Source organism: Triticum aestivum, chromosome 4A (genome assembly GCF_018294505.1).
Source record: "Triticum aestivum cultivar Chinese Spring chromosome 4A, IWGSC CS RefSeq v2.1, whole genome shotgun sequence".
NCBI classification, from domain to species: Eukaryota; Viridiplantae; Streptophyta; class Magnoliopsida; order Poales; family Poaceae; genus Triticum; species Triticum aestivum.
In genome coordinates this window covers 588,152,989-588,225,077 of record NC_057803.1, presented here as the reverse complement: position 1 = coordinate 588,225,077, position 72,089 = coordinate 588,152,989, and the positions used below count along the sequence as shown (strand labels likewise).

Genomic DNA, 72,089 nt, shown 5'->3' with positions numbered 1-72,089 from the left:
TTTGTTATTTGGTTGTAGGGTTGTTTGAGAGAGACCATCTTCATCCTATGCCTCCCACAGATTGATAAACCCTAGGTCATCCACTTGAGGAAAATTTTCTACTGTCCTACTAACCTCTGCACTTGGAGGCCCAACAACGTCTACAAGAAGAAGGTTGTGTAGTAGACATCAAGCTTAACAGAAAACTCGTAAGCTCCGTTAGTATAAGAAAGCAAAACACCACTTTAAGGTACTGTAATGAACTCATTCTTTATTTATATTGGTGTTAAACCTACTGTATTCCAACTTCTCTATGGTTTATAAACTATTTTACTAGCCATAGATTCATCAAAATAAGTAAACAACACATGAAAAACAGAATCTGTCAAAAACAGAACAGTCTGTAGTAATCTGAATCAAACGTATACTTCTGGAACTCATAAAATTCTCAAATAAATTGCTGGACCTGAGGAATTTAACTATTAATCATCTGCAAAAATAATTAACTAAATAACACTCTCCAAATAAAAATGGCAGCAATTCTCGTGAGCGCTAAAGTTTCTGTTTTTTTACAGCATGATCAACAAGACTTTCCCAAAGTCTTCCCAAAGGTTCTAGTTGGGACAAACACTAATTAAAAGCATAAAACCACATATAAACAGAGGCTAGATGAATTATTTATTACTAAACAGGAAAAAGATAAAATTGGGTTGCCTCCCAACAAGCGCTATCGTTTAACGCCCCTAGCTAGGCATGATGATTTCAATGATGCTCACATAAAAGATAAGAATTGAAACATAAAGAGAGCATCTTGAAGAATATGACTAGCACATTTAAGTCTAACATACTTCCTATGCATAGGGATTTTGTGAGTAAACAACTTATGGGAACAATAATCAACTAGCATAGGAGGGTGAAACAAGCATAACTTCAAAACTTTAAGCACATAGAGAGGAAACGTGATATTATTGCAATTCCTACAAGCATATATTCCTCCCTCATAATAATTTTCAGTAGCATCATGAATGAATTCAACAATATAACCAGCACCTAAAGCATTCTTTTCCTGATCTACAAGCATAGAAAATTTACTACTCTCAACATAAGCAAAATTCTTCTCTTTCGGGATAGTGGGAGTATCATAAGAGACTTGAATATTATAAATTGTTTCCACATTAAAAGAGTAATGTTCAGAAAAGGGGTAACCATAATCATGACAAGTTTTATAAATATAATCCTCACTACTTTTTATAGCATATGTATCATCACAATAATTATCATAAGTAGGAGGCATGTTATTATCATTATGAATTTGCATATCAAAACTTGGGAGACTAAAAATATAATCTTCATTAAGCGTAGCATCCCCAAGCTTGGGACAAACATTAATTGCAGCAAATATATTCTCAAATATGTCATCCTCATCAAACATAGCTTCCCCAAGCTTGGGCATTTTCGTATCATAAGCACAATCACTCTCATCATTAATAGCATGGATAGCACCAATAGTATAGCAATTATTATATTCTTCCAAGCAAGTGCCAAAAAGATTTTCAAGATCATAAGAAGTATCATTATCTTCCACAATTATATTTTCATGAGGCACAATAGTAATATGAGCAGCATTATTTGGGAGAGATATCTTTTTAGCTCTCTTCCTTTTTCTTTTCTTCTTCTTCTCCACATCATGCGTGGGTTCAATTCTCTTTTTGGAGCTCATTATCAATGAGATTGGTTGAATAGAAGGCTCCTCCTCGTTACCTGATTCATCATAAGAAATAATAGGAGGATATTGGGAAGTCTCTTCCCTTTCATTAGTATTCTCTTCATCCTCTATTTGTTTTATTTTCTTTATGTAATTGGCAATATAAGGATTTTCAATGCAACTCACCACACAATACATATCAACCTTCTCTAGATCAATATCGATGAATTTCTCAAGGTTATATTCCGGAATATGCTTAGTTTGACGTTTCAATTCTTCATAACCAAAAAGCAAACTTAGTTCATTATAATGCGCAAGGGAAATCAAGTCATCACAATTTTTAGACACGAATCGGTCATGAAACAATTTGCATTTGATATTTAAATGATCATGTTCATTGCAAAGTTCACAAGTACGGTAAAGATATTTTAAATTTTCAGCACTCACATCAAGACTTTCTTGCAACAATTTAGTTTCTAAATACTTATGCCTCTTGCAATATCTATCTTATCTATTTGGTGAGTACTTGCAAACCCAGTCCACTCCACAAAAATCGACATGTTTATAGGAGACATTTTCATCATAACTAGTGCAATCATCATTAGTATCATGGATATTCAAAGAATTCGTACTAACAACATTGCAATCATGCTCATCATTCACATATTCAGTACCAAACATTTTATAGATTTCTTCTTCTAGCACTTGAGCACAATTTTCCTTTCCATCATACTGATGAAAGATATTAAAAAGGTGAAGCATATGAGACAAACTCAATTCCATTTTTTATAGTTTTCTTTTATAAACTAAACTAGTGATAAAACAAGAAACTAAAAGACTCGATTGCAAGATCTAAAGATATACCTTCAAGCGCTAACCTCCCCGGCAACGGCGCCAGAAAAGAGCTTAGTTGACGGGGTGTGTTAGTGCCGCTTTCCTTGCCTCCCCGGCAATGGCGCTAGAAAAGAGCTTGATGTCTACTACACAACCTTCTTCTTGTAGACGTTGTTGGGCCTCCAAGTGCAGAGGTTTCAGGACAGTAGCAAATTTCCCTCAAGTGGATGACCTAAGGTTTATCAATCCATAGGAGGCGTAGGATGAAGATGGTCTCTCTCAAGCAACCCTGCAACCAAATAACAAAGAGTCTCTTGTGTCCCCAACACACCCAATACAATGGTAAATTGTATAGGTGCACTAGTTCGGCGAAGAGATGATGAAACAAGTGGTATATGGATAGTAGATAAAGGTATTTGTAATCTGAAAATATAAAAACAGCAAGGTAACTAATGATAAAAGTGAGCATAAACGGTATTGCAATGCGTTGAAACAAGGCCTAGGGTTCATACTTTCGCTAGTGCAAGTTCCCTCAACAATAATAACATAATTGGATCAGATAACTATCCCTCAACATGCAACAAAGAGTCACTCCAAAGTCACTAATAGCGGAGAATGAACGAAGAGATTATGGTAGGGTACGAAACCACCTCAAAGTTATTCTTTCCAATCAATCCGTTGGGCTATTCCTATAAGTGTCACAAACAGCCCTAGAGTTCGTACTAGAATAACACCTTAAGACACAAATCAACCAAAACCCTAATGTCACCTAGATACTCCAATGTCACCTCAAGTATCTGTGGGCATGATTATACGATATGCATCACACAATCTCAGATTCATCTATTCAACCAACATAAAGGACCTCAAAGAGTGCCCCAAAGTTCTACCGGAGAATCATGACGAAAACGTGTGCCAACCCCTATGCATAGGTTCCCAATGTCACGAAACCCGCAAGTTGATCACCTTAACATACATCAAGTGGCACGTGGTATCCCATTGTCACCACAGATATCCACGGCAAGACATACATCAAGTGTTCTCAAATCTTTAAAGACTCAATCCGATAAGATTACTTCAAAGGGGAAACTCAATTCATTACAAGAGAGAAGAGGGGGAGGAGAAACATAAGATCCAACTACAATAGCAAAGCTCGCGATACATCAAGATCGTGCGAAATCAAGAACACGAGAGAGAGATCAAACACATAGCTACTGGTACATACCCTCAGCCCCGAGGGAGAACTACTCCCTCCTCGTCATGTAGAGCACCGGGATGATGAAGATGGCCACCGGTGAGGGTTACCCCCTCCGGCAGGGTGCCAGAATAGGGTCCCGATTGACTTTTGGTGGCTACGGAGGCTTCTGGCAGCGGAACTCCCGATCTATTGTGCATTCTGGAAATTTTAGGGTATATGGAGTTATATAGGCAGAAGAAGCACGGCAGGGGGGCGCGCCCTAGGGGGCTGGGCGCGCCCCCACCCTCGTGGGCAGCTCCCGTATCTTATGACATGGGGTCCAATTCCATCAAGTGTGTTCCCTTCCAAAAATAACTTCTCCAATTGATTTTGTTCCGATTCGACTCCGTCTGATATTCCTTTTCTTCAAAACACTGAAATAGGCATAAAACAACAAATCTGGGCTGGGCCTCCGATTAATAGGTTAGTCCCAAAAATAATATAAAAGTGGAAAATAAAGCCCAATATTGCCCAAAACAGTAGATAATATAGCATGGAGCAATCAAAAATTATAGATACGTTGGAGACGTATTAGTGGGTCATCAAGAATATTTTCTAACCTAGACAAGTTGTCTGCAACGGGGTTCTTAGCTCCCTTTCTATCAACAATATGCAAATCAAATTCTTGTAGCAAGAGAACCCATCTAATAAGTCTAGGTTTAGCATCTTTCTTTTCCATAAGGTATTTAATAGCAACATGATTAGTTTGAATAGTTACTTTAGAATCAACAATATAAGATCTGAACTTATCACAAGCAAATACAACTGCTAAAAGCTCTTTTTCAGTAGTAGCATAATTTCTTTGAGCATTGTCTAGAGTCTTACTAGCATAATGAATAACATTTAATTTCTTATCAACTCTTTGCCCTAGAACAACACCTACAGCATAATCACTAGAATCACACATAATTTCAAAGGGAAATTCCAATCAGGTGGCTGAACAACACGTGCAGAGACTAATGCTTTCTTAAGTATTTCAAATGCTTCTACACAATCATCATCAAAGACAAATGGTATATCTTTTTGCAATAAATTAGTCAGAGGCCGAGAAATTTTTGAGAAGTCCTTAATGAACCTCCTGTAAAATCCGGCGTGACCAAGGAAACTTCTTATACCTTTGATGTCCTTGGGACATGGCATCTTTTCAATAGCATCAACCTTGGCTTTATCAACTTCAATACCTCTTTCAGAAACTTTGTGCCCCAAGACAATACCTTCGTTAACCATAAAGTGGCACTTTTCCCAATTCAAGACAAGATTATTTTCTTCACATCTCTACAAAACTCGATCAAGATTGCTCAAGCAATCATCAAAAGAGGAACCATAGATGGAAAATCGTCCATGAAAACCTCACAAATCTTTTCACAAAAGTCAGAGAATATAGCCATCATGCATCTTTGAAAGGTAGCAGGTGCATTACATAAACCAAAAGGCATACGTCTATAAGCAAAAGTACCAAAAGGGCATGTAAAAGTAGTCTTTGATTGATCTCTAGCCGACACAGGTATTTGAGAGAAACCAGAATAACCATCTAGAAAGCAATAGTGTGTATGTTTGCATAATCTTTCTAGCATTTGATCAATAAAAGGTAAGGGGTAATGATCTTTCTTAGTAGCTTTATTTAATTTGCGGAAATCAATTACCATCCTATAACCTGTGATAATTCTTTGTGGAATCAATTCATCTTTATCATTAGGAACAACAGTAATACCTCCCTTCTTAGGGACACAATGGACAGGACTTACCCACTCACTATCAGCAACGAGATAGATCATACCTGCCTCCAGGAGCTTTAGTATTTCTTTTCTTACCACTTCTTTCATTTTAGGATTCAGACGTCGTTGAGGATCACGAATTGGTTTGGCATCTGCTTCCAGATTTATTTTATGTTGACATAGAGTGGGACTAATGCCCTTAAGATCATCAAGAGTATATCCAATAGTAGCACGGTGCTTCTTCAGAGTTTTCAATAATCTTTCTTCTTCTTGCTCTGAAAGGTTAGCACTAATAATAACAGGATATATCTTCTTTTCATCAAGATAAGCATACTTAAGATTATCAGGCAAAGGTTTAAGCTCAAACACGGGATCACCCTTGGGTGGAGGAGGATCCCCTAAAATTTCAACAGGCAAATTGTGTTGCGAAATAGGTTCCTGTTTAAAGAATACTTCATCTATTTCCCTTCTTTCATTCATGAACATATCATTTTCATGGTCTAGCAGATAATGTTCTAAAGGATCACTAGGAGGTACGACAATAGAAGCAAGACCAATAATTTCATCCTTACTAGGTAATTCTTCCTCACGATGTTGTTTACTAAATTTAGAGAAATTAAACTCATGAACCATATCATCCAAGCCAACAGTAACAACATTCTTTGTGCAATCTATGGTAGCATTGACAGTATTTAAGAAGGGTCTACCAAATATAATGGGACAAAAGCTATCTTATGGGGAACCAAGAACAAGAAAATCAGCAGGATATTTAGTTTTCCCACACAAGACTTCAACATCTCTAACAATTCCCATTGGTGAAATAGTATCTCTATTGGCAAGTTTAACTGTGACATCAATACCTTCTAACTCAGCAGGTGCAATTTCATTCTTAATTTCTTCATATAAGTCAATAGGTATTACACTAGCACTAGCACCCATATCACATAAGCCATGATAACAATGATCTCCTATTTTAACAGAAATAACAGGCACGCCTACCACAGGTCTATGTTTATCTTTAGCACAAGGTTTAGAATTTCTAGCAGTTTCACCTTCGAACTGAATAACATGCCCATCAATATTATCAGACAAGAGATCTCTAACAATAGCAATATTAGGTTCTACTTTAACTTGCTCAGGAGGTGTATAAGTTCTAATATTGCTTTTACGAACAACAGTTGAAGCTTTAACATGATCCTTTATTCTAACAGGGAAAGGTGGTTTCTCAATATAAGAAGTAGGAACAATAGGATCATTATAAGTGACAGTCTTTTCTTCAACTTTAATAGGTGCAGCTACTTTTACTTCTATGGGAGGATGATATTTAAACCACTTCTCCTTAGGGAGATCAACATAAGTAGCAAAAGATTCACAGAAAGAAGCTACTATCTCAGAGTCAAGTCCATATTTAGTGCTAAAATTATGAAAAATATCGGTGTCCATAAAAGATTTAACACAATCAAACTTAGGTGTCATACCTGACTCCTTACCTTCGCCGAGGTCCCAATCTTCAGAGTTGCGTTTAATTCTATCCAATAAATTCCATCTGAATTCAATAGTCTTCATCATAAAAGAGCCAACACAAGAAGTATCAAGCATGGTGCGATTGTTTTCAGAAAGTCGAGCATAAAAACTTTGCAAAATTATTTCTCTCGGGAGCTCATGATTGGGGCATGAATATAACATTGATTTAAGCCTCCCCCAAGCTTGAGAGATGCTTTCTCCTTCGCGAGACCAGAAATTATATATATAATTGCGATCACGATGAACAAGATGCATAGGGTAATACTTTTGATGAAATTCCAACTTCAATCTTTTATAATCCCATGATCTCATATCATCACATAGCCTATACCATATCAATGTGTCTCCCTTCAAAGATAAAGGGAAGACCTTCTTCTTAGCAACATCATCGGGTATACCTGCAAGCTTAAATAATCCACAAACTTCATCCACATATATTAAGTGCTCATCAGGATGCTTTGTTCCATCTCCTGTAAAAGGGTTAGCTAGCAGTTTTTCCATCATACCCGAAGGAAATTCAAAAGGAGTTTCATTTTCAATAGGTTCAGTAGGTTGAGGAGCAACTCTTTGCTCTACTGGACGGGGTGAAGATACCCCGAACAAGCCCCTCAGAGAATTACTTTCCATAGTAACAAGTGACAGTAAATTTTCAGCACACTATATAAATATTTCCTTACCAAATTACACCTACCAAAGGCGCTACACTCCCCGTCAACGGCGTCAGAAAAGAGTCTTGATGACCCACAAGTATAGGGGATCTATCGTAGTCCTTTCGATAAGTAAGAGTGTCGAACCCAACGAGGAGCAGAAGGAAATGATAAGCGGTTTTCAGCAAGGTATTCTCTGCAAGTACTGAAATAAGTGGTAACAGATAGTTTTGTGATAAGATAAATTGTAACGAGCAACAAGTAACAAAAGTAAATAAAGTGCAGCAAGGTGGCCCAATCCTTTTGTAGCAAAGGACAAGCTGGAACAAACTCTTATAATAGGAAAAGCGCTCCCGAGGACACATGGGAATATCATCAAGCTAGTTTTCATCACGACCGGTGCTTGGGTGTTGTTCTTACTTGAACAAGCATCCCACTTATGATTAACCTCTATTGCAAGCATCCGCAACTACAACAAAAGTATTAAGGTAAACCTAACCATAGCATGAAACATGTGGATTCAAATCAGCCCCTTACGAAGCAACACATAAACTAGGGTTTAAGCTTCTGTCACTCTAGCAACCCATCATCTACTTATTACTTCCCAATGCCTTCCTCTAGGCCTAAATAATGGTGAAGTGTTATGTAGTCGACGTTCACATAACACCACTAGAGGCTAGACGACATACATCTTATCAAAATATCAAACGAATACCAAATTCACATGACTACTAATAGCAAGACTTCTCCCTTGTCCTCAGGAACAAACGTAATTACTCACAAAGCATATTAATGTTCATAATCAGAGGGGTAATAACATGCATATAGGATCTGAACATATGATCTTCCACCAAATAAACCAACTAGCATCAACTACAAGGAGTAATCAACACTACTAGCAACCTACTAGCACCAATCCCAAACTTTGAGACAAGAATTGGATACAAGAGATGAACTAGGGTTTGGAGATGAGATGGTGCTGGTGCTGGTGAAGATGTTGATGGAGATTGCCCTCTCCCGATGAGAAGAGCGTTGGTGATGATTTACCCCTCCCGGAGGGAAGTATCCCCGGTAGAACAACTCTGCCGGAGCTCTAGATTGGTTCCGCCAAGGTTCCGCCACGTGGCGGCGGAGTCTCGTCCCGAAAAGTTCCCCGTTATTTTTTTTCTCACCGAAAGACTTCATATAGGAGAAGATGGACGTCGGAGAGCTACCAGGGGGCCCACGAGGTAGGGGGGCGCCCCCACCCTCGTGAGCAGGGTGTGGCCCCCCTGGCCTTCATCTTTGGCGAGGATTTTTCTTTATTTATTTTAAGATGTTATGTGGAGTTTCAGGACTTTTGGAGTTACGCAGAATAGGTCTCTAATATTTGCTCCTTTTCCAGCCCAGAATTCCAGCTGCCGGCATTCTCCCTCCTTATGTAAACCTTGTAAAATAAGAGAGAATAGCCATAAGTATTGTGACATAAAGTGAAATAACAGTCCATAATGCAATAAATATTGATATAAAAGCATGATGCAAAATGGACGTATCATTAGTGGACTCCTTTTGATGATCATGAGATGGATGAAACTAGAAGGCACAACCTTCTGTACCCACTTTTACTTTCTGTTATTCATATTAAATAAAAATAAAATAAATATTTTTCTGTCCGTTATCTGATTATCCGTGCAATATAAAAATACCTCGAAAATAAAAGTTCTCCAAATGCCCTGAAAATTAAATATGATTTTTTCTAGAATATTTGAGGATTTATGGAACAAAGAACACACCAGGGGGGCCAACCACCTTGCCATGAGGGTGGAGGGCGCGCCCACCCCCCTAGGGTGCTCCCCCTGCCTCGTGGGCCCATGGTGGCCCTCCTCCACTTATTCCTGCACACACACACTTCATCTTCCTCCCCCAAACACGAATAACCAGCTCAAGCACGAGTTCTATCTCATCTTGCTGCCATTTTCGATCTCCTTACTCAGAGCACCTCTCACAAAACTACTTGGGGAGATTGTTCCTTGGTATGTGACTACTCCATTGGTCCAATTAGTTTTTGTTCTAGTGCTTTATTCATTGCAAATTTTTGCTGCTTAGGTGACCCTGTTCTTGAGCTTGCACGTCAAATTTATATGGTCAAAAGTAGTTTTGATGCATGATATAGGCCCTAGGCACTTGTAGGAGTAGTTACTACCAATATTATTGAGTTTGGTTTACTTTTATTTTGAAGTTACTAAAAATTTCAGAATTTTGCAGAAAATGATGAGGAGACTTTTGAGGGGCTCATCGAGCCAAAGCTCGAAGGAGAAGGCATCGAAGCCTAAGTATAATTTGCCTCGCACCACGGAGGTTCGGGCGTGTGAATGGCCTTCCAAGGATTTCTTAAGAGCAGCCGGGATTTATGAAGATTTTCATGAGTTGGCTCAGACTGCAGGCCTTACCGCTTTCCTCCACGACCAATGCGATCAGTATTTCTTGCTCACAAATACCTTTGTTTGAAAGTTTCATTTTCATTCTAGGAACTCACCACCTATGGTGGAATTTCATTTATATGATAAGCATAAGGAGATGTCACTTTATGATTTCTGTCGGATTTGTTTAGTCCCTTTTGGGGGCAAGACAGAAGAACCACATCGTGATGATGTGGAGGGATTTATTGACACTATCACTATAGGGGAAACAAGGAAGGTTTCCGATGCACGAATCACTAGCATACATTTTCCTGTTTTACGCTACTTTGCATTATTTGCTAGTCGTTGCTTAATTGGTCACGGAAACTGTGGAAACCTGAGTATCCCTGATATTATTATTTTGCACCACAGTTTATACGGTGATAACTCTTTTAGTATGGGCAGCATTATTGCCAAACGGTTAAGTCTGAACCGTACCAAGGGCCCCATCTTTGGAGGCATCTATGCTACACGCCTAGCTGCACATTTTAACATACCTATTAGGCATGCTGAGAAGGAAGAAAAAGTGCTGCCCCGTGTTTATCTAGATTATAAAAGTATGGTGGCACATGATTTTATTGTTAAGAATAGGGAAGGAGAGCTTCAATATCAATTGTTCTTTAATAAACATCATCCTGCGACTATTACCTTGCCTGCTCCTTCTTTGTTTGATTTGACTACAGGCACGTACCTTGTTCCGTTGACGGCTATCCACGCCTACCGGAACCCTGCACCAGCCGAGGAGCCAGAGCCGGAACCACAATTTGATCCTTCACGACAGTCTAATTACCAGTGGGATCCGGAGATGATTGTCAGCCAGTGGCAATCTGAGCCTTCTTCTTCCTCATCACAGTACGACCCCAACAACTATTATTATGGATATCCTCCAGGCCAGCCGTGGCCATAGGCCAACTTAGGCCAAAAGCCTAAGCTTGGGGGAGTACGTGTTTCCCACCGACATTACATTTATGCTCACACACTCATTGCTAGATGTTGGTGCTCATACTTTTTCATTGTATCATCCATGCTAGTTTATTTCCCTTTTTATGCTTTCTTCTTGTGTGTTTAATAAACCTTAAGAAAAACCAAAAAAATTAGTTGTAGCTTTTAATCAGTTTAATTTCCATGCTTGTAGTAGTAATTAAAAAGAAAATCCAAAAATATTTCCTGTTCTTCTTTTGCTTGTTGGGAGCTTTCCCGTGTAAATAGTTTTATTTCTTTTCTTTTCTTTCGGGGTCGATAGGAGAAGACCATAATTAAATTGTTGAGGTGTCTCTTATATGCATTATTGTTGATCTGACAAAAGAGCCCATATTGCCTTGTCTTCTCCTATTTATTGAATGCTTGGAGATTCCAGCTTAGTCCAATGCACCCGCACTATTATTATTATTCACATCGTTCGGTCGTGCAAGTGAAAGGCAATTATGACGATATATGATGGACTGGCTGAGATGAGAAAGGCTGGTATGAACTCGACCTCTTTTGTTTTTGTAAATATGATTAGTTCATTGTTCTTGATTCAGCCTATTATGGATAAACATGTTTGCAATGACAACTAGATACCATAGTGATTATGCCATTCTTGATTAGCTATGAGTTATAATGGTTTATCTTGCGTGCCAACATGCTATTAAAATGGTTATAATGTGGTATGATAGGGTGGTATCCTCCTCTGAATGATTTAAGTGACTCGACTTGGCACATGTTTACGCATGTAGTTGAAACAAAATCAACATAGCCTTCACGATATTTATGTTCATGGTGGATTATATCCTACTCATGCTTGCATTCGGTGTTGTTTAATTTTAATGCATGTTAATGACTGTTGTCGCTCTCTAGCTGGTCGCTTCCCAGTCTTTTGCTAGCCTTCACCTGTACTAAGCGGGAATACTGCTTGTGCATCCAAATCCATAAACCCCAAAGTTATTCCAAATGAGTCCACTATACCTACCTATATACAGTATCTACCTGCCACTCCAAGTAAATTTGTATGTGCCAAACTCTAAACCTTCAAATAAATATCATGTTTTGTATGATCGAATAGCTCATGTATCAACTAGGGTTGTCTGTATCTTCCATGTTAGGCGGGTTATTCTCAAGAGGAGTGGACTCCGCTCCTCACTCACGAGATAAATGGCTGGTCACCGGGATGCCCAGTCCCATGCTTTATGCAAACTAAATCAAAATAATTGCAAACAAAACTCACCCTGGGACTCTTGTTAGTTGGAGGCACTCGTTGTTTCGAGCAAGCCATGGATTGATGCTTGTTGGTGGAAGGGGAGTATAAACTTTACCATTCTGTTTGGGAACCGCCTATAATGTGTGTAGCATGGAACATATTGCCATCTCTTGGTTGTTATGTTGACAATGAAAGTATACCGCTCAAAATATTATTCACCTCTATTTCAAAACCGAGCTCTGGCACCTCTACAAATCCCTGCTTCCCTCTGCGAAGGGCCTATCTATTTACTTTTATACTGAGTCATCATCCTCTTATTAAAAAACACCAGTTGGAGAGCACCGCTGTCATTTGCATTGATTATTGTTAGTTTACATTGAGTATGACTTGACTGGATCTCTTTTACCATGAATTACAATGTCTAGTCAGTCCTTGGTATTTAAAGGTGCTCTGCATTTATGTTTTGCGGTCTCAGAAAGGGCTAGCGAGATACCACCTTGTTATATCATATTATGATTGTTTTGAGAAAGTGTTGTTATCCGAGTTTTATTATGATGGCTCGCTAGTTGATTATGCTATTGATATGAGTAACTTGAGACCTATGCGTTATTGCGAATGTGGTTAGTTATAATCTTTGCTGAAAACTTGAATGCTGGCTTTACATATTTACAACAATAAGAGCAAACATAGTTTGTAAAAGTTTCTCTTTATCACTTTCAGTTTGTCAACTGAATTGCTTGAGGACAAGCAAAGGTTTAAGCTTGGGGGAGTTGATACATCTCCAACGTATCTACTTTTCCAAACAATTTTGCCCTTGTTTTGGACTCTAACTTGCATAATTTGAATGGAACTAACCCGGACTGACGCTGTTTTCAGCAGAACTACCATGGTGTTATTTATGTGCAGGAGCAAACGTTCTCGGAATGACCTGAAACTTCACGGAGAAACTTTTCAAAAAATAAGAAAAATACCTGCCAAAGATGAAGGCCAGGGGGCCCACCACCTTGCCACGAGGGTGGGGGGCACGCCTGCCCCCCTAGGGCGCGCCCCCTACCTCGTGGGTCCCTTGTTGCCTCTCCGACTCCAACTCCACCTCCATATATTGAGTTTCGATGAGAAAAAAATCAGGGAGAAGAAATCATCGCGTTTTATGATAAGGAGCCGCCACCAAGCCCTAAAACCTCTCGGGAGGGCTGATCTGGAGTCTGTTCGGGGCTCCGAAGAGGGGATTCCGTCGCCATCGTCATCATCAACCATCCTCCATCACCAATTTCATGATGCTCACCGCCATGCGTGAGTAATTCCATCATAGGCTTGCTGGACGGTGATGGGTTGGATGGGATCTATCATGTAATCGAGTTAGTTTTGTTAGGGTTTGATCCCTAGTGTCCACTATGTTCCGAGATTGCTGTTGCAATGACTTTGCTATGGTTAATGCTTGTCACTAGGGCCCGAATGCCATGATTTCATATCTGAACCTATTATGTTTTCATCAATATATGAGTGTTCTTGATCCTATCTTGCAAGTCTATAGTCACCTATTATGTGTTATGATCCGTTAACCCCGAAGTGACAATAATCGGGATACTTACCGGTGATGACCGTAGTTTGAGGAGTTCATGTATTCACTATGTGTTAATGCTTTGTTCCGGTTCTCCATTAAAAGGAGGCCTTAATATCCCTTAGTTTCCGTAAGGACCCCGCTGCCATGGGAGGGTAGGACAAAATATGTCATGCAAGTTCTTTTCCATAAGCACATATGACTATGTTCGGAATACATGCCTACATTATATCAATGAACTGGAGCTAGTTCTGTGTCACCCTAGGTTATGACTGTTACATGATGAACCGCATCCGGCATAATTCTCCATCACTGATCCATTTCCTACGAGCTTTCCATATATTGTTCTTCGCTTATTTACTTTTGCGTTGCTATTGCTATCATCACTACAAAATACCAAAAACATTGCTTTTACTACCGTTACCTTTTGTTACTGTTACCACTACTATCATATTACTTTGCTACTAAACACTTTGCTGCAGATATTAAGTTTCCAGGTGTGGTTGAATTGACAACTCATCTGCTAATACTTGAGAGTATTCTTTGGCTCCCCTTGTGTCGAATCAATAAATTTGGGTTGAATACTTTACCCTCGAAAACTGTTGCGACCCCCTATACTTGTGGGTTATCAATACGTCACCAACGTATCTATAATTTTTTATTGTTCCATGTTATTATATTATCTGTTTTGGATGTTTTATATGCATTAATATGCTATTTGCCTATTTTATATTATTTTTGGGACTAACTTATTAACCTAGAGCTCAGTGCCAGTTTTTGTTTTTTCTTGTTTTTGAGTTTTGACAGAAAAGGAATATCAAACAATGGCTTAGATTGGTTTTGCCCAAGTTCTGCCTCAAGACGGCGACGCTTCATCTTGAAAACTTTCTTCTGATTTTTTTCATGTCAAAACACATCATATAGCAGAAGATGGGCATCGGGGGCCTGCCAGGTGGCCCACAAGGCAGGGGTGCGCCTAGTGGGTAGGGCGCGCCCTCCACCCTTATGGATGGCAGGTGGCTCCCCTTTGGTGCTTTCTTCGTTCAATATTTTTTACATATTCCAAAATAATTCTCCATGAAGTTTCAAGACTTTTGAACTTGTGCAAAATAGGTCTATAATATTTGCTCCTTTTCCATTCCAGAATTCCAGCTGCCGGCATTCTCCCTCTTCATGTAAACCTTATAAAATAAGAGAGAAAAGACATACGTATTATGATAAAATGTGTAGTAATAGCCCATAATGCAATAAATATCAACATAAAAACATGATGCAAAAATGGACGTATCAACTCCCCCAAACTTAGACCTCACTTGTCCTTAAGCAAAAGACGATATCGAAAAATATGTCCACATGTTTAGAGATAGAGGTGTCGGACATGAGGGCATCATGACTACTCATGCGCATAGCTGACAGCACGTTGTGCGTGCGTGTGTCTTTTCTTCTTGTCGCAATCGGTCGCCAGGGGAGCAAGAGGACCCAGTAAGAAAATGGAAAAAGTCTAAAAAAACCTTGAATTCGTACTCGTAGTCTAAATTAAACCTTAAACTTAAAATCCCTGAAACTAGCACCCTATACTCTTTAATCCTGCTCTATCCCGGGTGTGACGCCCGGGTAATTATGCTACAGTAATCCCCACTAATGTTGCCACGTCACCTCGGTTACTGTGGATAAACTCGCGTTAGTTCGAAACCGGTTCGAATTCAAAATCAAAACAAAAGCAAAGATAAAAGGTTTCAAAACAAAGACTAAAAATGTTCAGGGGTTGTCTAAAATAGCTAACCTAATTATGGTGGGGTGCACTAATTTTGGTAAAATGCTTTGGCATTTTAAGTAAACTAAAAACAGAAAAGAGAAATAATAAAAGAAAAAGGAAAGACAAAAAAAGGGGGGGAAGGGAAAACCCCTGGCCCATTCCCCCTAGCCCATTCCCCCTCCCCACTTGGCCCCTCCCCCCCTGGCCCATTCCCCCCCTGGCCCGGCCCAGCACCGGTCGCTTATCCCCTCACCCCCCGCGGCAAACCCTAGCCGCCCCACACTTCCCCCCCCCACGCGCCCCGACCCACGCTCCCCTGCTCCCTCGCCCGATCCAGATCGGGGCGAGACCCCCGTCGCCCCCCCCACCTCGCCGGCGGCCCCCGCCGCCCCACCGCCGCCCGGACCCCCCCTCATCCTCCTCTCCACCGTCCGGGGTCCCCTCCTCCCCTCCGTCGCCCCCAAGCACGAGCAACCGCCGCCGCGGGTCGATCCCGACCCCCTCCGCCTCCCCGACGCCGGCGAGCTCGCCCCCGCCCGCCTCCTCGTCGGTCGTCACCGCCCTCCACCGAGCCCGCTCGCAGCGCGCCCCGATGTGAGCTCGCCCCCTCCCCCTTCGTCGTTCCCCTCTCTCCCCCCTCCCGAACGACGCCGCGCCCGGAGCCCCGTCGCCGGCTCCGCCCCGGCTCCGGCCACCCGCGGCCACGCCGCCTCCCCCCCCCCGTGCCCTCTCCTTCCCCCCTCGCCGAACGGCGCCCTCGTTCCCCCCTCCCGGCCACCGAACCCCCGGGTCCCTATCCTCTCCTCTTCCCGAACGGCGCCGTCGCCGGAGCTCCGTCTCCGGCGACCCGAACCTCGCCCTCGTTTCCCCCCCGGTCACCGGATCACTCGACCCTCCATCTTGGGCGCCGCTAGCCCCGGTTGCGGCCCCGTTCCCTCTTGGCCGTGCCTTGCCTCGACCTTGCGCCGGCGACCGTTGGCCGGCGCCCCACTGTGCCCCGGTGGCCTGCGCCGACCGCCCTCGCCGCGCCCACGGCCACGCCTCCCCGGTGCTCCTGGTGCCCCGCTGCGGCAACCCCGCCGTGGCCACGGCCACGCCCCGCCCCGGGCAGGCTACGGGCTCCCTGTCGCCCTGGCCGGTTGTCCGCTCCAGCGCCCGAACCCACCGAACCCGTTTGGCCCTGGGCCAATGACATGGGGGCCCCACCCCCCTAAAAAGAACGGTTTTTATTAAAACAAAAATAAAAATAAAATGAAAATGAATTAAAACTAATTAGTTAATTAATTAATTAATTAAGTATTTAATTAATCTAATTAATTCTGTTTAATTAACCCTAACCACTAATTAACCTAATTAACTAAGGTTAATTAACTTTGATTAGGCTAATTAAGTTAATTGAGTATGACGAACGGGACCCACATGTCAGGGTTGACTCAGTCAACCCCTGTTGACTGCTGACGTCAGCATGACATCATGCTGACATCATTAATACATTTTTTCGAATTAATTAAATAAATAATTAAATTTCAGAAATTAATAAAATCTTTAGAAAATCATATCTTTTAATCCGTAACTCGGATTAAAATGTTTTCAACATGAAAGTTGCTCAGAACGACGAGACAAACCCGGATACGCAGTCCGTTCGTCCGCTGCACACCCCTAACCTATCGAACCCGCAACTTTCCCCCTCCGGCTCCTCTGCCCGAAAACACGGAACACCGGGAATACTTTCCCGGATGTCTTCCCCCTTCGTCGGTATCACCTACTACCGCGTTAGGGCACACCGAACACGGAACACCGGGAACACAGGGCAGGTTGAGACCACCTAGGAGACAGGTGGGCCTGGCCCTGTTCGGCGTTCGCGGATACTTAACACGCTTAACGAGATCTTGGTATTTGATCTGAGTCGGCTACGAGCCTATACGCACTAACCATCTACGTGGGAGTAGTTATGGGTATCCCGACGTCGTGGTATCAGCCGAAGCACTTCAGACGTCAGCGACGGAGCGGCGCGCGCCGAATTGGACTGGAACGCCACTAGGCTAGGTCTGCTTTCGGCCGCCCACGCAACGTGCAGGTGTGCTCAGGGCGATGGGCCCAGACCCCTGCGCGCTTAGGTTTAGACCGGCGTGCTGGCCTCTCTGTTTTGCCTAGGTGGGGCTGCGACGTGTTGATCTTCCGCGGCCGGGCATGACCCAGGAAAGTGTGTCCGGCCAAATGGGATCAAGCGTGTTGGGTTATGTGGTGCACCCCTGCAGGGAAGTTAATCTATTCGAATAGCCGTGATCTTCGGTAACAGGACGACTTGGAGTTGTACCTTGACCTTATGACAACTAGAACCGGATACTTAATAAAACACACCCTTCCTAGTGCCAGATACAACCGGTGGTCGCTCTCCCTCAGGGATATGAGGAGGGGATCGCCGGGTAGGATTATGCTATGCGATGCTGCATGGAGATGCTACTCGAAGATGCTACTTGGAGGACTTCAATCTACTCTCTCTCCTACATGCTGGAAGACGGAGGCTGCCAGAAGCGTAGTCTTCGACAGGATTAGCTATCCCCCTCTTATTCTGGCATTCTGCAGTTCAGTCCACTGATATGGCCTCCTTACACATATACCCATGCATATGTAGTGTAGTTCCTTGCTTGCGAGTACTTTGGATGAGTACTCACGGTTGCTTTCTCCCCCCTTTTTCCCCCTTTCCTTTCTTTCTGGTTGTCGCAACCAGATGCTGGAGTTCAGGAGCCAGACGCCACCGTCGACGACGACCCCTACTACACCGGAGGTGCCCCTACTACGTGCAGCCCGCTGACGACGTCCAGGAGTAGTTAGGAGGATCCCAGGCAGGAGGCCTGCGCCTCTTTCGATCTGTATCCCAGTTTGTGCTAGCCTTCTTAAGGCAAACTTGTTTAACTTATGTCTGTACTCAGATATTGTTGCTTCCGCTGACTCGTCTATGATCGAGCACTTGTATTCGAGCCCTCGAGGCCCCTGGCTTGTATTATGATGCTTGTATGACTTATTTATGTTTTAGAGTTGTGTTGTGATATCTTCCCGTGAGTCCCTGATCTTGATCGTACACGTTTGCGTGCATGATTAGTGTACGATTGAATCGGGGGCGTCACAAGTTGGTATCAGAGCCGACTGCCTGTAGGAATCCCCCTTCCACACTCCTTGGCCGAAGTCGAGTCTAGTCGTTGAAAAACTTTTACTAACATGGCTGTGTGGCCCATGGTCCCACGTCGCCATCGGGAGGTATTAGGATCTTTTATTCCTCGACCTTTACTCTGGGATTCTGAACCCTCTTCTATTCGGGTTAAACGATTTCTACTAAAAACTAACTTTAGGTTCTCGAAAATACTTTCTCCCGGAGAGCCCCTTCAGTCCAGATGGTCACCGACTGCACCAGAAGATTTCAGAGATACTCTTTGATATTCTCTCGAGACCTTGTGCCCATCACTTTTGCTATTCCCGACCACCGGTAAATCCTTATGGATAACTACTTACACTTGCCATTCTTACGATCATTCCCCATTGGTCTTGTTATTACAAGATACCCTGAGAAACTCGTCGTGGTTTCGATAATCCCTTGAGCTTACTGCGTTGCTGTTCTTGTCACTTGAATACCCCTACGGTTAATTCTCGCATTTATCGAGTATCTGCCCATCCCTCAGTTGTTCATGTGTTACACAAAAGTCTTCGAATTACCAACCGATATTCCGAAAATCCTCAGCAACCTATTGCTCTGGAATTTCTTGTTTGCTTTCATTATGATTAATCCCATAAGTATAGAAATCTTATTGACATTCCTTGTCATTATCATTTTGAGTCTGTTGACTCAATATGTTGCGAATACACGCAATCATCATTGATCCTTATAAATTACCTTTCCGGCTGAGCTCCCATTCTTTTAACTGGAATTGGTTCTCGACCAATCCAATTGTCTTTGATTGTACCCTAAGGCTATTCAACTTATCCATCCCTAATCAGAGCATTGCTTCTGATCCCTTGATTTGGAAATCTTAATTCCTTGGCATTTGACAATTGAGTTAGTCAGTTGTTTCTATAATTTGATCTCCTTGCATTCTTCTTCCTCTAGTTGAGTACCGATGCTCACGTCAGATCCCTTGTGGACCACCAGATCCTTTGTTGGATTTTATCTGACAACGCCCTTCATATTCAATAACCTTGTGAGCCTTTCCTCTGATACATAATGCCTTTGGTAAATTGTATCCTTTGCTTTCTCAACCATGCTCTGCCTTTGAGCTTGAGTTAATTACTTCTGAAGATTTGGTATATGATTCTAAGATGCCCCAATGGGTTGAACCTATGCCTTCCTTAATAGGTGTGAACTCGAAAGTTTTCACGAGTCGTACTTTTCTGGTATTTTGCCAGATAAAATTTCAAAACTACAACTTCATTGAGCGCGAGAAGTGAATGAAAGGTTGTGCATTGGAGAAGTGGGAGTCGACCTTGAACTTTGCGTTCATGCCCATGGACACGATGTACATCTTCTCATCGAAGCTTCTTTTAAAATCAATTATTCCCTTGGTATAAGTTCATCTTATATCTAGGATCTGGCCTTTTTCAACCGTGGTTCCGACCATGATTGTTCTTCTTTGATCTCATTTCTCGGACAAGTTAAAACAATTGTCTTCTATGGATCAATACACCAGTCCAACCTTTACTTTGATCTTGTGTCGAGTATTACCCCCCTGGTATCTCGAGATTATCATGGAACTGCATAACTTTTTATGAGTTCTTCATCAAGTGCTACCTTCCCACTGATTCCAATTTTTCGCGGGCTCTGAGTTATTGAACACTCAAAGACACCGATAACTGAACCGAGTCCGCTCTACGGTTCAAGAACTCTTCAGTAAGCTTCTATAAGTACGAGTTTGTTACCCGATCACGCCATTCCTAGCCTGTTTGGCTATATCATTGTCGTGACGATTCTAACGGTGCTACCTGGTCCTTATTCTCGGAGCACCAATTTTCGACGATGAACTAACCTTACGTCGATTTTCCTCGTCATAACATTTCACCTTAAACAACAAGCTTGAGTTCGAGTTTGTGTCGTAACTGTGGTTCCAATAACCTCTTGCTTCATCATTCCTTTGACTTGATGTCGTCGCTGATTGACTACATCTGCATGAAATCTCTCGACAATTGTGTCGTGGTCATCATCAACCTTATGAGCTCTTCCAGGAATTCAATTGAATTCATAATGGGTAATACCATCCTTGCCCCTCGATGATTCCTGTTCTCATCAACCACCTTATTGCCTTCCGTTCAACACAACTTGTTCGTGTTTTGTGTAAACCTTGAGATCACTGCTACCCAGCAGTTGATCTTCCTTACCTCGGAAGTATTACCATCTCTTTTTGTCAAGAATGTGGTGAGAATTTCACCACCTCTTAATAATTCTTGATATCATAATACTTCTTGCCATCTTCGTTCATTCCTTGGTCCCCGTATTGTTTTCAACCGGAATACCGACAATGGAGCTATGACGTGTGAATTCAAAACTTCTAACAACCCTATTGCTTTGAAGTGAATGGGCGATAGTTCATTCTAAGTCCTTCGCTAATTGAATCACCATTCTAACATTGGTCGTGCAACCCAACCCGTACTTCGGGCGCACCCTTCAACCATTGTTTAATTGTGTATGTTTTCCTCGAGCTTACTTCCTTATATCGTTTGATCTGACAAATGTTATCTCCTTGTTCACTTAATTGTGGAAATCCATCTTTTGGAAATCTCAAAGAATTGTCGTTGAGTTCATCATCCACCTCCTTGTCCTCTCCTGGGGATAATGATGAACTCTTGTTAACGGAAATCACTTCATGGTTCATTTCCCGAGAATCTTACAGTGTTATCCCATCAATTTGTGTTACACCTTTCTTCTCAGGCATCCTGAGCCCGAGGTATCCTGACACCAATCATACCTTAACCTTGGTCAGATGTGATGGTTTGAACTTATTCATGTCTTTAACCCGATAAGGTGATGTCATCCTAACACACCTGCCCGGAGGGCCTATTGTTATAGTTCTTCCTTTTAGCAGTGTTAGTCATTCTTCCGTGAGGAAATTGGAAGACTTATTCTATAAGTTGTTCCTGATGGATCCTTTGTGTTTCCAAAGTCTGATCTTCACCTGAAGACCATGTCAATGCTATCTCGAAGCATGTCTGCGATACTCTGATTTTCAACAAGAACATCCGAAGCCCAATGCTAAATGTTTCTTGCTCAATTATCCAAACACCGTTGTATGGGTAATGTCATGAAATTTCTCTCCCCTTACCTAAAGGGTTTTCTACATTATATCCTGTCATGGATATCATGCTCTGCTTATCCTTGGGAAGGATATACCCCCGAAATATGTGTTTAAACACATTTTTCCTTTCCATTGTTCTGTTTAACCTAATGATCACATTTTCCTTTCCATGGGTCTGTTTGACCCTTCTTGTGACCTATATAATCTAAGCAGTGATAATCCCCTGCTTAGGTAAGCACCTCGTTGTACCACTCTGTAAGTAAGACCCTATTACTATTGTTGATGACATTCCAGTAACCACCGATGGACGAGAACCTTGCCTATTGGTCCGCCTCGTTCAACGAGCAGGAAAATGGTTCTCTTCGTCCCTCGCCCTTGGTACCTATGTTGTTGCCGACATGACCCTCAGACTCTCCTCTAACATGCCTTGCTTACATGATCGTGCAAGATGTCACCAACCTTCTACTTTTAACCACATGGTGGGCCCATAACCCACAGTTTCACAGGATCGAAACCTGACTCTCCTGTACACCCCCTGTTCCCAAAGTTATTCCTCACGCTTGACTTTGTATGTAATTCACGGGCCACTTGCCTGTAGATCTATTCTGGTATCGGACGCAATACTTATACCCGTTGCTTTGAACCCTTTCGCACCCTGCTTCAGGCAATGAACGATTGCCTATCCGCTTGAAACTTCTTATCGCCCTGTCTTACTTTGCTCTCGATGTGTGTCGTTTGTTCAACTCGCGAGATACTCATAAGTTCATTCTGGGGATACCCCCAGATGATTTTCACTTATAACATCCTTGCATTGTAGAGCTACCCCTTACCTATTTGTAAGTACGATGGAGTTCACGAAGAAATGGTGGCGAGTTTATCATGATGCATCGGAATAAAGGATTGAAGACATCAACGAAAGGAACTAACTTCGTCGAGAAGATCCGTTAGAATATCGTAACCAGAACTTTCCCCTTACTTCCCTCTTAAATCTCGGGACGAGATTTCTTGTAGTGGAGGAGAATTGTGACGCCCGGGTAATTATGCTACAGTAATCCCCACTAATGTTGCCACGTCACCTCGGTTACTGTGGATAAACTCGCGTTAGTTCGAAACCGGTTCGAATTCAAAATCAAAACAAAAGCAAAGATAAAAGGTTTCAAAACAAAGACTAAAAATGTTCGGGGGTTGTCTAAAATAGCTAACCTAATTATGGTGGGGTGCACTAATTTTGGTAAAATGCTTTGGCATTTTAAGTAAACTAAAAACAGAAAAGAGAAATAATAAAAGAAAAAGGAAAGACAAAAAAAGGGGGGGAAGGGAAAACCCCTGGCCCATTCCCCCTGGCCCATCCCCCCTCCCCACTTGGCCCCTCCCCCCCTGGCCCATTCCCCCCCCTGGCCCGGCCCAGCGCCGGTCGCTTATCCCCTCACCCCCCGCGGCAAACCCTAGCCGCCCCACACTTCCCCCCCCACGCGCCCTGACCCACGCTCCCCTGCTCCCTCGCCCGATCCAGATCGGGGCGAGACCCCCGTCGCCCCCCCACCTCGCCGGCGGCCCCCGCCGCCCCACCGCCGCCCGGACCCCCCCCCTCATCCTCCTCTCCACCGTCCGGGGTCCCCTCCTCCTCTCCGTCGCCCCCAAGCACGAGCAACCGCCGCCGCGGGTCGATCCCGACCCCCTCCGCCTCCCCGACGCCGGCGAGCTCGCCCCCGCCCGCCTCCTCGCCGGTCGTCACCGCCCTCCACCGAGCCCGCTCGCATAGACCCGGCGCGCCCCGATGTGAGCTCGCCCCCTCCCCCTCCGTCGTTCCCCTCTCTCCCCCCTCCCGAACGACGCCGCGCCCGGAGCCCCGTCGCCGGCTCCGCCCCGGCTCCGGCCACCCGCGGCCACGCCGCCTTCCCCCCCCCCCCGTGCCCTCTCCTTCCCCCCTCGCCGAACGGCGCCCTCGTTCCCCCCTCCCGGCCACCGAACCCCCGGGTCCCTATCCTCTCCTCTTCCCGAACGGCGCCGTCGCCGGAGCTCCGTCTCCGGCGACCCGAACCTCGCCCTCGTTTCCCCCCCGGTCACCGGACCGCTCGACCCTCCGTCTTGGGCGCCGCTAGCCCCGGTTGCGGCCCCGTTCCCTCTTGGCCGTGCCTTGCCTCGACCTTGCGCCGGCGACCGTTGGCCGGCGCCCCACTGTGCCCCGGTGGCCTGCGCCGACTGCCCTCGCCGCGCCCACGGCCACGCCTCCCCGGTGCTCCTGGTGCCCCGCTGCGGCAACCCCGCCGTGGCCACGGCCCCGCCCCGCCCCGGGCAGGCTACGGGCTCCCTGTCGCCCTGGCCGGTTGTCCGCTCCAGCGCCCGAACCCACCGAACCCGTTTGGCCCTGGGCCAATGACATGGGGGCCCCACCCCCCTAAAAAGAACGGTTTTTATTAAAACAAAAATAAAAATAAAATGAAAATGAATTAAAACTAATTAGTTAATTAATTAATTAATTAAGTATTTAATTAATCTAATTAATTCTGTTTAATTAACCCTAACTAAGGTTAATTAACTTTGATTAGGCTAATTAAGTTAATTGAGTATGACGAACGGGACCCACATGTCAGGGTTGACTCAGTCAACCCCTGTTGACTGCTGACGTCAGCATGACATCATGCTGACGTCATTAATACATTTTTTCGAATTAATTAAATAAATAATTAAATTTCAGAAATTAATAAAATCTTTAGAAAATCATATCTTTTAATCCGTAACTCGGATTAAAATGTTTTCAACATGAAAGTTGCTCAGAACGACGAGACGAACCCGGATACGCAGTCCGTTCGTCCGCTGCACACCCCTAACCTATCGAACCCGCAACTTTCCCCCTCCGGCTCCTCTGCCCGAAAACACGGAACACCGGGAATACTTTCCCGGATGTCTTCCCCCTTCGTCGGTATCACCTACTACCGCGTTAGGGCACACCGAACACCGCGTATTGCCTTGTTATATTTTGTGATGCTTTGTTTGCTCTGTATTCATTATTTCTTCCCCCTCTTCTCTCCGGTAGACTACGAGACCGACGCTGCCGCTGACCAGTTCGACTACGGAGTTGACGACCCCTCTCTCTTGCCAGAGCAACCAGGCAAGCCCCCCCCCCCTTGATCACCAGATATCACCTATTCTACTCTATACTGCTTGCATTAGAGTAGTGTAGCATGTTACTGCTTTCGTTAATCCTATTCTGATGCATAGCCTGACATTGTCGCTACATCTGTTGATACCTTACCTGCAATCCTATATGCTTAGTATAGGATGCTAGTTTATCATCATTGGCCCTACATTCTTGTCAGTCTGCCTTGCTATACTATCGGGCCGTGATCACTTGGGAGGTGATCACGGGCATATACTATTTACTTTACACTGTTACATTACTGGTGATACTGTTTGGAGATGGGGGCTGAAGGGGCAGGTGGCTCCATCCAGGTAGAGGTGGGCCTGAGTTCCCGACGGCCCCCGACTGTTACTTTGTGGCGGAGCGACAGGGCAGGTTGAGACCACCTAGGAGACAGGTGGGCCTGGCCCTGTTCGGCGTTCGCGGATACTTAACACGCTTAACGAGATCTTGGTATTTGATCTGAGTCGGCTACGAGCCTATACGCACTAACCATCTACGTGGGAGTAGTTATGGGTATCCCGACGTCCTGGTATCAGCCGAAGCACTTCAGACGTCAGCGACGGAGCGGCGCGCGCCGAATTGGACTGGAACGCTACTAGGCTAGGTCTGCTTTCGGCCGCCCACGCAACATGCAGGTGTGCTCAGGGCGATGGGCCCAGACCCCTACGCGCTTAGGTTTAGACCGGCGTGCTGGCCTCTCTGTTTTGCCTAGGTGGGGCTGCGACGTGTTGATCTTCCGCGGCCGGGCATGACCCAGGAAAGTGTGTCCGGCCAAATGGGATCAAGCGTGTTGGGTTATGTGGTGCACCCCTGCAGGGAAGTTAATCTATTCGAATAGCCGTGATCTTCGGTAACAGGACGACTTGGAGTTGTACCTTGACCTTATGACAACTAGAACCGGATACTTAATAAAACACACCCTTCCTAGTGCCAGATACAACCGGTGGTCGCTCTCCCTCAGGGATATGAGGAGGGGATCGCCGGGTAGGATTATGCTATGCGATGCTGCATGGAGATGCTACTCGAAGATGCTACTTGGAGGACTTCAATCTACTCTCTCTCCTACATGCTGCAAGACGGAGGCTGCCAGAAGCGTAGTCTTCGACATGATTAGCTATCCCCCTCTTATTCTGGCATTCTGCAGTTCAGTCCACTGATATGGCCTCCTTACACATATACCCATGCATATGTAGTGTAGTTCCTTGCTTGCGAGTACTTTGGATGAGTACTCACGGTTGCTTTCTCCCCCCCCCTTTTCCCCCTTTCCTTTCTTTCTGGTTGTCGCAACCAGATGCTGGAGTTCAGGAGCCAGACGCCACCGTCGACGACGACCCCTACTACACCGGAGGTGCCCCTACTACGTGCAGCCCGCTGACGACGTCCAGGAGTAGTTAGGAGGATCCCAGGCAGGAGGCCTGCGCCTCTTTCGATCTGTATCCCAGTTTGTGCTAGCCTTCTTAAGGCAAACTTGTTTAACTTATGTCTGTACTCAGATATTGTTGCTTCCGCTGACTCGTCTATGATCGAGCACTTGTATTCGAGCCCTCGAGGCCCCTGGCTTGTATTATGATGCTTGTATGACTTATTTATGTTTTAGAGTTGTGTTGTGATATCTTCCCGTGAGTCCCTGATCTTGATCGTACACGTTTGCGTGCATGATTAGTGTACGATTGAATCGGGGGCGTCACACCGGGTGAGTTTTGCTAACTAATTCTCCACGTATCCTTGAGGCTGCTCCGCTGGATGCCAACTGCAGATGGCTTCCCGTTGTGACGCGACGGTGGGCGTGCTCAAAGCGAGCCGAATTTGCTTTGTTCGGGAGATGCATCGTCGACGGCTGTGCGCTCTTGATCTAGCGGCGGTTGCGTTCCCTTTGGTCACACGTTGAGGACGGTGATATGCCTTTCGCTTCAGTTTCGGCCATGTCAGACGACGTGCCGATGGGCGTGAGCAGGGCTCTCTTCGGCGATGTGGTAGCCTGCGGTGGTGTGCTACACCACGGGTGTTGGTTCCTTTGGTGACCACTCCGGGCCTGCCGCAGCTGCCTCCCTATGGATTGTGGTGACCAGCAAAAGGTCTTCGTATGGGTTTCTCCCTTCAGATTCGGTGGTTAACTACGGCGGAAAAATGCAAACTATGGACGATGGCTTGATGCAGAGGGACGGTTGTGCAACGGCGGTCACACATCGCATGTAGTTGCTGGGATTGCGGAAAAGCGATGGTGACAACACATGTTTGACGTCGATGGTGGTGCTCCTCGAGCACCCGGTCTCGAGCTCCGGGGTGAAAGCCTAGGTCTGACTCGAGTTGGTTATACCTGGCAATGGCGATATTTTACATCATTACCTTGTTGAAGGCATTGCTCGGATATGCTTGGACTTGTTTTTCAGGGTGAAAACCTAAATTCTGGCCTTGAGTGGTTGGATCCGGTGACGGTGGCGCTTGAGCGTCGCTCCCTTCCTGAAGGCGTTGCTGTTGAAGAACCTTATCATTCGTGTAGTGTCATGAGATGGTCGGTGCGAATATGATCATTGTTGTAGTTTGCTGATCGCAGATTTGGTCATTTTGGGTTTTTTTTCTCACCTACGTATAGTTTTGGTCTTATATGACTTTGCTATTTGCAGGTATGTGTTTTGTGTGCGTGTGTTGGTGTTGGCTGTGTGCATCCTAACTATGCAGAGGCCGAAGTGTGTTCATTATGTTTGTATCTTCTTGATGCTCCATTTTAAGCCAATAAAGTACACCCTTTATCGAAAAAACTAATTGTTTGGCGCACTGAGAAAAGACGATCCCAACCAGGATCACACACTACTCTCACATATTACAAGGGCCCATGTGTCATAATCCTCCTTCTCTTTTTTCGCGTCTCTCTAAAATGTGTGCAACAGACGAATAAATAATTTTACCGGTGCCGAGATATGACGGTAGGCAATCCATCATCCATCGCTTTCATCATGACAGGTTTTATACTCTATTTTCAATATCAGACTACACATAACAATACATGTATTAGTGTCAAACGGTAACGAATAGCAGAGAGGTTCGTTTGGAGTCCACTTGGTGTGTTTGGTTGATTGGGCTGCACCTGGCTCGCACCTATCATGCAAATTTGTAACTGTTTGGTAGACTGCTCGCCTAGCTGGGCCTGGCCCGATTGATGCAAAATAGCTCTCCGAGCCAGGCTGAGCTGAAACGTAGGAATCGGGCGTTTCCCCGAGCCAGCCCCGCGCCTGCACCCGCGTCCACACTTAAAACGAAACGGTATACGTGGTTGCCCCTAATATTTCTCGAAATTACTTCAAAATTGCCACCACCCGTATCACTCTTCCCTCTTTTCTATCTCCCCACCGAACCAGATCGGATCGAGCACGCCAAACAGCCGCCACCGCCGCCACCGGTCTGAGCTCCCTCGTACGCTGCGACGCCGCGTGCCGCCCGCCCGTCCGCATTCAAACCCTGCCGCCGGTGTGTGCTCAGTAGGAGCCGGGTCGCAGGAGGAGCCGCGCCATTGTCGGCTTGGCCGGACAGCCGGTCGTCGTCATGGAGCACTGGGGCTTGGAGCTCCCGCGGATGACGCTCACCAGGTAATATGTAACATCTGTGCCGTCGTCAAATCATTCGTGTCTGCCTGGTAGTCGTCGGCCCGTGCATCCTTCAACTGCCATGGCCACCACCACCACGAGCTACAAAAATGCTAACCTCCATCACGGGGCCCTCGCCGTGCAACTTGTTTAATTCACGAAGAGCAGCAGCAGATCTAATGCGTGAAGAAGCAGCAGCTGGTTCAGATTTGTTTTGCTTGCTTTCTTTGCCCTCGCCGTGCAACCTCTGATGCAGCCTACCAAACAAGATATGTTGTATACAGCATCTCTGGTGCACACATACAATACAGTCTACCAAACATACATCTTAGTTCATCTTTGCATTGGCTCAACCAGGCCAAGCTCAGCCAGGGTCCTCCGTGCGATGCAGGGTGAAGCTACCCAGGCAACCAAACACGCCGTGAAGCCAAGTGATGCATGCAGGCTGGTTTGGAGGACGGCGAAGCAGTTGCAGAATTGAAGGAAAGTTGTTCATGCTGTTTTATCATCACTCAAAAAAAAAGTCTGGTTTTCACATTAACGAGTGCTACTTTTTTTTTGCGAAATACTTACGAGTACTACTTCTCCCATAATGCGGAGGCCGCGATCGCCTTTTCATAAAGATAAGAAAATCTTACTTCTCCCATTCCTTGGCCGACGGCTCTGTTTTTCACCGAACCTTGCAGGAAGGAGAGAAACCGTTGAAAACTGAAGAAGAAAAATTGGTCTTGTTAGGCCTTGTACAATGGGAGATGCTTAGGGGAGGTGCTTAGAGAAATAAACTAGGCTTTTTTTAAGCACCGGTGCTTATTTGTATAGGATAGACGCCGGTGCTTTAGAAAAACTCGATTTATTTTCCTAAGCACCTCTCTAAGCACCTTCCATTGTACAAGGCCTTAAGCCCTGCCGTGTGCTGTTATGTTCAGTGCGTGCCTAGACAAAGCGCTCTGTAATGAGTAGCCAGAGTAGACGTCGTTTTATTTCTGCTGATATCTGTGAGTTGATACTGGCAAGCGTCAGCTTGGCCAGAACTTGAACAGTGGTTACCACACTTTCAGAAATGGAATTTGGGGCGTCAGCACTAACCAAACCGTGCTTTCCACAATTATACACAAAGACGGAACAGTTAACAAGTACTCCCTCTGTAAAGAAATATAAGATCATTTATAAACAAACCAAAGCTGTTGAAGAAGGTGCTCCTGAACCTGAAGTTCAGATATCTTAACTTGCACCTACAGCCGGTTCAGTTCAGTTGGTTGCTGAAGCATACAAACCTTATAAGATTCAAATAAGTAGCTCAAATTATGCAGATGCAGGCAAGAGAAACTTTAATAGAAACAACAAGTCTGAGAACGTAAAAAGAAAAATAGATTACGGGTTTGACGCGCATGAGGAAAACCCACTGTCTGTACTCACACTCGAATACAGACTATGGGATGAAAAAACTGATACGCCAAACATGAAAGGTTCTAGCTAGAAATCACAAAGTACTACTCCCCCAGACCCGAATTACTTGTCGCATAAATGGATGTATCTAGAACTAAAATACGTCTAGATACATCCATTTCTGCGACAAGAAATTCTGAAGGGGGGGAGTACATGTCTGGGAATACATAAATATTGGGTAACAAATCTCTGTGTTGTGGTGGCTGGTTGCAGAGCCGTGGTAAAGAGCAGGGCACAAAGTTGGACAAACAAACGTGTAGTCGAGATCACTTGGTCTTGTTGCTGCCGCCCGAGCTGGAGTGATTTGGAAGCTTGGAGGAAAAGAGGGAAAGATCAGGAAATGACATGATGCAGTGCAAGTGAATGAAGAAACCTGGGGCCAAGAATGTATACCTTAGACATCCCATCTTTTTTTACTCTACGCTGCTGGAGTTGAAGAGTGTGACGGTTGGGATGCAAGGCTTTTGCCTTTTCAATGGAACCCTCCACAGCCTCCACCTCTTCCAGAGTTGCAACATGACAATCAGTTTCGACCTGGAGGTGTGTGAGGCTTGAAAGATGCTCGATGCCCATGTCAGCTCCATCACTATACCTCAACATAACATGATATGCCATCCAGGAAAGATGGAGCCGTCCGAGTGCTGGCATAGCACCTGCTACGAATTTTATCCCCGTTGCTTCGCCTAGACCAATTCTGTAGTGGAACACCTCTAGCAGCTTGAATCCGTTACTACCTATAGTCATGACCCCAACCAACTCTGATACCTCTAGCTGGAGATATGCTAGAGAAGCCATACCCAAGAGAATATGGAGAGCTTCCTCATCAAACAATCTAATTTTTATCTGTAGTTTGAGGATGTTGGTTAGGAGTGCCATTCCCTTGGGAACCCTTTCCATTATTAGCTCTAGTTTGAGATCTTGGAGGTGCGGAAAGGTGCAACATGGACCCCTGAACAAAAATTCTCCAATATCTCCATAAGTATGAAGATACTGAAGGTTGTATTTTCCCAACTCATTAAGAGATGAAGCCAGTCTTTCTCCATAGCATCTTAAAACATGCCAATCCTCATAAAACCATAACTTACTCATTGAGATCTTTCTCAACTTCGTTAGATGTCCAAGCTCTTCCAAAAAATTCTCAGGATTGTCAATTTTACAGATATCCGAGACTTCCTCATGCTATGGAGAGTTAACGAATAGGTGTGCTAGTTTCTGTAGCCGAGTTATAGTTGATGGTAGTTTACCAATATAACTTCCCCGTAAATCGAGAGTCTCTAAGTTCTGTAGTTTTCCAATATTTTCAGGAAGCTCCGTGATTCCTCGTCTATGAATTCCCAAATACCTCAGTTGACAAAAACCTCCTATATTTCTTATATGCTCGTTTTTCCACGATGAATAATCCCCACATATATCAAACACACGCAAAGACCGGAAGTCCACAAGTAAGGGTATCTTCTCTGTTTCTCCGAACACGTTGAATGAGCGTACATGTAACTTGCTTCTTGTGATTGCATGGATTGCCCCTTTCTGTTCAAGCCCACTAGATTGCAGGGAGAGTCGACGGATCTTGCTTGGCAAAGAATTGCAGACACCATTTAAAGCAGTGGCAAAATTCTCTTCATCTGACAAAGATATTATAAGGTCAAGTACCATATCATGAATCCGACAATATTGTGAAAAACCATCATGGTCAACATGAGCATCAACTAGCTGGATCAAGCTTCTATTCACAAGTTCATTGAAACAGCTCTCTGCTTCTTGATATACATTTCCTTGTTGTGTAGGAATGAATCCTTCGGCTATCCATTTCAATTTTAGTTGTTCACACGAGATATACTCGTCCTCTGGATATATATATAAGTACAACAAACAAGTTTTCAAGTGGTGTGGAAGATCCCAATAACTAAGTAACAATATATGTCTCATACATTTTCCGTCATCATCACTCTCATATGAAAGACCAGTACCAATGGAATCTCGGAGTCTCTCCCATTCATCTGCGTTCTGAGGTTTATTGGCTAGCAAACTTGCAATGGTAATTATAGCCAATGGAAGACCACCACATTTTATTAAGATCCTGACTGAAACCTTTTGTAGTTGAGGAGGACATGAGTAGTCGGAGTTGAAAATTCTCTTAAAGAACAACCTTTGAGAATCAACATCATTCAGAGGTAGCATTTTATAGAGCTGATCACCTGAGTTAGAACAGCATGACTTAGCTACACTGGTAATGCGTGTAGTAACAATTATTCTGCTTCCATTATAATTGTCAGGAAGTGCTGCTTTGATATATTTCCAATCTTGTTCTTTCCATACATCATCAATAACAAGGAAGTACCTGTATACGACGTTACACTAATAATTAGCCTCATCATCGCAAATATGGTGATTTACACTACTTGCATTTGTCTTTGCAGCAGATAAATGATTGTGTGTTGAATTTTTCAACATATTATCAAATGCTAATCACACGAGGGATGAAAAATTGTACCTCTTTCCTGTCAAGATCCGTTGAATATGACGGATTAGTTGGTCTTTCTCCCACCTCTCCGACTGGCATTTACTAAATGCTTCTAGGTCGATTTGAGATAAGACATCTCTCAAGAGCTTCTCGAGATCAACAGTGCGCGACACTGACACAGAAGCTCCATACCGGAAGTGCCTTCCAATCTTACGATAGACCTCCATGGCAAGGGTGGTCTTTCCCAGCCCCCCACCTCCCACAATGGCCACTACCTTCAGCTCCAACCTCTCCTCTGTTAACCAAGAGATAACCTGATCTGTGCGGCTGTCAATGGCCACCAACCCCTTGGCCACCCCGTGGAATGCAGCTAACCGGCCGGGGATCTATCCCCACCGTTTGCTCTCGAGTTAGCGAGGAACTAACTGTGACATAGTTGTCGAGATCTAACCTCCGCCGCCGTTCGCTCTCTTCTATGAGCCGGGCCTTGAGCTCCTTGATCTGGGTCGCGATGCCATGACGCGCAAAAAGCGTCTTGAGCCGGACTGCCGTCACTACCGGACTCGCGGGATATGCCTACGGCCCAGGGCCGTCGGCATAGGTCCTTTGTCGTCGGCATAGATCTATGCCTACGGCTGCCGTCGGCATAGCCCCGTCGGCGTAGATCACGTCAGCGTAGATGTGTCAGACCGTCGGCGTAGTATAGCCGTCGGCATAGGTGCATATGCCGACGGCCGTGGGATAGCCGTCAGCATAGTTTAGCCATCGGCGTTGTTTTCCGTCTGACGGCAACGGACGGCGCCGTCAACAGCGCTGGCGATTCTGGGGACGACACGTGGCGCAGGTATGCTGCATAGGGTCGTCGGCATACCTGCGCCACGTGTCGTCCCCCGGCTTCTCCTGGCGGCAGGGCTATGCCTACGGCAAAGCCGTCGGCATATCTCTGCCACGTGGCAGCTCTTGGTTTCTCCTGGCAGCAGGGCTATGCCTACGGCAAAGCCGTCGGCATAGTTTTTCATATATGCCTACGGCTTTGCTGTAGGCATAGATGTGCCACGTGGCAAGCCCTGGTAACTCCTGGGCGTATATATGCCGACGGCTTTGCCGTAGGCATAGTTTTTTTTATTTCCCCTGTTTTCTCTTTTCCAATTCATTTGACAGCATTTCAAAATAGAACAATATGAAATTATGCAGAAATATGACAATTCATCATGTGAACATACTCAAGTTCATCTAAACATACTCAAGTTCACCATCATCATCTAAACATACTCAAGTTCATCACATCATCTAAAGATCATCACCGACGGAAGTTCATGAACATAAAAGTAGTGCAAGACATGAAACATGATAAAAGTAGGAATATGAAAGGCATGACACGATGACCACATGCACGGAATCATCAAGCAAGAGCACCTCCGCCAAAACCACCACCTCCGCCATAACCACCACCACCACCTCCGCCAAAACCGCCATCGTGACCACCACCACTCTGCCAGATCGGAGTGACTGGGGTCGACGGAGTAGGAGTCGAGCCACCGGTCCCCTACATGTTTCAGAAAAGATACTAACGGTAAATATGATATGATAGTGTTTCATGAACGAGAACTAGTTTGCTAGTAGTTAGGCAAATGTACTAACCGGACCATCACTGCCTAGTGCCACCCATTCATCGAATGTGGGCATGTGTGGGGGTTCTCCCGCAGGTGGTGGTGGGGGTCCCATTTGTGGTGGATCCGTGCGGTTAGTCCAAGACGCCAACATAGCCTGAATGTTAGTTAAACAAGCAAACTAGAAGATCAGAAGGAATGAAAGTGCAAAAATTTAGGTTGGTTTTAAGAGGGCAAAACTAACCGTCATCATCTGATGGTTGTAATCATCGTTTGCCTTCACTCGTTTCAAGTACTCCCGCACCTCGAGATTCCTATGCTCGACAAACTCCTTATATGCCTACATAATTTAGGTTGTTTCTAAGTGAGCAATGCTGAAAATAAACTGAGAATGCAAGATAGAAAAAGATAAAGAGGAAGTACTTACATCATGCTGGCGGGCTAAGGGAGTCTATGAATGCCGCGTACTCTCTAACTGGCTCGGGTTGCTAGCCCGAAGCTGTGTGTACGAGATCGAAGGAGTGATCAAGCCATCGAAACACGGATACCGGCCATTCTTCTTCCCCTAGATGGCCACCACCGCCGTGTCGTCGATCTGAGACTGGGCGACCTCAGCAACAGGAACATCCGGATGCAACTCCTGATAGTGATGAATGTAAGACCCCAGGTGCTCCTCGGTCTTGCCATAGTACTGGCTCTCGCCCTCCTTGCGATGACTCCGCTCGCGGGCCAGCTTCCACGACTCCATGTCTGAGAGCGGCCTCTTCAACTTGTCCTCCTACAACGTCAAATAGAAGTCAGCCATACATAAGAACATGACATAAATAAGAACAAAAATGCATCATGCACATAGATATACCTTCATGGCCTTGAAGCCCCAGTGGTTCCTGTTTCCTTGGCGGTGTGTCCCGTCGTCTCCACGGTTAGCCCGGGCCTTGATGCTCTTGGCAGCAAACTCTGCATCGGCGCCGAGCCACCTATCCACCAAACTCGCCCATCCGTCATGCCTTCCATAGCACCAACGAGGAACAACCTATGCAAATTTTGGAAGCATGACATGTGAGCACGAAACATATAGTTGACTGCTTGAAACAATGAAAAGTTAGTAATAGTTACCATCATGAACTGCTCCTTGCTCAAGGTAAGTCGTAGCTTCTGTGCTTGAGTTTTGGTCATCTTTTGGTGCAGGTAGTAGTGGTAGTACTGCGAGACGGCAACCCAGCGCACCTCGTACTGCAACTGACGAGCTTTCTTCTTCGCAGCCGCAAGCAAGACCACGTCGGCTCTGGCCTTGTGCTCGTCAAGAACTCTATAGAGTTGCTGCAATCATGCATAAACCAGAAGCAAACAAGGCATGAGTTGAGTGATTCAATGATAAACTATGAACGAAACTGAAGACAAGTGATTCAGAAGAGAACTTACCCAAAATTTGGTGATCACGGCCTTAGCGGTCGTCCCGTACTCCGCGTTGCTGCAAGCCTCGTAGTGGGCCCAGCTCGTGGCCAAAACCCGCTGCTGCGGGTCCCTGTCTGGCCGCAGGCAGAATAGGCCAGGCCAAAACTCCTTCAACAGGACAGTGATAAGGCCGTTCGGTTTACGGCCCTTTCCGCAAAGGATCCAGTTTCTGCAAAAGAATCAAATGATTGCCATGTGTACAATAAGAAAATGTTGTCATGTGTTGAAAATATGATTGAGAGGCACTTACTCTGTCCCCACAGGTTCAATGAGCCACTTGTGCTCCTCGATAGAAGGTGGTGTAGGTAGTCCGGCATTACCACGCAGCCACCCCTGCGAAGAACCCGGTGGCAAGTCACCCCACAACGCGGGATCAACCTCCCCTCCACCCTCCTCGGCCTCCTCCTCACCCTCCTCCTCGGACTCCTCCTCCTCACCCTCCTCCTCGGCCTCCTCCTCCTCGCCATCAGGAACATACTCCTCCTCCTCAGACTCAGAAGGTGCCTCTGTATAGGAGGGCATCGAAGAAGACCCTCCTATTTCAGACACGGCCCGGAGTTTTTTGCCCCGGTTGCCTCTCCCCCCACCTCCTCCTCCTCTAGGGGCTCTCCCCCCACCGCCTCCTCCTCTAAGGTCTCCTCCCCCGACCCCTCCACCTCCCTGTGAGGTGTCATCCTCGTGTAGTCGGGAGGGAACCTTGTGGGCTCGTCCACTCCGAGTAAGTCCTTTAAATTTACTGAGGAAACTAGCGCCGCTGGACTTGCCCGTGATTAGCAAACCTGCATTGAGAAGAGAATAAACAATTAGTAAGGATATCAATTAAACAAGCATACAGGAAAAACATTAATACCAGAAGAGCACATTAAGCATACTATGTAATGATCATTAAAAGAACTTACATTTTCTAGAACCCATATGAATCATCACTATTGTAATCTATTTGTGGACCGGTCTCATCATCACTATCACGCATATCTTCTTCGTTGTCTGACGGAGGTGGAGGCTCTTCCTCATCGTCAGTGTCTTCATTTAACTTTTCAAGCATAATTATGTTTCTTTGATTCACAACTGCCTCACCATCAATCCGTGCGTCGTCGTCGTTTGGGTCCAGGTCAACATAACCCAAGTCATTATCCTCGTTGTTTCGGACCACGTCATCATGTTCCTCTTGATAGAACACTCCCTCGTATGTCATGGGGTTTATGTTGTAGTAATCATCATCGTTCGGGTCCGGTAGCTTACCATGCGGCGACACCTTGAACACAACTTCCCAACCCTTTAGATACTCTTTCTGGCATGGGTAAGGCAGATAATATACTTGTGTGGCCTGGGTAGCGGCGATAAAGAGATCAGCTCCGGCATAGACGGTTGATGGTTTAACTTCAACTAAACCAACAGAAGGCGTATGTCTCAGACCCTTTTTGGGGTCGAACCATCGGCATTTGAACACAGTGAGACTTAGGTGTTCGCGGCCACGTTTGAATGTAAACTCGTATATTTTTCCTACCCTTCCGTAGTAATCTACTTCGTTATCTCCTTCAGTGAAGACTCCGGTATTTATGGTTTTGGGATCAGGCCGACTGTTCTGGTGCTCCTCTGTATGGAAGCGATACTCATTCACATCATACTTTTCGCATGTCATGACGACAGGATCAAAACCCATGGAAACCCATCTCAATTCTTCATCCATTGATTTGGTTGGATCATTTCCCTACAAGTTTAATTGAAATTATAGGGTGCATGAGTTTAATTGAAATTATAGGGTGCATGAGTTTAATTGAAAGTGTGAAAAATTACTTTCTCGATGAACCACGCAACGAAATTTTTCCTTCCATCAGCATCCTTTCGGAGAAGAGCAAGTGCCTCCGCTTCAGAAGGAGGCAGCATTCCCATCCATTCTTCTTCAACGAATCGACTACAATAAGAAAAGCGGTATAAGAACTAGGCAAAGTGAACATAACGAATTGACTAAAAGAATGGTGCAAATGTATTACCTCATCCACTCATCCTCAACTTCCTTGATGTTGTGCAAGATATAGAACATGACATCCTCCCACTCATCTCGTGGCATGAGATAAGATTTCGAGCATCCAGCCCTACTACCTTGCCCGATGAATAGAGGCAACTTGGTTTTATACTTGGGTTCTTCTGTATTGTATCGAGACACCTTATTGTGCAACGTGGGAACATGGTCCGGATAGTAGGCTGTCCTGAGGTCTGCCACCTCCTCTAGGATAACTGCCTCAGCTATGGAAGCTTCAATCTTAGCTTTGTTTCCACATTTCTGTCTCAGATGCTTGTTCTGTCTCTCAGGGCCGTACTGCCAACGATTCTGCACAGGGCCCCCCAACAATACCTCGTTCGGGAGGTGCAAAAGGAGATGTGTCATCGGAGTAAAGAAGCCTGGCGGGAAGATCTTCTCTAGCTTGCATCACGTCTATGTTGTATGGAAGTTTGAGGTCCTTAAAATAGGGAAGCTGCGTGAAGGGGGTAATGTGAGTCCAGTTGTGCGTCTCACCATATCCTTCAAAAATTTTCCCTTTACTTTTTCCTTTGCCCTCGCCCTTGTCTTCGCCTGTGGCTTTGCCTTTGCCTTTGCCTTTCCCCTCACCGGCAGGCTTAAGAGCTTTCAGCTGAGCAAGCACATCCGCACCAGAAAACGTTGGAATCTCGTTTACTTCATGGACAACTTTGCCTTTTGTGAAGTTCTTCTTGTCTTCCCTATCAGGATGGTCTGGAGGGAGGAACTGTCGATGCAGGTCAAATGCAACATACATGCCACCCTCCTTTAGCCAAATGAAAATCAAGGCCTGCATGCACACTGGGCAAGGCATCTTTCCACTTGTACACCATCCGCAGAACAAGGCATAATCGGGAAAGTCATGCATGCAATATTGTAGCCAAACTTTCATCAAGAAATTTTTCTGCAGATGTCGGTCGTATGTCAACCTCGGGAAGTACCAAGAATGGTGCAAATCATCCACCAACGGCTGCATAAACACACTCAAATTCTTCCCAGATATTCAGGCCCCGGAATTATAAGCGACAGGAACATGGTCTTGTGTTGCATTATGGCGCCGGGAGGGAGATTCAGCGGAATAACAAATACGTGCCAACAGCTGTATGGATTAGACGACATACCATATGGATTGAACCCATCACCTGTTATAGCAATTCTGACATTCCCAGCCTCGGCTGCTTCCTCTGGGTACTCTATATCGAATGACTTCCATGCTTCACCTCCTGATGGATGTACAATTTTTTTTGGATTGTACCTTTTCCCTTCCTTGTGCCACTTCATCATTTTGGCAGACTCCTCGGTGATGAAAAGGCACTGCAGTCTTTTTATAAAATCAAGATACCGAAGAACCTTCACAGGGATTTTTAGCTGCTGCTTCTGACCATGCTTATCGACCACCTCAATATACCGAGAGGAACCGCACTTCCTACAGTACTTGTCATCCGTACTCATGCCTAAACAAAAGGCAATTCTTTGGACAAACATGTATTTTCTCATAGTCCATCGAGAGCGCCTTCATGATTTTCTTCGTACCGTACATGGTTTTCGGCAGTTCATGGCCCTCAGGCACGCTGTTAGCCCATACTCCCAGAAATGCTTCGAAGCAACCTCGGCTACAGCCGTACTCAGCCTTGACTGCCATCAGTTGCGAGATGGCATCCAGCACACACAGCTTGGCACCCTCATAGAGAGGTTTCTTTGACGAGGCCAAGATTTCCAGGAAGGCCTTTGCGGTTTCCTCCGGCTCCTCCGGTTCATTCGCTGAATGTGACGGAGGTGTTGGCTGTGCAGCAAAGACATCATCTAGCATGTCTCTAACCCCATCGTCCTCATAACCAGCGATGCGTTGTCGTATCACATCCTCTCTACCACGGTCCCGCTGGGCAAAGTTTATCGGCATATTAAAGTTGGGCATAAATCCATGCGTGCGAAGGTGCTTAGTCATCTCACTCTTATATCTGCGGATACGCCTCTTACATCTGGCACACGGGCATTCTGGCACCATCCTCATTGGACTACGGAATATCTCTTTCAAAAACACATCAGTTTTCTCGACCCACTCTGTTGTTACTTGATTCCGACGGAAAAACCCACTATACATCCACTGATTATCTGCCATCTCTGCTTTATTGGAAGCCACACAACAAAATTAAGGATTCATTTAAATTACTCACATCAATATTTTATTTTTTACAAGGTTCACGAGAAACGACATTTAATCCACCTACATCTCTAATAGGTAAAGATGGGTCCTAATCCCACCCGAGAATGTGTAGATTGAGTACGTTGTCCATGCTCTACCCCATTCCGAGACAAAATTTCGGCAGCACCTCCCCGCTATTCTCCAAATACACGTCTCGGCAAAATGCCGAGAGAATGTGCATCCGGAGAACAACAGGGAGGCGCCGCCGAAATCCTGTCTCGGAACGGGGTAGAGCATGAACAACGTACCCAATCTACACATCCTCGGGCTGTCCGTGGAAAGCGCTGGACAATCCGAAAGAGCTGCGGTGATAAATATGCAATTGAATGCATATTTATCGATGCAACCCTTTCGGACGGGAGACCTAGGTTACGCGACTTGATGTGAAAATTTAATCTAGTGACATGGAAAAAAAGTGGACGAGGTCATGGAATTGTTGCTCACCCTCCGATGTAGTCGATCAAAGGAGACGGACGATCGTGGACCAACACCTCCAACGTCGACAATCACTCCACGAAGATGGAACACCACAAATCCTGTTAATTACACCGAGTGAAAAAAATTTAGGTCATCACCTCACATTAAGCATTGATACTTTTAACTATGAAAAAAAATCATGTTTCGTCAAGTGTCAAAAAATTTACTCTTCCCTCTCATCTCATCTTCACAATACATATATCTATAATATTGAGTATGTATCTAAAAACATAGTAAAACTACACAAATATCCATTCATCTACCATCTATCTATCTCACATTGTGCACTTAATTTTTTTCACATTTATACTCTCTTTCATTTCATTCATCTATCTAACATCCATCTATCTAATCATCTATTACTATATATATATATATATATATGCATTCATCTACAACATTACTACACAAAAAAAGTTAAAAAAAGTTCTTACCTACGGATGAGGGGGCGACCACCGGAGCAGGGGGGCGGCCGGTCAGGGCAGGGGACGACCACCGGAGCGGCAGGGGGCGGTCGCCGGAGGGGCCGGCCGGTTGGAACAGCAGGGGGCCGGCCAGGCTAGGCCGTGGGCCGGCCGGGGCGGCGTCCATGCAGGGAGGGTCGGGGTCGAGGAGGGAGGGGCGGCTGGAGCGAGGGAGGGGCGGGGGCGGCTGGAGCGGGGGCGGATGGAGCGAGGCCGGCGCCGGCTGGAGCGAGGGAGGAGCGGCGGCAGGCGGCGCGGGTGCGGTGGGATGGGGCGGCGGCGATGCGGGTGGGGGCGACAGGGGGCACGGGCGAGGCAGGGGGCGAGTGTGGCGGCGGCGGCAGGGGGCGAGTGCGGCGGCGACGGCAGGGGCCGGGGGCGAGTGCGGCGGCGGCGGCAGGGGGCGAGTGCGGCGACGGCAGTAGGCGGCGAGGTCGCGGGGAGCTGGGAGAGATTGAGTGGATGAGGGTCGACGCGAGGGGATAAGGCAAACTATGCCGACGGCTGTCGTCGGCATAGTTGCCACGTCACCGATCCGCGTGACAAGTCCCCTATGGCCGTAGCTATGCCGACGGCTTTGCCGTCGGCATAGTTATATTTTTCATTTTTTAAATGTTTTTAGTAGTTCATATTTTTCATTTTTTAAATGTTTTTAGTAGTTCATATTTTTCCTTCTTTATGTTTTTTATTTCATATAGATTTTTTAATGTTTTTTATAGTTATATTTTTCCTTTTTTATGTATTATTATTTCATATGGATTTTTAATGTTTTTTAACCGCTCGGCCCTCTCCTCTCACGGAACCACACAGAGGGGAGGGGAGGCGCCGAACTCGAGCAGCTTCGTCCGCCGAGGCCGTGGCCTGGTCGCGGGTCTGGGAGCGCATGGCCGCCGACTCGCCTGCTCGATGTGGAGCTTAGTAGGTCAGCTGAGTGAAGGGGGAGGGGGGTCGTCGATGGTGGGGGTTGGGGTGGGGGCGGCGGCGGTGGCGGACCCACATCTACATCCCCGGAGGCCGCCGGCCACAGCCGTAGACGCGCGAAGGGCAATCCGTTATGGCCGCAGAACGTCTACTACCGTGTCATCGCTGTCTGTGAGGGGGGGGGGCACGCCCCGGAGACGCGCGTGCCGCCTCTTCGGACATGCCACCACACCACCCCGCATGTATGAGGGCCCGGTGCGACGCTCCGGTGGCATTGCTACCCCCCAGGGCACCCGTCCCGCCTAACCCTGTAGCGTTTGACCACAGGATCTAGCCCTTTGACTTTGCACGGACGGGATTTGACCAGTGGACCTCTCCACCTGATTGTGTTAGGTCAGCCCATAGGAACACTTTGGAGAACCATCCAGGCCAGACCCACAGCAAGATCCCCTCCGTGTAGACCCAACACGTCTGTTTCCCCCCTCCAGGTGCCGGCGGTGGCGCCGTCCGTGAGGGGGGCCAAACCCCGGAGACGCGTGCCACCTCTTCGGACATGCCACCACACCACCCCGCATGTATGAGGGCCCGGTGTGATGCTCCGGTGGCATTACTACCCCCAGGGCCCCCGTCCCGCCTAGCCATGTAGCGTTTGACCACGGGATCTAGCTCTTTGACTTTGCACGGACGGGCTTTGACCAGCGGACCTCCCCACCCGGTTGTTTTAGGTCAGCCCATAGAAACACTTTGGAGCAACATCCGGGCCAGACCCACAACAAGATCCCCTCCGTGTAGACCCAACGCGTCCGTTTCCTCCCTCCAGGTGCCAGCGGCGGCGCCGTCCGTGAGGGGGGCACACCCCGGACACGCGTGCCGGGCGTTTGCAACCACCACAACACTTCCAAACTTGTGAGAGGCCGCCTACGCAAGATTTGGCGGCATGCTAGCCCCCGGAGGCCGCCGACCACAGCCGTAGACACGCGAAGGGCAATCCGCGTAGAGGGAAATTTTCGGATACTTCTCCATCACCAAAAATTATGAAAAAAATATTATCGTTTCTATAGCACATGTGCCCACGTCGTGCAAAAAAACTCATGATTTTATCGCGCTCCGAGTATTTAATAATATTCACGCCGCATCGTTACCGCAGAATGGCTACTACCGTGTCATCACCGTCCGTTAGGGCGGCCACGCCCCGGAGATGCGTGCCGCCTCTTCGGACATGCCACCACACCACCCCGCATGTATGAGGGCCCGGTGCGATGCTCCGGTGGCATTGCTACCCCAGGGCCCCCGTCCCGCCTAACCCTTTAGCGTTTGACCAAGGGATCTGGCCCTTTGACTTTGCACGGACGGGATTTGACCAGTGGACCTCTCCACCCGGTTGTGTTAGTTCAGCCCATAGGAACACTTTGGAGCAACATCCGGGCCAGACCCACAGCAAGATCCCCTCCGTGTAGACCCGACGCGTCCATTTTCCCCCTCCAAGTGCCGGCGGTGGCACCGTCCGTGAGGGGGGCCAAACCCCGGAGACGCGTGCCGCGTCTTCGGACATGCCACCACACCACCCCGCATGTATGAGGGCCCGGTGCGACGCTCCGGTGGCATTGCTACCCCTCCAGGGCCCCTGTCCTGCCTAACCCTAGAGCGATTGACCACGAGATCTTGCCCTTTGACTTTCCACGGACAGGCTTTGAACAGTGGACCTCTCCACCCAGTTGTGTTAAGTCAACTCAGAGGGACACCTGGGAGCAACATCCGGGCCAAACCGACAGCTACATCCCCTCCGTGTAGACCCGATGCGTCCGTTTTCCCCCTCCAGGTGCCGGCGGCGGCGCCGTCCATTAGGGGGGCCACGCCCCTGAGATGCGTGTCGCCTCTTTGAACATGCCAAAACACCACCTCGCATGTATGAGGGTCCGGTACGATGCTCCGGTGGCATTGCTACCCCCCGAGGGCCCCCGTCCCGCCTAACCGTGGAGCGGTTGACCACGAGATCTAGCCTTTTGACTTCCCACAGACGGGCTTTGACCAGTGGACCTCTGCACCTGGTTGTGTCAGCTCGCCCGTAGGGACACCCGGGAGCAACATCCGGGCCAAACCCACAGCTACATCCACCGTGTAGATCCGACGCGTCCGTTTCCCCCCTCCAGGTGCCGGCGCCGTCCATGAGGGAGGCACACTGCGGACGTGAGGGGGGTCACACTCTGGAGACGGGTGTCGGGCGTTTGCAACCGCCACAAAACTTTAGTCGGCATAGCTGTTTTTGATTTTAATAAAATATAATGATCTATATTCAAAAGAACATGACCGCACATTATTAACGTGCTCGAAAAAATACAAACCATATATATATATATATATATATATATATATATATATTCATAATATATGAAAAAATACAAACTACATATATATTCATATGTATGTTTATATTTAACATGCTACATGTTAGTTTATATAATAATACATAAAAAAGCTTAAAAAATACATATGAAAAAAAGTCTACCTATGCCGACGGCTATGCCGTCGGCATAGAGACGGCCAGGTTTTAGGCGGCGGGCGGCGTGCCGTGGATCGCTGACGTGGCGGTATGCCGACGGCAGCCGTCGGCTTAGCTCGTGGACGGTGCGCCGCGGATCGGTGACGTGGCATGACGATATATGGCGACGGCCGCCCGTCCAGGCCGTCGGCATAGATTTGACGACGTTAGCCGCTGGTCACGGGCGGGGTCGCCGGGCCCACGGGTATGCCGACGGCCTGGGTATGCCGACAGTTGCTGTCGCCATGTTCGCAGCTGGGCCGACGACATATGTATGCCGACGGGTGCCGTCGGCTTAGCTCGTGGTAGCCCTACGGCCAAGATACGCCGACGGCCAAGACGTGGCTGTCGGCATAGCGCAAAGTAGGCCGACGGCAGCCGTCGGCATTGATTTGGCCGTCGGGGTAGGGCCAGTTTCCGGTAGTGCGTCCTCTTGGCAAATCCGGGCCTGGCGTCGCCGTTGCCGAGGCGGAGCATGAAGCGGTCGACGCACTCTTCCATGTCGTAGCTGAGATCACGCATGCTGCTCTTCCAGTTCTTGGCCAGCTCGTCCAGCTCCTCCATGTTCGCCAGTGAATTCACTAGTATTTGCATCCAGCGGAGCTCGCGCTCTAGGAACTCGATGTCCTTGCGCACCCTCTTGAGCATCGTGTACTCATCGCCGAGCAAGGTGGTCAACTTGCCGATGACGGAGCCCAACGCCCCCGTTCCGGCGCCCACGCCCACCATCTCCCTCTCCTCCCCTTGAGAAGACGAAGCTGCTACACAATCACCATATGGTTGGTGGTGTTTGATCGAGCAATGGTGCTGAGCTTGACTGCTTGAGAAGAGCAAGGTCAAGGTGCCGGTCAGGCAATAATGGAGGAGCGTGGTGTGTCACTGCTTGCTGCTACCGTGTGAAGGAGTGGGACATGACTGCTGGGCGCTTTTGATCATGTTGTACTGTATGCGCGTGAGCGAGCGTGGCGTGGCAATGGGACAGGTCTTGTCTAGTGTCTAGCAATGCCTAGCTAGTATACAGTAGTAAGTAGGAACTAGGAAGCTTCGCGGAAGCCCATAGGAGGAGGCTAGCAAGCAGGCCCCTTCAGATCAATCACGTATCCAAATGAGTAAAGCCAATAAGGTCAGGTTACAATGGACAATTCACAAACCGTCGTATTCTCATAATTGTGCATTGCATTCCCCAGCATGGTCTTAGAATTGACCCTCCACGGTTTAGACGTCTTACAGGTACAGTCTTATGATTACTTGTATTCGCCTCTTTTTTTTATGAGTTTGGACTTGGTTTGGCTGTGTGCATCTTAGTTATGCAGAGGTCGGATGTAATACTTAAACCTTTTAAGTAATAAAATGCCCCTTATCATAAAAAATAAAAGTGATGATAATCCTATGTGAGCGTTTGTATACTTTTAATCTAATCTAGCAAATTTATGATTTTATAACATTTTTGCAAAAAAAATGGACGTAATTTTAGGCCTATGCAATATATATTCACTCACGAGGCCCCCGCGTCGCTCCTTACATGCGACTCAAGGCGGTGGCCAGCCCGATCACCGCCATCACCTTTCCCCTCCACCCCTTTCCTCCTCCTCGCCGCCGCCCGAGAGAGCCGGACAAGGCAAGCCCTCAAGGCTTCCAAGGACGGGCGGCAGGGCTGCACCGGTGGATATGGCACCGGTGGAGATGGCGTGGTGGGGACGACGCTGGCCCGAAGGCCCGTGTCGCGCGGTGTCGAAGCCTCCCTTCTTCTATGGAGGTGGTCTTAAAGCAGCAATGGATGTGATGTGAACTAATCTTGGATGAATAATAGTTCATGGGGCTACGATTGAAGGTGTGCATATATAAGGGCTCCCCCGAAGCCTCCTTCATAGACGTAGTTTTTCTTCTGTGATCCAAGGGCTCTAAATGAGTCAAATCCAATCGCAATACCTCCCTTCGTGGCCAAGAAATTAGTAAGAACAAATGGGAATGAAATCCACGAAGAATTCCATCCAACCTGAGCAATTTCCAGCTTTTCTGGGTGTGGTGGCACCATGTGTCATCTTTTGTTCTTGACCCTTTAGTATTTCGGTTGTAACTTCTACATACAAACTCCGATTTTGACGTTTTTGGACTCATTGGAATTGCGTGAAGGACGCTGATTCACCTATGGTATTAGATCTTCATTTTGAGCAATTTGAAAAAAAAAATGTCATTTCTATATTCCAAATACCAAAGTCTGGTACCTAAAAGTCCCTCGTAGTGAACCCATCCTTGGTCTTTTCAACATGCTTGGGTTGATCCAAAACACATGTAGACACAACAAAACAAAGAAAACTAAATAAAATGGGATGGCTCTTTTTGCTCTAGGATGCATATGCTCCATGATGAACACTATTTTTTTTTCAAAATAAATAGTAAATAAATGTTAAAATTCTATTTTTTTGTAGATGTTCGTGTTATTGTATCAAGTGTGCTTGAATGTTTTCATGTGAAATGAGATACAAAGCTTCGTCAGTGAAAAAAAGTAAGTGTAACATTTGGAGGTAACACTTGACGTTCGACATATTGTTTTTTGCACAGGTCAAAATGCTTAAGCTTTCCTCCTGAAAATTTGTAGGTAGAATTTGAGTGTGACAATGAACACATATATTTTTTTTATCAAAAAACACATTTGCAATAAACATTTTTGGTTTGCAGGAGCATATGCTCCCAAGAGCCGAATTGGATTTCCGAAATAAAACCACAAATGCTTTTAGTTGAAAAGAGTAAAACCGAAAATCATGCATATTGGACATGTACTTGGTTCAATGGGACATGATATATGAAGATATATGCAACAAATAAACTCTACAAATGCGTAAATCCATCAACCATATAGATAAAAAAATTGTGGCAAGTCATAACTGTGGTAATGCACCAAACACATGCTTGGGGCTTCTACTAGATTTGAAAGCATAGGAACTTCATAAAAAATTTCTTTGGATGATGCACAGGAAATGAACACGTGAATTTTAGAGGATGAGAGAGAGAGAGAGAGAGAGAGAGAGAGAACATGTAGACACAACAAAACAAAGACAAGTAATAAAAATAAATAAAACGGGATGGCCGTTTTGGCTCTGGGATGCATATGCTCCCTGGTGAACAGTAAGTTAAAAAAATATACTAAAAAATTAAAATTTCTAAAAAAATTGTAGAAGTTCTTGTTATTGTAACAAGCGTTCTTGACAATTTTCATGCGAAACAAGATACGATGCTTCGTCGGTGAAAAAAAATAAGTGTTTGGAGGTAACACTTGACGTTTGACTTTTTTTTTTGCAAAGGTCAAAATGCTTAAGCTCCCCTCCTAAAAATTTCTAGGTAGCGTTTGAGTGTGACAATGAACACACATATTTTCATCAAAAAATACATTTGCAATAAACATTTTTGGTTTGCAGGAGCATATGCTCCCAAGAGCCGAATTGGATTTCCAAAATAAAACCACAAATGCTTTTAGTTGAAAAGAGTAAAACCGAAAATCATGCATACTGGACATGTACTTGGTTCAATGGGACATGATATATGAAGATATATGCAACAAATAAACTCTAAAAATGCGTAAATCATCAACCATATAGATAAAAAAATTGTGGCAAGTCATAACTATGGTAATGCACCAAACACATGCTTGGGGCTTCTACTAGATTTCAAAGCATAGGAACTTCATAAAAAATTTCTTTGGATGATGCACATGAAATGAACACGTGAATTTTAGAGGATGAGAGAGAGAGAGAGAGAGAGAGAGAAAGCATGTAGACACAACAAAACAAAGAAAAGTAATAAAAATAAATAAAACGGGATGGCCGTTTTGGCTCTGGGATGCATGTACTCCCTGGTGAACAGTAAGTTCAAAAAAAATACTAAATAAAATTTAAGAATTCTAAAAAATTGTAGAAGTTGTTGTTATTGTAACAAGCGTTCTTGACAATTTTCATGCAAAACATGATACAATGCTTCGTCGGTGAAAAAAAATAAGTGTTTGGAGGTAACACTTGACGTTTGACTTTTTTTTTTGCAAAGGTCAAAATGCTTAAGCTTCCATCCTAAAAATTTCTAGGTAGCGTTTGAGTGTTACAATGAACACATATTTTTATCAAAAAAATGGCATTTGCAGAAAAAAAATTGGTGGCATATGCTCCAAAGAGCCCAATTGGATTTCCAAAATAAAACAACAAACTATGCAATGCTCTGAGTTGAAAAGAGTAAAAACCAGAAATCATGCATACCGGAGATGTACTTGGTTCAATGGGACATGATATATGAAGATATATGCAACAAATGAGCTCTAAGAGTACATGTAAAATAGAGCTATCAACCATATAGATAAAAGTTGTGGAAAGTCATAACTATAGCAATGCACGAAACACATGCTTGGGGCTTCTACTGGAAGACATAGGAACTTCATAAGATTTGTCTTTGGATGATGCACAGGAAATGAACACATGAATTGGAGAGGGTGTGTGTGTGTGTGAGAGAGAGAGAGAGAGAGAGAGAGAGAGAGAGAGCAAGTGCATTAGACTTCTCAAAGGAAAAAAACAAAATGTGGTTGGAGTTCATGTTTAGATTCCTATGGAATGGAGGGTATAGAAATGTATTATTTTTCTTAGATCTCTATAGAAATGTATTCCATAGGAATTTGTCACCTATTCCTATGATCCAAAAAGCTTTATAAAAATGGATTAGAATCCGATGAAATTCATATGAAATTCGTTCAATCCAAAAAGGGTCTGAACATGTTGTGGCATGACTAAGATTAGGCGCAGTAATCTTAGCATTACAAATGAAACATGCCCTAAAGCTACTAAGGCATATACAAGGGTATTCATCAAAGGTTCTCCCTCCTCGATCTACAAACATTTTCGGACATGTATGAGGAAATTATTGGTTGTCCATGAAAACTATGGAGCCCATCGACGTCCCCCATTTCACTACAAAATTCCGTCTATTTAGTGACAAATACCCTGATGAAGAAACAGGAAACGTCATCTAAAACCATTTTCTGTTACGGTCCACTACCATAAGGTGTTTCCCTCCTGGGGCGGGGCCCTAGCCAACTTTGGCGACGTTCTGGGCTGATTTTTGGCAACGTATTGGTCCGTCACTACACAGGTCCATTTTCTGGGACGAGTCCCAGTGTCATAGTTAATGTTGGTGGGTCATTTTTTGTAAATGTAAATAGAAAAATAATAAGTAATTGTTTTCAGCTAACTCATTTAGCGGGATCTCTTTTCATAATAGCGGGATCTCTTTTCATAATAACGGGACCTTGGAATTTGGATCATCCGGTTCCCTCCTAACAAAGGGAATTGGGATCATCGGCTTAGGGCCATCCTTCATACCACGCCAATGGTTCCCTCATAATGACATGGGCAGAAAAACTGGAAATAAAGAAGATACATCTAGTGGGTTGGACATTTTAAAGAAGCTCAACGAAGAAGCGATGAAACCCCTTCACAAGGAATGTGGCAGTATGACACGGATGGCGTTCATTATCTGGGTGCTTCATATCAAAACATATATGCATATGACCAACAAGACATACAATATGCTTGCAGCTTTTGAATACCGCTTTTCCTAAGGTGGACTTTCCAAAATCTTAAGCCGATGCTAAGAGAGCTCTTTCTCATCTTGGTCTTGGATACCAGACAATTCATGTATGCAAGTATGACTGCATTTTGTATTGGGGAGACTATGCCAACAGTACTCACTGTCCCCACAGTGGTACATCGAGGTGGAGACACGTCGATGGGAAGAAAAAGGTTCCTCACAAGATCCTTTGATACTTTTCGATAATCCCACATCTACAAAGATTTTTTTCTTTGAGGGAAATATTAGAGCACACTCGGTGGCACAAGGAAAAGAGGGTTCAAGAGGCTAATGTAATGAGGCACCCCGCTGATGGCGATGCATGGAACTACTTTGATGGAAAACATAAATGATTTACTAGAGATGCCCGCAACTTGAGGTTAGGTTTTGTGACTGATGGATTCAATCCCTTTGTACACATGAGCAGTGCATACCGTATGTGACCTATTTTTGTCATTTCATACAACTTCCCACCTTGGATGTGCATGGTCCAATCCAATTTCATGATGGCATTGTTGATTCCTGGAAAATACTCACGAGGAAAGGATTTTTATGTATTTATGCAGCCACTGATAGCAAATATGCAGAAGTTCTGGGATGGTATGGAAACAACAGATGTATGCACGGGAAAACATTTCAATTTGCATGTGATGCTTATTTGGTCCATTCATGATTATCCTGCATATGGCACTTCCTCCGGCCGAAGCACAAAGGGTTATTACACATGCAATGAGAATCCTTGCTTTCAGAAGCTGAAAAATAAAATTGGATACATTGTCCATCGATGATTCACTACTGCAGGATGCTGCTAACGCGACACTACGATCAGAGACCCTTCGACGAAACTATGTGCGATGCCATAATCGCAAATGGTGGTGTAAAAAATATGTCAAAAAAGGTGCAAAACGTTTGCGATGGAGGATGCATGAAACACGGTTCAGATTTTAGTTGCGTGTGCAATCAGGGCATACGGTTCAGCTCAATTAACTGCTAACGCGACACTACGATTAGAGACCCTTCTCATCTACCAAGTATCTAGGGTAATTCTGCTCCAGTGGCTGTTCCTCTTATTACAGAAGCACTTAGTCTCGGGTTTGGGTTCAACCTTGGGTTTCTTCACTAGAGCAGCAACTGATTTGCCATTTCATGAAGTATCCCTTCTTGCCCTTTCCCTTCTTGAAACTAGTGGTTTCACCAACCATCAACAATTGATGCTCCTTCTTGACTTCTACTTTTGTGGTGTCAAACATCGCGAATATCTCAAGGATCATCATATATGTCCCTGATATATTATAGTTCATCACGAAGCTCTAGCAGCTTGGTGGTAATGACTTCGGAGAAACATCACTTTCTCATCTGGAAGATCAACTCCCACTCGATTCAAATGATTGTTGTACTCAGACAATCTGAGCACAAGCTCAACAATTGAGCTTTTCTCCCTTAGTTTGCAGGCTAAGAAAATCGTCGGAGGTCTTATACCTCTTGACGTGGGCACGAGCCTGAAATCCCAATTTCAGCCCTCGAAACATCTCAGATGTTTCGCGATGTTTCAAAACGTCTTCGGTGCCTCAACTCTAAACTGTTTAACTGAACTATCACGTAGTTATCAAAAGGTGTATGTCAGATGTTCGCAACATCCGCAGACAATGTTCGAGGTTCAGCACACTGAGCGGTGCATTAAGGACATAAGCCTTCTATGAAGCAATGAGGACAATCTTCAGTTTACGGACCTAGTCCGCATAATTGCTACTATCAACTTTCAACTAAATTTTCTCTAGGAACATATCTAAACAGTAGAACTGAAGCGCGAGCTACGACATAATTTGTGAAGACCTTTTGACTATGTTCAGGATAATTAAGTTCATCTTATGAACTCCCACTCAGATAGACATCCCTCTAGTCATCTAAGTGATTACATGATCCGAGTCAACTAGGCCGTGTCCGATCATCACGTGAGACGGACTAGTCAACATCGGTGAACATCTTCATGTTGATCGTATCTACCATATGACTCATGCTCGACCTTTTGGTCTCTTGTGTTCCGAGGCCATGTCTGTACATGCTAGGCTCGTCAAGTCAACCTAAGTGTTTTGCATGTGTTCCGAGGCCATGTCTGTACATGCTAGGCTCGTCAACACCCGTTGTATTCGAACGTAAGAATCTATCACGCCTGATCATCACGTGGTGCTTCGAACTTTCGCAACGGTGCACAGTTAGGGGGAACATTTTCTTGAAATTTTAATGAGGGATCATCTTATTTACTACCGTCGTTCTAAGCAAATAAGATGTATAAACATGATAAACATCACATGCAATCAAATAGTGACATGATATGGCCAATCTCATATTGCTCCTTTTGATCTCCATCTTCGGGGCTCCATGATCATCATCGTCACTGGCATGACACCATGATCTCCATCATCGTGTCTTCATGAAGTTGTCTCGCCAACTATTACTTCTACTACTGCAACTAACGGTTAACAATAAAGTAAAGTAATTACATGACGTTTATGTTGACACGCAGGTCATAAATAAATTAAGACAACTCCTATGGCTCCTGCCGGTTGTCATACTCATCGACATGCAAGTCGTGATTCCTATTACAAGAACATGATCATCTCATACATCACATATATCATTCATCACATCCTTTAGCCATATCACATCACATAGCATACCCTGCAAAAACAAGTTAGACGTCCTCTAATTGTTGTTTGCATGTTTTACGTGGCTGCTATGGGTTTCTAGCAAGAACGTTTCTTACCTACGCAAAAACCACAACGTGATATGCCAATTGCTATTTACCCTTCATAAGGACCCTTTTTCATCGAATCCAATCCGACTAAAGTGGGAGAGACAGACACCCGCTAGCCACCTTATGCAACAAGTGCATGTCAGTCGGTGGAACCAGTCTCACGTAAGAGTACGTGTAAGGTCGGTCCGGGCCGCTTCATCCCACGATGCTGCCGAATCAAGATAAGACTAGTAACGGCAAGTAAATTGACAAAATCAACGCCCACAACTGCTTTGTGTTCTACTCGTGCACAGAAACTACGCATAGACCTAGCTCATGATGCCACTGTTGGGGAACGTAGCAGAAATTCAAAATTTTCCTACGTATCACCAAGATCTATCTATGGAGAAACCAACAACGAGGGGAAAGGAGAGTGCATCTACATACCCTTGTAGATTGCTAAGCGGAAGCGTTCAAGAGAACGGGGTTGAAGGAGTCGTACTCGTCGTGATCCAAATCACCGGAGATCCTAGTGCCGAACGGACGGCACCTCCGCGTTCAACACATGTACAGCCCGGTGACGTCTCCCATGCCTTGATCCAGCAAGGAGAGAGGGAGAGGTTGAGGAAGACTCCGTCCAGCAGCAGCACGACGGCGTGGTGGTGGTGGAGGAGCGTGGCTATCCTGCAGGGCTTCGCCAAGCACCACAGGAGAGGAGAAGGACTTGGGAGAGGGGAAGGGCTGTGCCAGAACATTGGTGCGGCTGCCCTCCCACCCCCCACATATATATAGGGGCAAGGGAGAGGGGGGGGGGGGCGGCCCCCTCAGATCCCATCTGAGGAGGGGGCGGCGGCCAGGGGGGTTGCCTTGCCCCCCAAGGCAGGGGGGAGCCCCCCTTTAGGGTTCCCCCAAAACCCTAGGCGCATGGGCCCTAGGGGGGGAGGCACCCAGCCCACTAAGAGGCTGGTCCCTCTCCACATACAGCCCATAGGGCCCTCCGGGGCAGGTGGACCCTCCCGGTGGACCCCCGGAACCCATTCGGTGGTCCCGGTACAATACCGGTAACCCCCGAACTCTTCCGGTGACCGTATGATGACTTCCCATATATAAATCTTTAGCTCTGGACCATTCCGGAACTCCTCGTGACGTCCGCGATCTCATTTGGGACTCCGAACAACATTCGGTAACCACATACAAACTTCCTTTAATAACCCTAGCGTCATCGAACCTTAAGTGTGTAGACCCTACGGGTTCGGGAACCATGCAGACATGACCAAGACGTTCTCCGGTCAATAACCAACAGCGGGATCTGGATACCCATGTTGGTTTCCACATGTTCCACGATGATCTCATAGGATGAACCACGATGTCGAGGATTCGATCAATCCCGTATACAATTCCCTTTGTCTAGCGGTATTGTACTTGCCCGAGATTCGACCGTCGGTATCCCGATACCTTGTTCAATCTCGTTAACGGCAAGTCTCTTTACTCGTTCCGTAACACATCATCCCGTGATAAACTCCTTGATCAGATTGTGCACATTATGATGATGTCCTACCGAGTGGGCCCAGAGATACCTCTCCGTCACACAGAGTGACAAATCCCAGTCTCGATTCGTGCCAACCCAACAGACACTTTCAGAGATACCTGTAGTGTACCTTTATAGCCACCCAGTTACGTTGTGACATTTGGCACACCCAAAGCACTCCTACGATATCCGGGAGTTGCACAATCTCATGGTCTAAGGAAATGATACTTGACATTAGAAAAGCTTTAGCATACCAACTATACGATCTTGTGCTATGCTTAGGATTGGGTCTTGTCCATCACATCATTCTCCTAATGATGTGATCCCGTTATCAACGACATCCAATGTCCATGGTCAGGAAACCGTAACCATCTATTGATCAACGAGCTAGTCAACTAGAGGCTTACTAGGGACATGGTGTTGTCTATGTATCGACACATGTATCTGAGTTTCCTATCAATACAATTCTAGCATGGATAATAAACGATTATCATGAACAAGGAAATATAATAATAACTAATTTATTATTGCCTCTAGGGCATATTTCCAACACCTCCAAAGTCACTAATAGCGGAGAACAAACGAAGAGATTATTGTAGGGTACGAAACCACCTCAAAGTTATTATTTCTGATCGATCTATTCAAGAGTCCATAGTAAAATAACACGAAGCTATTCTTTCCGTTCGATCTATCCTAGAGTTCGTACTAGAATAACACCTTAAGACACAAATCAACCAAAACCCTAATGTCACCTAGATACTCCAATGTCACCTCAAGTATCCGTGGGTATGATTATACAATATGTATCACACAATGTCAGATTCATGTATTCAACTAACACAAAGAACTTCAAAGAGTGCCCCAAAGTTTCTATCGAAGAGTTAAGACGAAAACATGTGCCAACCCCTATGCATAAGTTCACGAGGTCACAGAACTCACAAGTTGATCACCAAAACATACATCAAGTGGATCACGTGATATCCCATTGTCACCACAGATAAGCACATGCAAGACATACATCAAGTGTTCTCAAATCCTTAAAGACTCAATCCGTTAAGATAACTTCAAAGGGAAAAATCAATCCATTACAAGAGAGAAGAGGGGGAGAAACATCATAAGATCCAACTATAATAGCAAAGTTCACGATACATCAAGATCATGCCAAATCAAGAACATGAGATAGAGAGAGAGAGAGAGCGATCAAACACATAGCTACTGGTACATACCCTCAGCCCCGAGGGTGAACTACTCCCTCCTCATCATGGAGAGCGCCGGGATGATGAAGATGGCCACCGGAGAGGGATTCCCCCCTCCGGCAGGGTGCCGAAACAGGGTCCTGATTGGTTTTTGGTGGCTACAGAGGCTTGCGGCGGCGGAACTCCCGATCTAGGTTTCTTTCTGGAAGTTTGGGTATATATAAGAGGTGTTGGAGTCGGGAACAAGTCAAGGGGGTCCCGGAGGCGGCCACGAGATAGGGGCGCGCCCAGGGGGTAGTGCGCGCCCCCACCCTCATGGTGGCCTCGGGACTCCTTTGGTCCATCTCCGATACTCCGTGGGCTTCTTCTGGTCCAAAAACGACCTCCATGAAATTTCAGGTCAATTGGTCTCCGTTTGGTTTTCCTTTTCTGCGATACTCAAAAACAAGGAAAAAATAGAAATTGGCACTCGGCTCTAGGTTAATAGGTTAGTCACAAAAATCATATAAAATAGCATATAAATGCATATAAAACATCCAAGGTTGATAATATAATAGCATGGAACAATAAAAAATTATAGATACATTGGAGACGTATCAGCGGTGCCATGGCATAGACACGAAGGAGCTTGTGCAGGTGTGAATGGGGAACATACCAAAGGGGGTGGCAGTCGGGGTGAGGGTTTTCGTGACGTGGGGATGGTGAGGGTTTTCTTTTTTCTTTTTTGAATTGGGTGGTGAGGATTTTCTGTCCCACAAAGAATTTTGGGGGCGACGGTTTGCTATAGCGAACCGTGTATGACTGATGCAACAGGCAAAATGAAAGTCATTGCACATGGTTCCAATTTTGGGAACCGTGTGTGATTGACGTACTACCTCCGTCCTGGTTTATTGGCCCCCCTTTGTAATTTTGACCAAATATTTAACATACTCAGACATAGATAATAAGCGTACACGTACATAAGCATAGTTCAACCATAAGTACATAGTTCAACCGTCATTAAGCATACTCAAGCATACATAGCTCGATCCATCCCACATCTCATCTCACATGCCGACATGATCCTGAAGCTTCTCCAGGTACTTTGCGTACGCGCCGTGCGCCACCCTGTGAGAATACTTCTGCTTGAAGGAGCCAATGACCCGTCCTCTTGCATGCGCTAGAACACTTAGATACGCATCATGAAGCTTCTGGTTACAAAATGGGCATCCATAGCCACCGTTCCAGGTCCTAATACGCCTGTTATGCATTCCCGTATAAAGCTCCCTCAAGATTTGCCTCTCGTACCTCCTCTGGCCATCTTCATCCTCGCTGTCCACATCGTCAGACAGCACCTATACAAATAGTAAAACAAATTTGGCATCAAATCAATGATTACATGCCGTGAAGTAGGATTAGGAATTTATGGCTATTTATGTATACATATCCAGATATTATGGTTTGATTTTAAGCGCAGTCGTCTACATACAGACCAATCTTGAAGAAAATAATGGCACAAACATATGTAGGTCATTCTAAATAAATTGCCAAGTCCTGGCTAGGAATTATTAGCATGAACACTAACCCTACCCGGATACTAGCACAAATCATTTGCATAGATGAAACAACTAATCACTTATCACTTGTACCATTCAAACAATCAATACACTACATGGATCTAACGAAACTTACTCAGATTTCATGGATTGGGAGAACATAACCATAGGATTTCTATTCCAAAAAGGGGAGGCATGACTAACCAGAGAAACCCTATGATCTATTTGACACATAAATGGGTATAGATGACTAACCAGCTATCCGTCGTCGTCGGAGTCGTCACCGGAGTGGTCGTCGGAGTCGTCGCCGGGGTCGTCACCAGAGTCGGTGTGGAACTCCGCCTCAGGCTGTGGAAGCTCGACGCCGTTGACGATGTCAGGGTGCAGCGATAACTCGCCAGCGGTGACGGCAACCTCTGTATCCATCTCCATGCCATGCTCTGGTGCTTTAGCAGCCCTGGCATCGCCACTCCCTCCGATGGGGCGCTTCGGCGGCATCCTCATACACTGACGGCTCTGAGGACTGAGAGTGGCGTCGAGGATGAAAGAAGAGAGAGAGGATTGTGTGTGTGTGTGTGTGGCAAGGATGGGGGTGCAGCCACTCAGGCGCACCATTAATATGGAGTAGTGGGAGTTGTGGGAGAGAGGCGGGCGGCGGTCAAACCGATGGCTCGCCTCCCAGTGAACCTGCACACTGGGCTGCTGGCATGCCTACCAAAGTTTAACACAGCTACTCACACGCCTCCCGATGACACTGCGTAGCGAGCACGCCTCCGTCAATTCACACACTTTCACGCATGCCTCCCCATCTGCCTGCACGACGGACTACTCGCATGCGTACCATCAACTCACGCCTGCTCACACGGCACACGGGTCACGCGGCGGCACGTATATTGTTTTTCTATTTGGATGATTAGTGATGCCGCTTTATTGCTTAACTAAAGCACGTCACATATCCATTGTTGGTCTAACACTCATGGTTAAAATACATAATCCTTTTGGGATATTGGTTCCCAATTATTAATAATCTCTCGTTTGTAATTAGATAAAGATTACATCAAAACTGGTCTCAAATTTGACAAAAAAAGTACAATGCCACTTTGTATTGGTGTCCATATGACAACACGATAAATTTCATGAGCTTCAAATAAGTTTTTGATGTACTAGAATTTAAAAATCAAGATTCTCAATGTTTGAAATTTGTTGCATGAGGAGTAAACATGCACCTAGTGAGACACATGTGTTTTTGCAATCCATTTAGGTGCACTGTCACATGTGCATGTAGCTCAAATTTGATTTTTGCACATTATACCCGTAGAAAATTAATCAATTAATGTACTAAAATGTCTTAATGATCTCTGTGTTTTTTTGAAATTAAAACGTCCCTCCTTTGGTAACATATGTTCACCGTGGGATAATTAATTTAACGTGCATCGTAGTTGCGGTGGATTCGCTGTGTGTGTGGGTGTGTGCGTCTGGGGGTGGCGGGTGGCTCGCAGTACACTACGAGTTGTGAGCCACAGTGTGGGTTGGCCGTTTTGTTAGGCAGGCCGGTGCCACATCAGAGTCATGAAATCATCATTTAAAACATTACACAACCTTCATACATACATGTTTTTGCCACATTCAGTCGATGGTTGTCCTACACGACACTCGATACTCGCGTGTGACATTTTCTGTGGGCCCGCGAGGTCATCGTCCATCAGTTTGATGAACATGCGCCATTGATGTTAATTTGACCAGCAAGATAGAATATTTTTATTTGTGTTATGGTGGTATATAGTACGCGTCAAAGAGGTGGGATGGGACTAGCATATATACTATACGTACGCGTCCATGAACAAGTACACCTCACTCAGTGTCAGGACTTTTTGGTTTCCGAGGCACGTGACACATCAAAATTGTAAAATTGGCTATTCGAACATCACACAACACCTTTTTGGGCCACATGCATGCACGCGGTGGTTATCCTAGCTAGGACACTCACGTGTGATGCTTCCATCTGTGGACCCACGAGGCCATCGTCGATGCATGCATGCATCACTTTGACCTACATCGGGAGAGGTTAATTAATTCCACCATCGATGAGGATTCTTTTGGGTTGTACATATATTACGGCAGGAGCATATAGTATGCGGTGAAGAGAGGGGAAGGGGACCATCATATGTAGTATGCTTCATGAACTTCGCTCTGTGTGGGTGCATGGTTTACGGTTTTTGAGGCATGTGGCACATCAAAGTTGTGCATTTTTGGTATTCAACATATATATGTTTGGCCCACATGAAAAGCAGTGGTGGTTGTCCTCTCGCACCCACTTAAACGGTTATCAGCGATATCGATGCTTTCCATCTATGGGCCCGCTTGGTCCATCACTATTTTGTGCCTGACAACAAGAGAGGTTAATTTGACTTAGGAGGGGATTATTATTTTTGCTCTAGGGTGACATGCATGATGCAGTTTGAGCACACACACACACATGCATGTGTACGCATGAATCCCTCCCATCGAGTCCAAGTGGCTAGTACAATGACACATCATGAACCAATCTCGCTCTGTGTGGGGAGCTAGTGTACGATTTTTGACGCACGTGCCACATCAATGTTGTGAAATGGTATTCAAACATGCATGCATGCATCACCTCCATACATATGCATGTAGTGGTTGCCTTCGAATGGTACACTCCCTCGCATGGTTATCATAGACAAGCCTATATATTCGTGGGCCCACGTGGACATCCATGATCACCTTGACCAACAACAAGATAGGTTACCATGGCGGATTCTTCATTTGGTTCGTGTTATCGTAGTATAGGTCATGGTGAGATTCAGACCTTAAGTTTGAGCGCATATACTATGCACGCATGCATGCATGAATCCTCGTTGTTGGCTTGAAGTGTGGTGTAACATACATATGCATCATCAACCTAACCCTCACTCAGTGTGGGAATTTCTAGATTGAAATCATGGTGCCACATCAAAGTTGTTCCATTAGTACTCAAAAACACACCTCTCCATACATATGTTTGGGCCACACGCATGTAGTGGTTGTCTTCGGGGACTAGCTACTTGCGTGATTATTGGCGAGCTAGCCCATCTCCGGGGTCGGATGGACGGCCATCACTTTGACCAAGAACAAGAGAGAGGTTGTACGACCAAGGTCGATTATCTTGGTCCATTTTATGATCCATCTTGGTGAGATATGCCTCTCTGGCCCACCGACTGAAAGTGTGTGTGTGTGTGGGGGGGGGTTGCTACTTCGCACTTTGCTAGGTGAACCTCGGTTGGGGGGCATGCATTCATATCTTAGGATTCCCTTCGTGGAAACACGAAGGGGGGTTGCTAGCTACTTCGCACTTTGCTAGGTGAACCTCGGTTTTGGGGGGCCTGCATTCATAGCTTAGGATTCCCTTCGTGATGACACGAGGGAGGGGGGCTGCTAGCTGATATGTCTCCAACGTATCTATAATTTTTGATTGTTCCATGCTATTATATTATCAACATTGGATGTTTATGGGCTTTATTATACACTTTTATATCATTTTTGGGACTAACCTATTAACCCAGAGCCCAGTGCCAGTTTCTGTTTTTTCCTTGTTTTAGAATATCGCAGAAAAGGAAAATCAAACGGAGTCCAATTGACCTGAAACTTCACTGAACTTATTTTTGGATCAGAAGAAGCCCAGAAGACTTGGAGTGCACGTCAGGGGATCTACGAGGAAGCCATGAGGCAGGGGGGCGCGCCCACCCCCTGGGCGCGCCCTCCACCCTTGTGGGCCCCTCGTGGCCCCCCTGACATACTTCTTCCGCCTATATATCTCCATATACCCTAAAAACATCCGGGAGCACAATAGATCGGGAGTTCCGCCGCCAGAAGCCTCCGTAGCCACCGAAAGCCAATCTAGACCCGTTCCGGCACCCTGCCGGAGGGGGGGAATCCCACTCCGGTGGCCATCTTCGTCATCTCGGTGCTCTCCATGACAAGGAGGGAGTAGTTCTCCCTTAGGGCTGTGGGTATGTACCAGTAGCTATGTGTTTGATCTCTCTCTCTCTCTCTCTCTCTCTCTCTCTCTCGTGTTCTTGATTTGGCACGATCTTGATGTATCGCGAGCTTTGCTATTATCGTTGGATCTTATGATGTTTTCTCCCCCTCTACTCTCTTGTAATGGATTGAGTTTCCCCTTTGAAGTTATCTTATCGGATTGAGTCTTTAAAGATTTGAGAACACTTGATGTATGTCTTGCCGTGCGTATATGTGGTGACAATGGGATACCATGTGATTCACTTGATGTATGTTTTGGCAATCAACTTGCGGGTTCCGCCCATGAACCTATGCATAGGGGTTGGCACACGTTTTCGTTGTGATTCTCCGGTAGAAACTTTGGGGCACTCTTTGAGGTTCTATGTGTTGGTTGAATAGATGAATCTGAGATTGTGTGATGCATATCATATAATCATACCCACGGATACTTGAGGTGACATTGGAGTATCTAGGTGACATTAGGGTTTTGGTTGATTTGTGTCTTAAGGTGTTATTCTAGTACGGACTCTAGGGCTGTTTGTGACACTTATAGGAATAGCCCAACGGATTGATTGGAAAGAAAAACTTTGAGGTGGTTTCGTACCCTACCATAATCGCTTCGTTCATTCTCCGCTATTAGTGACTTTGGAGTGACTCTTTGTTGCATGTTTAGGGATAGTTATGTGATCCAATTATGTTATTATTGTTGAGGGAACTTGCACTAGCGAAAGTATGAACCCTAGGCCTTGTTTCAACGCATTGCAATACCGTTTATGCTCACTTTTATCATTAGTTACCTTGCTGTTTTTATATTTTAGATTACAAATACCTTTATCTACTACCCATATACCACTTGTTTCATCATCTCTTCGCCGAACTAGTGCACCTATACAATTTACCATTGTATTGGGTGTGTTGGGGACACAAGAGACTCTTTGTTATTTGGTTGCAGGGTTGCTTGAGAGAGACCATCTTCATCCTACGCCTCCTACGGATTGATAAACCTTAGGTCATCCACTTGAGGGAAATTTACTACTGTCCTACAAACCTCTGCATTTGGAGGCCCAACAACGTCTACAAGAAGAAGGTTGTGTAGTAGACATCAAGCTCTTTTCTGGCGCCGTTGCCGGGCAGGTGAGTGCTTGAAGTTATATCTTTAGATCTTGCAATTGAGTCTTTTAGTTTCTTGTTTTATCACTAGTTTAGTTTATAAAAGAAAACTACAACAAAAAATGGAATTGAGTTTGTGTCATACGCTTCATCTTTTTAATATCTTTCGTGAGAATGATGGAAAGGAAAACTGTGCTCAAGTGCTAGAAGAAGAATGCATTAGAATGTTTTGCACTAAATATTTGAATGATGAGCATGATTGCAATGTTGTTAGTATGAATTCCTTGAATATCCATGATGCCAATGATATGCAAAGCCACAAGCTTGGGGAAGCTATGTTTGATGAAGATGATATTTTTTGTCCCCCACGTTTTGATGAGAAAATTTATTATGATGAAAGCATGCCTCCTATTTATGATGATTATATTGATAAAAGTGGATTTGGAGAGGTCATGACTTTATTTTGTGATGGATCCACTATTCCGGAAGAGGTTCCAATTGATTATGAGAACAAAATTGCTATCTATGATGATTATTGTGATGACCTGTATGCTATAAAGAATAATGATATCCATGAAACTTGTCATCATGATTTTAGTTTTCAGTTGGATTATGCCTCACATGATAATTATTTTGTTGACTTTGCTCCCACTATTATTCATGAGAAGAATTTTTCTTGTGTGGAGAGTAATAAAATTTCTATGCTTGTAGATCATGAAAAGAATGCTTTATGTGACAGTTATATTATTGAATTCAGTCATGATGCTACTGAAAATTATTATGAGGGAGGAACATATGCTTGTAGGAATTGCAATAATATCAAGTTTCCTCTCTATCTGCTTAAAATCTTGAAGTTATGCTTGTGTTGTTTTCTTATGCAAGTTGATTCTTGTTCCCACAAGTTGTTTGCTCACAAAATCCTATGCATAGGAAGTGGGTTAGACTTAAATGTGCTAGTTATATTCTTCATGATGCTCTCTTTATGCTTCAATTCTTATCTTTTATGTGAGCATCATTGAAATCATCATGCCTAGCTAGGGGCGTTAAACGTTAGCGCTTGTTGGGAGGCAACCCAATTTTATTTTTGTTCCTGTTTAGTAATAAATAATTTATCTAGCCTATGTTATGATTGAGTTTTTATGTTTTACTTAGTGTTTGTGCCAAGTAGAACCTTTGGGAAGACTTGGGGAAAGTCTTTGCGATCATGCTGTAAAAAACAGAAACTTTAGCGCTCACGAGAATTGCTGCCATTTTTATTTGGAGAGCACAATTTAGTTAATTATTTTTGCAGATGATTAATAGATAAATTCCTCAGGTCCAGAAATTTATTTGAGAATTTTATGAGTTCCAGAAGTATACGTTTGATCCAGATTACTACAGACCGTTCTGTTTTTGACAGATTCTGTTTTCGATGTGTTGTTTGCTTATTTTGATGAATCTGTGAGTAGTATCGGAGGGTATGAACCATATATAAGTTGGAATACAGTAGATATTACCCCAATATTAATTTAGAATGAGTTCACAACAGTACCTAAGTGGTGATTTATTTTCTTATACTAACGGAGCTTACGAGTTTTCTGTTAAGTTTTGTGTTGTGAAGTTTTCAAGTTTTGGGTAAAGATTCGATGGACTATGGAATAAGGAGTGGCAAGACCCTAAGCTTGGGGATGCCCATGGCACCCTAAGGTAATATTCAAAGACAACCAAGAGCCTAAGCTTGGGGATGCCCCGGAAGGCATCCCCTCTTTCATCTTCGTTCATCGGTAACTTTACTTGGAGCTATATTTTTATTCGCCACATGATATGTGTTTTGGTGGGAGCGTCATTTTTATTTACTTTTGTTTTTCTTGTTGTTTGAATAAAATACCTATACAATTTACCATTGTATTGGGTGTGTTGGGGACACAAGAGACTCTTTGTTATTTGGTTGCAGGGTTGCTTGAGAGAGACCATCTTCAGCCTACGCCTCCTACGGATTGATAAACCTTAGGTCATCCACTTGAGGGAAATTTGCTACTGTCCTACAAACCTCTGCACTTGGAGGCCCAACAACGTCTACAAGAAGAAGGTTGTGTAGTAGACATCACTAGCTACTTCGCACTTTGCTAGGTGAACCTTGGTTGGAGGGGCATGCATTCATAGCTTAGGATTCCCTTTGTGCCGACACTAGGGAGGGGGGCTGCTAGCTACTTCCCACTTGCTAGGTGAACCTCGGTTGGGGGGCATGCATTCATAGATTAGGATTCCCTTCGTGCCGACACGAGGGAGGGGGCTGCTAGCTACTTCGCACTTTGCTAGGGTGAACCTCGGTTGGGGGGGGCATGCATTCATAGCTTAGGATTCCCTTCGTGCCGACACGAGGGAGGGGGTGCTAGCTACTTCGCACTTTGCTAGGTGAACCTCGGTTGGGGGGGGGGCATGCAATCATAGCTTAGGATTCCCTTCGTGCCGACATGAGGAAGGAGGGGGGCTGCTAGCTACTTCGCACTTTGCTAGGTGAACCTCGGTTGGGGGGCATGCATTCATTGAAGGAAATATGCCCTAGAGGCAATAGTAAAGTTGTTATTTATATTTCCTTATATCATGATAAATGTTTATTATTGATGTCTCTTGAAGCTACATCGACATTTCCCCAAAGAGGAAGGGATGATGCAGCACAACGGCGGTAGGTATTTCCCTCAGATATGAAACCAAGGTTATCGAACCAGTAGGAGAACCAAGCAACACAACGTAAACAACCCCTACACACAGATTACAAATCCTTGCAACCCGACGTGTTAAAGGGGTTGTCAATCCCTTTCGGGTAACAGTGCCAGAAGTTGGTGCATGATGGGAAAAAGGTTATAATAGATTGGATAAATAGATTGCAAATAAAATAAATTGCAGCAAAGTATTTTTGGGTTTTTCAATTAATAGATTTGAAAATAAAGGCAAATAAAAATAGATCGCAAAGGCAAATATATGAGAAAGAAGACCCGGGGGCCGTAGGTTTCACTAGTGGCTTCTCTCCAGAAAAAAATTGCAAACGGTGGGTAAACAAATTACTGTTGGGCAATTGATAGAACCTCAAATAATTATGACGATATCCAGGCAATGATCATTATATAGGCATCACATCCAAGATTAGTAGACCGACTCCTGCCTACATCTACTACTATTACTCCACACATCGACCGCTATCCAGCATGCATCTAGTGTATTAAGTTCATGGAGAAACGAAGTAATGCAATAAGAACGATGACATGATGTAGACAAGATCTATCTATGTAGAGATAGACCCCATCATTTTATCATTAGTAGCAACGATACACGTGTCGTTTCCCTTTCTGTCACTGGGATCAAGCACCGTAAGATCGAAACCACTACAAAGCACCTCTTTCCATTGCAAGATAAATAGATCAAGTTGGCCAAACAAAACCCAAATATCGGAGAAGAAATACAAGGCTATAAGAGATCATGCATAAAAGAGATCAAAGGAACTTGATGACCCACAAGTATAGGGGATCTATCGTAGTCCTTTCGATAAGTAAGAGTGTCGAACCCAACGAGGAGTAGAAGGAAATGATAAGCGGTTTTCAGCAAGGTATTCTCTGCAAGCACTGAAATTATAGGTAACAGATAGTTTTGTGATAAGATAATTGGTACCGAGCAACAAGTAACAAAAGTAAATAAAGTGCAGCAAGGTGGCCCAATCCTTTTTGTAGCAAAGGACAAGCTTGGACAAACTCTTATATGATGTAAAGCGCTCCCGAGGACACACAGGAATATCGTCAAGCTAGTTTTCATCACGATCATATGATTTGCGTTCGGTACTTTGATAATTTGGTATGTGGGTGGACCGGTGCTTGGGTGCTGTCCTTACCTGGACAAGAATCCCACTTATGATTAAGCTCTATTTCAGGCATCCACAACTACAACAAAAGTATTAAGGTAAACCTAACCATAGCATGAAACATATGGATCCAAATCAGCCCCTTACGAAGCAATGCATAAACTAGGGTTTAAGCTTCTTTCACTCTAGCAACCCATCATCTACTTATTACTTCCCAATGCCTTCCTCTAGGCCCAAATAATGGTGAAGTGTCATGTAGTCGACGTTCACATAACACCACTAGAGGAGAGACAACATACATCTTATCAAAATATCGAACGAATACCAAATTCACATGACTACTAATAGCAAGACTTCTCCCATGTCCTCAGGAACAAACATAATTACTCACAAAGCATATTCATGTTCATAATCAGAGGGGTATTAATATGCATATAGGATCTGAACATATGATCTTCCACCAAATAAACCAAATAGCATGAACTACAAAGAGTAATTAACACTACTAGCAACCCACAGGTACCAATCTCGGACTTGGAGACAAGAATTGGATACAAGAGGTGAACTAGGGTTTTGAGAGGAGATGGTGCTGGTGAAGATGTTGATGGAGATTCCCCTCTCCCGATGAGAGGAGCATTGGTGATGACGATGGCGATGATTTCCCCCTCCCGGAGGGAAGTTTCCCCAGCAGAACAGCTTCGCCAGAGCCCTAGATTGGTTCCGCCAAGGTTCCGCCTCGTGGCGGCGGAGTCTCGTCTGGAAAGATGGCTTATGATTTTTTCCTCATCGAAAGACTCCATATAGCAGAACATGGTCATCGGAGGGCCACCAGGGGGCCCACGAGGTAGGGGGCGCGCCCAGGGGGGTAGAGCACGCCCCCACCCTCGCGGGCAGGGTGTGGCCCCCTGGTGAACTTCTTGCGCTCAGTATTTTTTATATATTGTAAAAATTACTTCCGTGAAGTTTCAGGACTTTTGGAGCCGTGCAAAATAGGTCTCTAATATTTGCTCCTTTCCAGCCTAGAATCCCAGCTGCCGGCATTCTCCCTCTTTATGTAAACCTTGTAAAATAAGAGAGAATAGGCATAAGTATTGTGACATAATGTGTAATAACATCCCATAATGCAATAAATATCGATATAAAAGCATGATGCAAAATTGACGTATCAACTCCCCCAAGCTTAGACCTCGCTTGTCCTCAAGCGAAAGCCGAAATCGAAAAATATGTTCACATGTTTAGAGATAGAGGTGTCAAAAATAAAATACGGACATGAGGGCATCATGATCATTCTTAGGACAACAACTTATATAATTCTTGTCATATGATCTCTTATTCTAGAGTAACAATTCAATCACAATTTCAAGTATGAATCATAAACTTCATTGAAAATTAACAACCTATAATCTCAGTCATTGGAGCAATTGCAATTTATCATAACATAGGAAAGAGTCAATATAAGAGCTTTTTGGCAAGTCCACATACTCAACTATCATATAGTCTTTCACAATTCCTGACACTCACGCAATACTTATGGGTATGGAGTTTTAATCAGACACAGAGAAAGATAGGGTCTTATAGTTTTGCCTCCCAACGTTTTGTTGGGGATCGTAGTAGAAATCTAAAATTTTCTACGCATCACCAAGATCAATCTATGGAGTAATCTAGCAACCCTTGTAGATCGCTAAGCGGAAGCGTTGCAAGAACGCGGATGAAGAAGTCGTACTCGTAGCGATTCAGATCGCGGTTGATTCCGATCTAAGCGCCGAACCACGGTGCCTCCGCGTTCAACACACGTGCAACCCGGTGACGTCTCCTACGCCTTGATCCAGCAAGGGGAGAAGGAGAGGTTGGGGAAGACTCCATCCAGCAGCAGCACGGCGGCATGGTGGTGAAGGAGGAGCGTGGCAATCCTGCAGGGCTTCGCCAAGCACCGCGGGAGAAGAGGAGGACTTGGGAGAGGGGAAGGGTTGCGCCATAACTTGGGTCCGGCTGCCCTCCCACCCCCACATATATATAGGGGCAAGGGAGAGGGGGCCTGGCCCCCTCAGATCCAATCTGAGGAGGGGGCGGCGGCCAGGGGGGTTGCCTTGCCCCCCAAGGCAAGGGGGGTGCCCCCCCTTTAGGGTTCCCCCAAACCCTAGGCGCAATGGGCCCTAGGGGGGGGGGAGGCGCCCAGCCCACTAAGGGGCTGGTCGCTCTCCACACACAGCCCATAGGGCCCTTCGGGGCAGGTGGACCCTCCCGGTGGACCCCCGGAACCCCTCCAGTGGTCCCGGTACAATACCGATAACCCCCCGAATTATTCCGGTGACCGTATGATAACTTCCCATATATAAATCTTTACCTCCGGATCATTCCAGAACTCCTCGTGACGTCTGGGATCTCATCCGAGACTTCGAACAACATTCGGTGACCACGTACATACTTTGCCTATAACCCTAGCGTCATTGAACCTTAAGTGTGTAGACCCTACGGGTTCGGGAGTCATGCAGACATGGCCGAGACAACTCTCCGGTCAATAACCAACATCGGGATCTGAATACCCATGTTGGATCCCACATGCTCCACGATGATCTCATCGGATGAACCATGATGTCAAGGATTCAATCAATCCCGTATACAATTCCCTTTGTCCATCGGTACGATACTTGCCCGAGATTCGATCGTCGGTATCCCGATACCTTGTTCAATCTCGTTACCGGCAATTCTCTTTACTCGTTATGTAACACATCATCCCATGATCAACTCCTTGATCACATTGTGCACATTATGATGATGTCCTACCGAGTGGGCCCAGAGATACCTCTTCCTTTACACGGATTGACAAATCCCAGTCTCGATTCGTGCCAACCCAACAGACACTTTCGGAGATACCTATAGTGAACCTTTATAGCCACCCAGTTACGTTGTGATGTTTGGTACACCCAAAGCATTCCTACGGTATCTGGGAGCTGCACAATCTCATGGTCTAAGGAAATGATACTTGACATTAGAAAAGCTTTAGCATACGAACTACACGATCTTTGTGCTAGGCTTAGGATTGGGTCTTGTCCAACGACATCCAATGTCCATGGTCAGGAAACTGTAACCATCTATTGATCAACGAGCTAGTCAACTAGAGGCTTACTAGGGACATGGTGTTTTCTATGTATCCACACATGTATCTGAGTTTCCTATCAATACAATTCTAGCATGGATAACAAACGATTATCATGAACAATGAAATATAATAATAATAACTAATTTATTATTGCCTCTAGGGCATATTTCCAATAGTCTCCCACTTGCACTAGAGTCAATAATCTAGTTCACATCGCCATGTGATTAACACTCACAGGTCACATCGTCATGTGACCAACATCCAAAGAGTTTACTAGACTCAACAATCTAGTTCACATCACTATGTGATTAACACTCAATGAGTTCTGGGTTTGATCATGTTATGCTTGTGAGAGAGGTTGTAGTCAACGGGTCTTGCCATATTCAGATCCCTATGTATTTCGCAAAACTTTATGTCATATCGTAGATGCTACTACCACATTCCACTTGGAGCTATTCCAAATTGTTGCTCCATTATACGTATCCGATATCTCTACTCAGAGCTATCCAGATAGGTGTTAAGCTTGCATCGACGTAACTCTTTACGTCGAACTCTTTATGACCTCCATAACCGAGAAACATTTCCTTATTCCTCTAAGGATAATTTTGACCGCTATCTGGTGATCCAATCCTAGATCACCTTTGTACCCTCTTGCCAGACATGTGGCAAGGCACACATCTGGTGCGGTACTCAGCATGGCATACCGTATAGAGCCTATGAAAAAAGCATAAGGGACGACCTTCGTCCTTCCTATTTCTTCTGCCGTGGTCAATCTTCGAGTCTTACTCAACTTCACACCTTACAACTCAGGTAAGAACCCCTTCTTTGAATGATCTATTTTGAACTCCATCAAAAACATGTCAAGGTGTGCGTTCTTTGAAAGTGTCATCAGGCGTCTTGATCTATCTCTATAGATCTTGATGCCCAATATGTAAGCAGCTTTATCCAGGTCTTCCTTTGAAAAACACCCTTCAAAGAACCGTTTATGCTTTCCAGAAATTCTACATTATTTCGGATCAACAATATGTCATCCAGATATACTTATCAGAAATGTTGTAGTGCTCCCACTCACTTTCTTGTAAATACAAGTTTCTAACAAACATTGTATAAACCTAAAAGATTTGATCACTCCATCAAAACATATATTCTGATTCCGAGATGCTTGCTCTAGTCCATAGAAGGATTGCTGGAGCCAGCATACCTTTTAGCATCCTTAGGATCGACAAAACCTTTTATTATATCACATACAACTTTTCTTACGAAAACTGGTAAGAAAACTTGTTTTGACATCCATCTGTAAGATTTCATAATTGAAAAATACAGCTAATGCTAACATGATTCCGATGGACTTAAGCATCGCTATGGGTGAGAAATTCTCATCGTAGTCAACTCCTTGAACCTGTGAAAAGACTCTTTCCCATAAGTCGAGCTTCATAGACGGTAACATTACCGCCCACGTCCATCTTCTTCTTAAAGATCCATTTATCTCAATGGCTTGCCGATCATTGGGCAAGTCCACCAAAGTCCATACTTTGTTCTGATACATGGATCCTGTCTCGGATTTCATGGCTTCTAACCATTTGTCGGAATACGGGCCCACCATCGCTTCTCCATAGCTCGTAGGTTCATTGTTGTCTAACAACATGATATCTAAGACAGGATTACTGTACCACTCAGGAGTAGTACATATCCTTGTCGACCTACGAGGTTCGATAGCAACTTGATCCGAAGCTTCATGATCACTATCATTAACTTCCTATTCAACAGACATAGGCGGCACAGAAAACATCTTTCTATGTTGCATCACTCTCTGGTTGAAGTAAAGGTTCGACAACCTCATCAAGTTCTATCTTCCTCCCACTCAATTCTTTTGAGAGAAAATCTTTCCCGAGAAATGACCTGTTCTTAGCGACAAACAATTTGCCCTCGGTTCTGAGATAGAAGGTATACACAACTGTCACCTTTGGGTATCCTATGAAGATGTGTTTGTCCGCTTTGGGTTCGAGCTTCTCCGGCTGAAGCCTTAAGCATCGCAGCCCCAAACATTAAGAAATGACAACTTTGGTTTCTTGCCAAACCAATGTTCACACGACGTCATCTCAACGGACTTAGATGGTGTCCTATCTAAAGTGAATGCAGCTGTCTCTAACGCATAACCTCAAAATGAAACGGTAGATTGGTAAGAGACACCATAGATCGCACCATATCTCATAGGGTTCGATTACGACGTCCGGACACACCATTACCTTGTGGTGTTCCAGGTGGCTTCAACTGTGAAACAATTCCACAATTTCTTAAGTGATTGCCAAACTCATAACTCTGAAAATCCCCTTTTGATCAGATCGTAGGAACATGATCTTATTGTTATGATGATTCTTAACTTCACTCTGAAATTGCTTGAACTTTTCAAACGTTTCAGACTTGTGCTTCATTAAGTAGATATACCTATATCTGCCCAAACTGTCAGTGAAGATGAGAAAATAGCGATATCCACCGCACGCTTCTATTCTCATTAGATCACACGCATCAGTATGTATGATTTCCAACAAGTCACTTGCCCGTTTCATTGTACCTGAAAACGGGGTCTTAGTCATCCTGCCCATGAGGCATGGCTCGCATGTGTCAAGCGATTCAAAATCAAGTGACTCCAAACATCCATCGACATGGAGTTTCTTCATGCATCTTACGCCAATATGACCTAAGCGGCAGTGCCACAAGAAAGTGGTACTATCGTTATTAACTCTACATCTTTTGGCGTGAACATGTGTATTACTACGACCGAGATTCAATGAACCATTCACATAGGGTGCATGACCATGAAAGGTATTATTCATGTAAACAGAATAACCATTATTCTCTAACTTAAATGAATAACCATATTGCAATGAACGTGATCTAATCATATTCATGCTCAACGTAGACACCTGATAACATTTATCTAGGTTCAATACTAATCCCGAAGGTAGATGGACCATGCGATGGTGATCTCATCAACTTTGGAAACACTTCCAACACACATCGTCACCTCGCCCTTAGCCAGTCTCCGTTTAGTCTGTAGCTTTTGCTTCAAGTCACCAATAATAGTAACTGAACCGGTATCCAATACGCAGGTGCTACCAGGAGTACTAGTGAGGTACACATTAATAACACGTATATACTTTGAAGTTGCCAGCCTTCTTATCTACCATGCATTTGGGGTAATTCCGCTACCAATGACCATTTCCCTTACAATAGAAGCACTTAGTCTCGGGTTTGGGT

At 45.1% G+C, this 72,089-nt stretch overlaps 1 pseudogene; it reads right to left on the bottom strand.

Moving 5' to 3' along the window:
- Nucleotides 1-28,575: 28,575 nt before the first annotated feature.
- LOC123083949 (disease resistance protein RGA5-like) lies at nucleotides 28,576-45,058 on the bottom strand (annotated as a pseudogene).
- Between the last annotated feature and the right edge of the window lie 27,031 nt (nucleotides 45,059-72,089).